Source organism: Benincasa hispida, chromosome 5 (assembly GCF_027475165.1).
Source record: "Benincasa hispida cultivar pf3 chromosome 5, pf3_genome.v1.1, whole genome shotgun sequence".
Taxonomy (NCBI): Eukaryota; Viridiplantae; Streptophyta; class Magnoliopsida; order Cucurbitales; family Cucurbitaceae; genus Benincasa; species Benincasa hispida.
Window position 1 is genome coordinate 50,597,066 of NC_143482.1, and position 72,089 is coordinate 50,669,154.

General features: G+C 33.6%; 3 protein-coding genes across 8 annotated transcripts; all 3 read left to right on the plus strand.

Moving 5' to 3' along the window:
* Nucleotides 1–2,336: 2,336 nt before the first annotated feature.
* Nucleotides 2,337–12,171, plus strand: LOC120077756 (phenylcoumaran benzylic ether reductase Pyrc5-like). The gene is made up of 5 exons (XM_039031758.2): nucleotides 2,337–2,802; nucleotides 3,026–3,160; nucleotides 5,399–5,636; nucleotides 10,400–10,603; nucleotides 11,767–12,171. The coding sequence occupies exons 1-5, from the start codon at nucleotides 2,620–2,622 to the stop codon at nucleotides 11,934–11,936; spliced, it is 930 nt and encodes a 309-aa protein (XP_038887686.1). The 5' UTR covers nucleotides 2,337–2,619; the 3' UTR covers nucleotides 11,937–12,171.
* A 19,785-nt stretch (nucleotides 12,172–31,956) lies between these two features.
* On the plus strand, nucleotides 31,957–35,552 carry LOC120077759 (uncharacterized). 5 transcript variants are annotated; one of them, XM_039031762.2, is made up of 5 exons: nucleotides 31,957–32,189; nucleotides 32,721–33,104; nucleotides 33,583–33,629; nucleotides 33,718–34,699; nucleotides 34,897–35,230. In XM_039031762.2, exons 2-4 carry the CDS (start codon nucleotides 32,789–32,791, stop codon nucleotides 34,672–34,674), a joined length of 1,320 nt encoding a protein of 439 aa, XP_038887690.1. In that variant the 5' UTR covers nucleotides 31,957–32,189; nucleotides 32,721–32,788; the 3' UTR covers nucleotides 34,675–34,699; nucleotides 34,897–35,230. The 5 variants fall into 5 exon arrangements, with proteins under 5 accessions (XP_038887690.1, XP_038887691.1, XP_090170158.1 ...); XM_039031763.2 differs by having other exon boundaries at nucleotides 31,964–32,189; nucleotides 32,672–33,104; XM_090314032.1 differs by having other exon boundaries at nucleotides 31,968–32,189; nucleotides 32,672–33,104; nucleotides 33,718–34,717; nucleotides 34,897–35,552.
* Nucleotides 35,553–35,653: 101 nt separating this feature from the next.
* LOC120077760 (uncharacterized) lies at nucleotides 35,654–37,793 on the plus strand. 2 transcript variants are annotated; one of them, XM_039031766.2, is made up of 2 exons: nucleotides 35,654–36,120; nucleotides 37,592–37,793. In XM_039031766.2, exons 1-2 carry the CDS (start codon nucleotides 35,791–35,793, stop codon nucleotides 37,763–37,765), a joined length of 504 nt encoding a protein of 167 aa, XP_038887694.2. In that variant the 5' UTR covers nucleotides 35,654–35,790; the 3' UTR covers nucleotides 37,766–37,793. The 2 variants fall into 2 exon arrangements, with proteins under 2 accessions (XP_038887694.2, XP_090170159.1); XM_090314033.1 differs by lacking the exon at nucleotides 37,592–37,793 and adding an exon at nucleotides 36,325–36,493 and having other exon boundaries at nucleotides 35,695–36,120.
* Nucleotides 37,794–72,089: the final 34,296 nt, after the last annotated feature.

The following is a 72,089-nucleotide window of genomic DNA, read 5'->3' on the forward strand; positions in this document are numbered from 1 at the left end:
TTTCACTACAAACTAAAGTTGCTGCTTTCTTAATACTCTTGGGATCATTCTTAAGTTGCTCATCGCTTCTTAGTTAATTTCATTGCACAGGTTCATGGTCGCATGTCTTTAATTTCTTTCCTCCATTGTAATTTGATTAGCTCTCCCCACAAACACATTAACCACATAAACATTTTAGTAAACGAGTCCCTATGTTCGACATCGATTTTCACCGAGAAACTTATATCCTGTTTATGCTTGGACTTCATATAAGAAAACTTGTGACAAACACATAGTTGAACGCATAACATAGCTACAATCCAGCGAATAATTTATTTTAGCACATCATCATTTCTAATGCAATCTTATCATCGACAAAATGACTCCAACCAATCTTTTGCCAGAAAATGAGAACAGCCTTAAACAAATAGCATCATTAGAAACCCCATTTAATTTTATGGTCCCATAAATCTCCAAGAAATCACGAATTTGTTATGCAGATCCTCATTCGATGCTCCTCTAAATGCACCGTCTCGCACCATTTGAATCAAACTAGGATTTAATTCAAAATTATTTGCATTAATCAGAGTTTCATCGATTCCAAGCTGTGACATAGGAACAGTCTGCTGGAAATAATCTCTAATGGTCCTCACTACTTGATCTCCCATTGTTGCAAATTCAATCCACAAATTCCTCCTGACTCTTTTCAATGTCCGTTCGATTTTTGGATCCGAAGGAAAAATGTTAGATTGACGATTTCGTTTTCACAATATTTTAAACAAATAATGAAAATAAAATAAAATAAATCCAAGTTAAGACTAGCTTCGTTTTCACAATATTAACAAAAAAAATCCTATTGTCAACCTCTGGCAACGATGCCAAAAACTTGACAGTAACACACAAACGTACGTATCAAAGTAATAAAATCCCAATTAGGGTATCGTCCTCAGGGATTGGAGTTGAAGAATGTTTCATTAGCTATCATTAATTGAAGTTAATTTTATTTGGACAACCGAAAAGAGAAGTTTGTTGCTAAAGCTTAATTAAACAAGAAAATAAGACTAACAATTCAATGAGATAATGGTTCCAAGGTGCACTTTCGCTATGAAATTCAAATCAACTATTAACATATGGATTAATTGTTTAGATCGATTCAAACGTCAAATAACTAATCAATTGAATTCATAGTAAAGACAACACCCTAGAATTGAGAGATTTAGCTACTCATGTTCATAAAAAGTAAAGATCTAATACAGAAAATCGTCATAGAGAACAAGGAAGAAAGATAGATAGATAATGCAATCTTTCTTCATTGTTGTTGTGTCACAATCTCAATCTCTTGAACCTTTGTTGTTGAGTTTCGGGTCAATCTCAGTGATAGCTTTGTTCTCTATATGGCCCTCTCTCAATTTTAGGTTTAAAATAACATGAATTTGCGTCTCCTTTCAAATAATGGCAGAAGGCTCGTTTTATAAGCAACACCCGCAACGTCGCAACGCTAGTATAAATAATAGTCGACTTCAGTTCATAGCATGCTACCAGCAGCATTGCAACGCTGCCCTATTTTCTCTAGTTCTCGGGTCTTCAATATAATGGGGGAGCGTAGCTATGCTACAGCCTTACGCTCCTTTGGTTTTTTGTTCAAAACATTTGCTCAACTTGCTCTTCCACTTCTCCTTATATTGGATGGTCCTGAAGCCCTTGTTTTTAGACATTGCACCAATTTTCATCCAAATAAACTCAACTTGTTCTGGTAACTTGGTTTCCTAAAATTAACTCGATAAACCACGTCAAATTACGCAAATTAGCAATATTAGCTCTAAATCTAAAGGTAAGAAAAGCACTTTTTAGGCGCTTTTCACCTATCGCAACCTTTGAAAAATTGGTACATAATATTAGAATGTGGCGACTCAGAGATCTCAAATGATGTTTTCAAGAGGGGGGAGAAAGTATAATGTATTCTTTTAAAAGTACAAATTATATGAAATATATACATTTTTCCTTCACTAGGGTTTTTATTCCATTGAGTTTTTTTATTAAGATTTTAATGAGACATATTTCATATATATATATATATATATATATATATATATATATATATATATATATATAATGGGCAAGGGGAAGTATTATAAATATTCTAAAATATGTGTAATTTAGATGCCCATACTTTATGTCCTAACAATCCATGTATCGTACTTCCATCACCTTATGTGTCATGTTGACCATGTGACTTTTATATAGAAATCATTACTCTCCAATTCATTCCACCTCCAACTTACTAAAATGCCTCTAAATAATGATATTTGGTGCATTTTGTAGATATACACATGGGTGAAAAAACTAAAAAATGATCGAAGAATGAGAGCTTTTAGAGAATTTTAAATTTCTATAAATTTCTATAGTTATATTTTATTATTTTGATTATTTAATTATTATAGTGTAATTTCTCCCATTACTAGTTGGTGTGGTGTGTAGTTTTGCTCCTCAAATTTTACAAGGAGATATTAGTGACATTGGGCCAATTTTCCATCGGCACTACTCTCTTTCCCTCCTCTTCTCTTCAATCTTTTTCCCCAATCTCGATTTGCCTCTGCCTCTGGTTTGTCCGACCGATTCCTCGCCGGAAATCTTCATCCGATGGCTTCCAAAAGCAGAATCCTCGTCGTCGGAAGCACCGGCTACATCGGTAAGTTCATCGTCGAGGCCAGCGCCAAGGCCGGTCATCCGACCTTCGCTCTCGTCCGAGATTCCGCTCTCTCTGATCCAGCCAAATCTCAAATCATCCAGAGCTTCAAGAACATCGGAGTCATTATCGTCTCTGTAATTTCTCAATCCTTTACATCGATTTCCCTCTCTCAACTATATTTGGCTCCTTTACCTTCCGAGCTATCCTTTTTTTCCAGTTCTGGCTCAAATTTCATCAAATTAGTTTCAGTATATGAAGTTTTTCATTTCTATTTGGTGTTGTATTTGGATAATCTGTGTTGCAACTGCAAAAAGTGCTGAAAGAAACAGAAAAATGTTTGGATTGAGTTTATTGCAGGGCGATCTGTTCGATCATGAGAGTTTGGTGAAGGCGATAAAGGAAGTGGATGTGGTGATTTCGACGGTCGGTCTTAATCAATTAAGCGATCAAGATAAGCTCATTTCCGCCATTAAAGAAGCTGGCAATGTTAAGGTCTGGTAAACATTTACTCCCTTCAAAACTATAACTCAACTCAAAAAATTTTAGAACAAATTTCAAGCTTAGACTAATTTTTTTAAGGGAAAATTATGTTTTTTTTGTTCGGATTTGGATTTAGTTTCCATTTATTTAATTTAAATTGTTATGCATTTTGTCGTTAAGTTTTAAGCTTAATTTTAATTTAGTCAAAATATGCAATTTTACTACTGAGATTTGAGTTTTTTTTTTTTTTTTTCAATTTGGTATTTTGATTTCAAGATTTATATTTATAATTTTGATTTTTCTTTAAATTCTCATTTTCAGTTATTAGTACGATTGTCTATTAACTAATTTAAAATAATTATGAAGTGAAATTTTAAATCTTAAATGTCAATAGTGATGAAGAATAGTAAAATTTAATTATATTATAATTTTTTTTATTCTTATAAATTAATTAATTGATATTAAAACTAAAGATGAAAAGTTATTATTTAGTGAAAAATTAAGGTTTTAAGTATCAATTTTGAAATTTATGGATCAAATTGAAACAAAACTCAAATCTCAAGAGTAAAATAATAACATTTTGAAATGTATGGAATAAATTAAAACTAAACTCAAAATTTAAGGACTAAACATGTAATACTTTAAAATTTAGGAACTAAATGTAAATTAAATCCAAAATTTCAAGACCAAAATGTTTTTTTTTCCCTTTTAAAGATAATTAAAACTTTCACATACCTAATGTGGTTTTAATCTAAATTTTGAAAATAATGAAAATAACCTTTTGTGAGTAAAAGGTCATACATTCTTATATTCACAATTTTTCCTTTTTAATTATCTTTTATAATTCTTAAGCTTTGGAACCTTTGAGAAGCTCGTTGATTAATCTCCTCATCATTTGAAAATTCATTTCTTAATCAACTTTTTAAAAAATTATGTTTAATTAATTAGATTATAAAATCGACATTAAATTATAAGTTTAATTTCTGACTTTCTTCTTAATTACATGTGTATTTGACCTTTAAAGTTAAAGATATATGTAATACTATAATAGGTGTTTGAATTTTCAATTTGGTATTTATATATTAGGTTCAAAACTTTCAAGTTTTTGTCCAATAGGTTCATAAATTTTTCAAATTTTATGACTAATGAAAGCCTAAATTTTCAATTATGTGTCTAGTAGGCTTGTCAATTTTAAACAAAAATGAATAGATCAAGAATCTATTGAATACAAAATTTCAAGTACCTTACTAGACACAAAATTGTAAGCTTAAAAACTGAATAAACATTTTATAAAATTTGGAGACTTATTAGATATAAAATTGAAAGGTCAAAAACCTAATTATCAATTTTGTAAAATTCACAATCCAAATAGACACAAATCTAAAAAGTTAAGGAATTTTTACCACACTTAACAAAATAATAATAATAATTTCCATTCAAGAAAATTACTTTTCTCTTAAATGCTTCCAAAATTATATTTATGAAAAAAAAAGCTAATAACTATTACCTTTTAAAAAAATAACAATAAATTAATAAAATGAACTAATTTAAGATTTATGGAAAATACAAAGATTAAATTTGGATATTTGAAAATACGTGGATTAAAATATAACAAAAGTACATTATTGATATTTAATCAAATTTAAAAAACTTGCTTATAGAAATATTCTCGTATTTGAAATTTCTCGCCATTTCATGCATTTTTGTTTACAAAATTTAATCACAAAACAATTAAAATATCGATGTCGATATCAATATAAAGATTTCAATTGACGGATATATCAATAAATATATTGATAAAATAATGATGAATATTTCTATAAATAAAGAAATTTATAAAACTTAGGGATCAAGAACCTAACCCACCAAAAAAAATATCCATGATTAAGTCAGGTACACCAATGCATGAAACAATAGTGGTAAACTTGTGCAATCAACTGAAAGAACTTTTGCATTAGCAAGCTAACTTTGGTTACTAAGCAAGCTTGGTCTTCCGGATTTAAATTAATAATTGAGTTTTTTTAAAAAAAAAAAAACTTTTGAACTAGGTAGTTAGAGATCGTATTATTAATACTCAAATTCATATTGAGATTAATATATGGTAATTTATTTTGGTTTATGTGTATTTATAAAAGATATCGACAGATATCGATACGGACAAGTTCTTCAATTATCAATGTTTAATATTTCGATTTACGGGTATATTGATGGATATTTAAATCATTTTATGATGAGTATATACTGGTGCAGAGATTTTTCTCTTCGGAGTTCGGGTTCGATGTAGAGAATGTGCATGGAATTGGACCAGTCAAATCAATTTTCGAGGCAAAGGTTAAAATTCGTCGAGCCGTGGAGGCTGAAGGAATCCCTTACACTTATGTCTTGTCTTATTACTTCAATGGTTTTTGTCTTCCCAGATTGGCTCAGCATGGGGCCACTGCTCCACCTAGAGACAAGGTTGTCATTCAAGGGGATGGAAATCCCAAGGGTAACTATACTTCTTCACTCTTTTCTCTATTTATATATTGTTTGTGCCTTTTCTTGATTTTGATGTATTAATATAAGGTTTGTCACCTTGAATATAGTTCGATAGATAAATATTAATTATCAACCTATAAGGTGATGGATTTAGTTACCAACTCTATAGTTGTTGAAAAAAAAAAGTTCAAAAACTTGAGATTTATAACAAGTTCATGAATCCAAACCCAATACTTTTTAATAAGGACAACGTATAGAACCTCTACCTATCACCATAATGTTATGATATTGCCTACTTTGGGCATAAGCCCTCGTGATTTAACTTTTAGAACCACCAAAGATGCCTCATATACCAATAGAGATAACTATCCTGACTTATCATATATCATGGATCACTTCTTTTCCTAACCAATATGGAACTTTGTTTGCACCTAACAATCTTCCCCTTGAACAAAGTACCACCTTGAAACTCCCATCATCCATCCACCTCTAGACTACTTGCGAGAGCTTGCTCTTACCAACACCCAGAGCTAAGCCAAATATAGCACAACCTAACTTTCCGAAAAGTTGTCGAGACTTTCAGTCCAATCAAATAATTATTATGTTTTCTACTCTAATTTCATAGTATTAAGGGTAGTAACGGGTTGAACTACAGAGAGTCAATTAATTTTCCTACTAAATTACTTGTTATGAGTAACCAATAGGGGGAGGAGGATTTGATGAGTTGATATCGATTGCGAAAAAATTAAATTAAAAACAGTAACGATCGAATGCAAATTTTGATGCTTGAGTAAATGGAAATTCAATGAGACAAAGCCTAGCTTGGGGTAGATTGAATTTATTCCTAATTTGCTACTCAATCATTGATTGATCAAAAAAGTTCCTCGTAATTTCAATTAGTTTTAACTTAGCCAATCTCTTTTAGAAAAGTTAAAAGGAAGACCAATTAATCAAATTAGTTTTTAGGCTTGGGGGAAAAACATCCTAAACATGCAAACTAATTGGCGTTAAGATCTAGGGTAATTGCTAAGCTGAACAAAATAATTAGGAACAACCTGATCAGGTATTCCATACGAATTTCTCCTAAGTTAAATAGACAAATGCTATTCGATTGGAAAAGTCAAATTAATATGCAACTCTAACTTAACTTCCGTTACTTGGCGGTCTAAGAACCTATCAATTATGGGTTAGGTATAAACCTATAACTGTGAATTAAACGTGCTTGATAAATTTGTCAGATTATTTCAAACACATTCAACCAAATTAATAAGATCGAGGAGAAAATTCAGTAAACAATTAAAACTGCAAACCACAATTGTTCATAACCTCGTGAGAGAACAAATTAAGATATAAATCCTAAATCCCGAGCTAGACAATAGTCCCTTAGCTTTGATACATGCTTGAATCAACCAAATAACAATCTACCAAGGTCTCAATTGAGTGGGGAAGAAGAGATTGGAGAAATCTAAAAAAAGTGTGGGAATTCTAATCTCCAATCATCTTTTTTTGGAAGAGTGGGCGGCTAGGTCAATTTTAAAGAAATTTTCGTCATAGTGTTGCTACGCTAATACAAGCTTAACAACGCTACCCTCAACCGAGCGCGCATGGACACTCTGTTGGAGTTTTGTAGTGTCGCAATGCTAGATGCAGCATTGTGACACTCTCAGAAAGGGGGCTCTTGGGTCTACAGCGTAGCGCACCAATATAATACAGCATCACAACGCTGCAGACGATATTGATGCTACTACCTTACAGTGTAGTGTTATGCTCGCATGGAGGGTAGCCACACTCTTCAAGGGCATTGTGGTAATTTTGCACTTTTCTCCATAATTGATGCTACAGAGCTCTAATTTGGTTCGTTTAAGTCTCGTTTTGGCTCTAACTCTTGCTCAAAATCTACGAAAATGAGTGAATTTCCATCTCGTGAAGCTATATTCCTAACTCCTCACGCGGTATCGTCCCTGGAATGATAGGCATATTGAGTCAGCAGCTAAGGCCCATACAAATCAAAGAACGACCCTTATGAACAGAAGTTCATAACTCACTCAGGATTAAGATCGATTTACATGATTATCGTTTGAAATATATAACTCTTCACTTAACGGTATTGTAAAGATAGATTATATTTCGTGGTCCAGTCTTATACAGACTCACTATATAGGATACCTCCACTTATATGTCATCACATGAAAGGTTTGGATCAAATCGTTTGTAACACTTATAACTCTTGTAACATTTACAAAATGAGTTGTATCCACAATGTTACCATGATAAGGTACCCAACCTTATCCATATACTATAGACTTTTTAGGTTATTCCTTGAACGTAGTCCAATTGTATGTCAACTACATACTGTTCAAGCTCCATTAAATAACATTGAATCTTAGTTTATTGGATTTTGAATTATGTAAATAATGCAAAATACTTTACTCGTCAAATAAACATTTGTTTATTTGTTAATACTTTGTTTATAAAATACACAGACTACGAGATTTATGACATAAATCCTAACAGACATGACATTTTAAATCAAATATAAAAATTAAAGGAGAGGGAATGAGAGTCGGAGCACGGAGAATTTTTTTTTTTTTTTTTTTTTTTTAGCATCAAGGATATATATTAGTAGATAAAAGTGTTTAAGGTTTTATTAGACATTTGTTAACATTTAAAGCCCTATAAATTGAAACAATTCTAAGACTGTGAGGTTAATTAAACTTATAATTAATTTAAGGGGCAATTGCAATTATAGCAATCAACCTCAAAGTATTAACAAATATAACACAATTAAAAAGAATTTGTAAATATAGAAAATGTAGATTCAGCTCTCAGAGTCTATTGTTATCCCTAAAAAGAGTCTATCCATAATAGATCATATCCTTAATAAGAGTCTATTAGTGATAGAGTCTACCACCGATATATTTTGCTATATTTGCAATTCTTTAAAAATGTTGTTATACACTTAATTAATTATTAACCCTATGAGTGCTACCTATTTCAATTGTCTTACAATTTTTTTACATGGTTTTTAAATTAGATTGAATTATAAATTTGTTTTGGTTTGGTTTAATTAGTTGCCAGAATTTTCCCAAACTAATTTTAATTTAAGTGATTAACGTGCGGATTTTGTGATGAAAAAAATGGAAAAAACCCGCTTTTTTTACTTAGTGAATAATAAGACATTAACCATGAATCCAAAATAGTTCAGAAGATTAGATACTAATTATCATTCTAAAGATTGATTATACTAGAAGATGACGAACTAACGATCATTCGAGTTAATACTTCGGTTAACATGACTCAGCTAGCTAAGGTATATATTCTAAATTAGGTCAAGCGTTCAAATCTCTTCTACCGTTGAACTGAAAAAATATATATATCTAAAAAATATTAGGAGTTGTTTGGACCCCAACTTGAAGTTAGTGGCGTGAACTATTATAGTCTACTTCAAATATAAGAGATTATACATAAAATATCCATTTTAGGGTATATATTTTTTAATCGAATTTCTTTACAACAGTATATAATTCACATATATCAAGTAAAGGAATGCATATTCCCTTGGGGTTTATAACATATATATTTAGGGTTTAAAAAAAGAAAAAAAAAGTTCTCCTCGATCTTGGTGCAGCGGATCCGTATAGGCGGCACGAATAAAGTCCGTCTTCATCTCTTCATCTTCATATAGAGGTTGATAACACATAACCCTCCATCTTCATCTTTTATTCTTCTTCAGCCATGGCAGCCACAAATCTGTATAGGCGGGTGGATTTTGGTGCACGGTACAAACGAAGGGAGCAAACCACGAATGGGAATCAACGAGAAGACGACTATCAGCTTACCTCGATGATCGAAAATCAATGATGATGGAAAAAGGTTGATGAACAAGGATGAACGGTCGATTCCGATAGGGGAATGACTGATGAATGAGGACATGCGGCGGACTGGCGAACGGCAGTTGATGGCGGCGGTCGAATCCAATGGACGAACGACAACAGTGGAGGGGTGTGAAATCGCCGGAAGGAGAAAAGAAAGGGAGGAGGATGAAAAGGGAGTGGAAGAGTTAATGATTTTTCTTTTTTAAAAAGAAACATTAATGAGCGTGAAGCCCTAAGTCTATGCATGGAGGAGAGAGAATCATAGTTATATATATATAATATATATATATATTTGTGTGTGGGACCAAGGGCTAAATTGTAAATAGGCACTGACATTGGTGGAAAAACAAAATCTAATAAGCTTTTTTTGTAAAAAAAAAATGAAATATTCAAGACATTAATGTAATATAGCCCTTATTCTAAGCATTTACGTCAAAACCCTCAAATATAATAGGGGTGTTTTCAACTATTTATAACCTATAATATAATTATCTACAGTAACTATTTGAAATACCTCTTTATTACATGTTTACTATTACTTCCTACATGTCCTCTCTCCCTCCGTGTTATAGTATTTACTATTTCTTGTACAAACTAAAATAGTCTATACTCCAGACATAGATTATCGTAAATTACAGACTATTATAACTCACATACTATAATAATCATTAACTATATAATAACTAAGTCAGTGTCCCAAACGTCTTCTTAACGTTGATTTTGATGGAAACTGAGACTATTGGACAATTTAAGTTGGCTTGATTGGCATAGTTAAATTCTCTTTTGAATTGCTCTGTGTTTTGTCTATTAGCATAATGTCTACAAGTGGGTTTTCTGGTAAATGTCTACATCAAAGATAATGAGTTATATTGTTTGGTTTCAATTTGTCAATTTTCAGTAATTTTCAACAAGGAAGAAGACATTGCCACCTACACCATTAAAGCAGTGGATGATCCAACAACTTTGAACAAAATTCTCTACATTAAGCCCCCTCAAAATGTCCTCTCAATCAATGAACTTGTGGCCCTTTGGGAAAACAAAATTGCTAAAACTCTTCACAAAACCTACATTTCAGAAGACCAATTATTGAAGAATATTCAAGGTTAGATTTGGACACACAAAAAATTTATTATATTGTACAGTTTCATTAAATTTTGATTATAAGTTTCTTCTTTTTAATTAGTCTTCAATTTTTTAAAAGTAGACCTAGTTTTTTCTAAACATAATTTCATTGTTTTTCTTTTTCTCTTTTTCTAAATATATATATATTAGTGAATAGTGGGTGGGGTCCTTGTTATTATATGGTTTAAAAAAATACTTCTAACTCGTTTTCGACTTGTCTAGATTAAGTTTAAAAGAGCAACATCCAAATATGTCAACTTTTCGTCCCACATTCTAATGGTTTTTCTACTTCAATTATAAATTTTGAAAGGATGTGAATATTTTTTTAAAACAAATGACAAATTAAAGTTAAAAGTTATTTGCCAAAATAAGCATAATTTAAATAGCATCAAGTACGTACAATAATCTCGAGGTTAGAGGTTTAATCCCCACTCTACATATTGTCAAAAAAAAAAAATGATTTTTTTTAATTTAACTAATAAATTTCTTTGCTAATTTTTAAAAGTTAAAATACTTTTCAGTCCCTATATATGTTGGTTCTTCTAATAATTTGTATACTTCCTTTTTTATAACTATTTAGTTTTAACAACTTGGTCCTTACACTTAGTTTTTATATTTTTGTTCTATTAAAAAAATATTTCTTTTTTGTACATTAATTCGTGCATGCATGCACACTCATTTCAGTTCTTATGTTAAAATTTGTTTATAGACGAGTTTTCTTCCACAAAGATATTAATTCTTTTACCATTTATTAGATTATTTTGTTGGACCACAAAAAAATGATAATCTATTTCAATTATTTTTTAAAATAAAAAGCAACTAAAATCTTAAATTTAGTTAGCTTAGGATTTTGAAAATATTGATTAAATAAAAGGGTTAAAAAAATTATTAACATAGGTTAAATTTGCCCCCGAAGAGTCCCGATGGCAAGGGCTTGAGTCTCTAAGTCATTCTGGCTTAAAGGTTTCAAGTTCGAACCATCGAATGTGTTTAATAATAAAAATTCTTGATGTCTTCCAGGAATTGAATTTTATGGTAGGTATCGATGCCTTCGAATATAGGGAGAAAGCTTAGACTCCGGATTAAAAAATGAGATTATTGAGATTGAATTTATTGGTAATTATTTTGTTAATTTTTGTGCAGAGGCAACATATCCATTGAATTTGATGCTAGCTTTTGATTACTCAATATTTGTGAAGGGAGATCATAAGGCCAACCAAGAAATTGAAGCATCTGTTGGATTGGAAGCTACAAAATTGTATCCAGAAGTTAAATACACCACTGTTGATCAATATCTCAATCAATTTGTTTAACTCATATCTCTCTATCTTTACCATTTTCAAAGTTGGATATAAATACTCTTTCTTGTAGACTTTTTTTTTTTTAATCGAATCATCAACTTTTGAAATGATATGATGTCTTTGTCGACTAGGAGTCTAAGTGTGAAGCTAATTTGTTTAAGACATTGTAACTATTCCCGAACCTCAGGACCGGATGTGGCTTGAAGCTTGTATCTCTTTCATCAATGATATTATAACTATTGTAACACTTGCTCAGATTTGAAGTAAAAGATTGTGATAGTTATATCGAAGTTTCAAATGCAACTTGATGAGTCAAGTTAAGTGTTATTCAACTAATTAAGACATATAATCATATTCTTGATCAAATTATCAAAAGTTCAAATTTCAATTCCTAAGTAGCTTTTAAAAAAACCAATTCCTATGTGATGAATTAAAGAAAAATGCAAGTTGATGAAAAACTTGCCATCCATTGACTTGTACTTTTAAATCTATAGCCAATTTAATTTGGCATCAAGTTAATAGACTAGTGGTTTAAGATAGATTTAATGCAACATGAAAATCACAAACAAAGATTAAACCTAATCTATGAAAACTAGTATGGTTTTAATTTGCTATAAACCATATTTAAAGTATCTTAAAGATGATGATTATTTACACATGCCCAAAATAATTTTTATTTTTAACTATAATAAAATATCATTGAACTTATCCAATTAAGTTATTATAAGACATAACTTGATTAACTTGATTTTCAATCGATGTGTCAAGGATTTGAATTCGTACCCTTAAATATTAAACTAAGAAAATGCCAATAAACTTTTTTCAAATAGTCTTTTTTTTTTTTTAAGAGATGTAACAGGATCAAAATTTGGGGTTATTTCATATTTTGACCCTTTTTTTTTTTAAGATGTCTAATTGAGCACTTAATCCAAAGTCAAATCCAAAGTCAAGCAAGACCAAGATCGACTAATATAACTCTATTGGACCAACCACTTCTCTATTCGTTGACCAACTATTTGACCTAATAGCTAAGAATTGAGCTGGCCACCGTTTAGGGAAATCCTAGATCAATCTCTATAAATACAATATTAAAATTTTTGAAATATCAATGTCGGTGGAAATATCAAGATCTCAATTTTGTAAAAATATTGATATGGGTAGCAATTTCAGAAAACTTTATGGAAATGGATGGAAACTATTATAATTAGATAATGAAACTTTGATGTGACTCGATATAATTTACTATTTTTTATCATCATTTCAATAATATAAGATAATATTTAGATATATATTGTAAATGTTTGTGTAAATGTCGATGTGAAAGTACAATTTTTTTAAATGGACAAATAGCTACAAAATAATATAAAGTTCGGAAATATTTTCAAGTGAAATTAAGTAAAAATGAAAGTTTTGGATGTTTAAAGAAAAAACTCACACCAATTTAAAATTTGAGATGAAATGATATGAAAATTTAATTAAAAAAAATTTGAATAATGAGGTTAAAAATAAATATACATTCTTTTTTATAGTTTTTTTTTTCAAATTCAATTTCTTTGTAAAAGAAAGTTTCAGATTGAAAACAAAGTTGAAAATTGAGAAAATTTGAAAATTAGAAAAAATAGCACATTGAATAAGCTTCATCATTCATCAGAAATGACATTGGCTTGTGAATCTATATATTGTGTGCAATCAAAATCATAAAATTAAAAACTTCATTCTTATATCTAAAAGTACAAATGTGAAAGAAACCTTCTCTGGACACTTTTATTAATACCTTAATTAACGCCATAGTACCGTAGATTAGAGAAACGCAAGGTTGAAATATCTCAAATTTTTAGGTAATTTCTTAATTTATTTTCTTCTTTCTTTCTCTTTGTAGTCTGACGCTCAATTATATATTTTTCTTATGAATATGCTTTTTTAATAGCAGAACTAAGATTGGAGTCACCCACAATACAACATAGTACTTTTTCAACCACAACAATAACAAACATCTTATTTAAAATCATACAAAGACTTCACTATTGGATGGTTCAATTATGATATTGTTAATTACAGCAATTATCACTACATTACTGATTTTTTTTTTTTTTTTTGTTTACTTCTTCATATAATCTATTTTAAAATTATATTGTGTCATTTTATTTATTTTATAAAAAAATATATGAAGAAATTCGTCGTAGGTAAGTTTTTTGTTCATTTATATAATGAGTTCATGTGCAGTTTAGAAAAATGTTGGAAGTCATTTTTAAATTAATACTAAATTTGGAACGAGATAAAAATAATAATGTTGACAAATACTTTTTATATACTAAATTTAAAGAACTAAGATATCCATTTAGAATTTGAAATATTAATAAAAGAACTAAAATAAGTTCAAGAAAGTTAAATAAAATGCTTAATATTTTTTTGATACAAATAAACTAATTAAATATAAAGATTCAGACATGTTCTAAGAAATTACTTTCATTTAATTAGACATTCACATTTCATATCCTAAATTGTTGCTAAATATCATAAATTTAAAGAGAAACTCAAAACAAAAAAAAAAGTAAGAAGGATTAAATTAAAAAGTATATTAATTAATAAAAAATGAAATATAAATAATTGTTTTTTAATATAATTAATGAACATTATCTCTTTAACTTTACTTTTCTCTTATCTCTATACCTCTCTCCAATTTTACATTTGGTTCTCTCTCAATTCAATAGTTTTTTCTCTTTTTCATCTAAATTTTTACCTCTCACACTAACTTTTAATGGATTATTTTTATCAATTAATTTATTTTAAAATTAATTATCATATTATTATGATCACCTCCACTTTTATATTATATTTCCTTTTAAGTTACAAGTATTAAATTGGTTGAGCAACTATTATAAAATAGTTCTCCCAAGGAACCTTACCATTAATACATATTGTTGAATTGAATATAAAAGGAGCTAGAAACTAATTCTAAAATTTATAAATTTATCTTAAATTAAAACTAAAAATATGGAATGCCAAAAGTTCTAGAATAATGATAGTTTTGTAACATTTTTACACTTTTTAAAATATAAAAAGCTCGATATTTTATTTATTACGATGATAAAATAATTTGTATTTCTTTCTCTTTTTCAACTCCATTAACCTCAAAGTTGATAGATTATAGTGGGGTAATTTACCTTAAAGTTTCTTTTTCTTTTGTTTTAATTACAAAGTAATGGTGCCTAGGAATTATATAACATTTTATTTTGATAATATATTCTAAATTTATCTTACATATTATTGGGGGGGAATTATTTGATAGGGGACAAAAATTAAATCTAATTGGTAATTTTATGTATTCTTTCATTTTAACTTTATTTTTTAATTAATAATCTGTCTTTAATATAATATTTTAAGAGCTATACTAATTTTGAAAAAATATATATATTGCTACTATTAAAATAAAATTTTAAAAGAAAAACCACATGCACGCACGTTTAGAAAATCTAGTATATATCTAAAGTATAAATGATGAAGAAACTTGTTTTTGGACGATTTTACCCTTATAAATACTTATCTCATTAACCATCTCCTCTCTCGCCATTCTAGGATTGGCAAAAATCCCTACGTGATTGGATCCTTATGGGTCCTCATTCCTACCAAAGCGGGGAATCCCCGGTGGGGTCAAACTGGGGATTATAAGTGGGTCTACGAGCTCGTCCCCAATTAACTTTTTTATTTTTTAATTGGCAGGAACAGGGATGGAGGGTCTCCCCCACCCTGCCCCTGTTGTTGCCAATCTTACTCCACCCCTCCAAAATTCACTTTTTTTTCTACAAACATGGATTAAAAAAAAGGAAAAAAAAACTCTATAACCTAATTATTTTTTCAGTAATTATATCTCTTAGCCACATTCTTCCACCCATTCACATTCCTATCTCAAATTTATATCTCTCCTCCTTTGCTCTTTATGTGTTTATTTACAAGTCATGACAACAAGCTAAGAAGCGACAAAGAAACATAGCTCTAGCAAAGTAAATTTTGAAAATCGTCAATTTTCAAAAATATTGAAACATTCACCATCATTGATCAAAAGGAATGGTGGTAGAAGACAAATAAAACGCAAAAAAAATCTCTTCAAGTTGAAGATTTCCTTTCTTCTTGCAAATTTGAAGTTTATGTTATCTTGATCAATAAAAAGTATCTAAAATGACTTAGAGATGTTTTATTTTGAAAAAATAGAATGAAACTTTCTTTTTGTATTTAATTAGTGAGAAATTAAAAATATAATTGTTTATTTTTGTAGGAAATTTGTTTTATTATTATCATTTATTATATTGTTTTTTTTTTTTTTAATTTTCTTTGCATATATCTCTCTCTCTTATACTACCTTCAAAATTTTACCTTTCTCTATCTTCAAATACTACCTCTCACTTTTTTAAAAGAAAAAAGAGGTTTAATACTAAAATACTTATTATAAAAAATATATATATAAAAATACAATTAAATTCAGATTTTTTTCTTCTTATTCTTATTGATCTTCCTCACGGTGTTTATATTTTTATTTTATTTGTTGAGTTTAACTTCTCAATTAGTGCAGTAGATCACTAATTTTTAATTTTTAAAGCATGGTTGTTTAGTAATCTAATCTATTTTTTAAAAAATGTTTCATAATTTTGTTTTAATATAAAATATATATTTTAAAAAAATTAAACAAAAAAAATCATCCTTAAATATCCCTCATTCCAAATCTCACACAAAAAAATCTTATTCCATTTTACCAATAATTTAATTTAAGGGTTATTTTTAAATATAGAAAAATAAACTGAAATATTTACAAAATATAGTAAAATTTTAGAACTATAAATGATAGACGTTAATAAACACTGCTATCAGTGTCTCAGTGTCTATCATTGATAGTTCTAAAATTTTGTCATATATCGTAAATATTTTTAACAATTTTACCATTTGAAATAATTTCTGTTAATTTAATTTAATAATTAAATTAACTACTAAAACATTTCTTAATTCTTCACCATCAAACTCATTTAATATCCATTTATTTTAAAATGTATAATTATTACATATAAAAATAAATTTACTTTTTTTGTTAAGTTAAAGTTCTGTAATAATAATTATTTTTAATCATACATAATTTTAAAAATATATTATAACGTTTAATTCTAATAACAAAAAAAAACATAGAAAAAAAACGTAAATTATAAATTCAGAAATTTTTTCGATAAGATATTAACTTTCATCTTCTAACTAGAACTTAAATTATGCTTAATTTTTTAAACAAATACTAATTAAATAAATAAATAGGAGAAAAACTTGATACCGTCCATCTTTTTATTTTTTAATTTTTTAAATAAATAAACATGGATAGTATTTTTAAGTCATAATTACATCTTTAAACTATTAAAAAAGCATTAAAACATCTTTATTTACATAACAATAAAGATAATATTTTTTATTTTTTATTAAAAGAATATTAATTAAATTTTTTAAAAACTCTTCTCATATTTATTAATTAAAAACTGAGTACTTTTTGTATTCTTAAATATAATGAAGATCATGGATAAAGGAAGAAAAAATAAAATGGTAGAATATGAACCATTTCTTCTTGCATTCATTAGATAATAATCTATACTTTTTAAAGAAGTTACAAAATTAAATATCCTAATTTTTTTTTTACTAAAAACATACCAATTAAAAAGAAAAAGTTCTTTACACACCCATGTTCAATTAAAACAAATGGAAAATAAAAGTTCTTAAATACTTTATAATCATTGATGAAATGGAAAATAAAATAAATTTTCATTCTATTTATTTTAAAGAAATTAATGGTACATCATTAAATTTAGAAAAATTTGAAATAAAAGTTTTGTAACCCTTAATTTCTTACTACTATTAATTTTTTTAATATATTCAATCGCAAATGCATAGGTTTAATTTTCTATGATTTTAAGGTGCTCCTCATTGCTATTATTACTTTTATTTTATAATTGATGTTTTTTTTTTTTAAGGAAAAAAAGATGAGCAAAGGAGGCAAGTACAACAAAGATTATGTGCAACACGTGTAAAAAACTAGTTCTTAAAAGAATTTAAAAAATTTCTTGAAATTTCGTCAAAATGGGAAACAAAATAATCTTTTTTCAAAATTTACTAGAAATGATGGGAAGACGAGATTTCCTCCTAAAAAAAATTTCAAGGTCATCAAAATCTCGAAATTTTGAGATTTTCCATGAAAATCATGACTTGAATTCAAATGAAAGTAAGGCCGCTATTAAGTTCTCATTTGAAACCTTAAAGTTTGTTATATTTTTTTATTATTACTATTTATAATTTAGGCATCAAAGTTTGTGTGGCAAAGCACCACACACCAATGTACAATATTTTCTATTTTACGGGTCACTTCATTTCAAATTTAAAACTTATTTGTTGAAGTATATGCAAATGAAGCAAAATCTATATTCTTCTTCTTCTTTTTTGCAAAAGTATTGAATAATTAAATACGTACGTAAGGTGAGAAAATCGAACATCTAATCTCGAGATTGATAATACAAGTATTATATCAATTGAACTGTGCTCATTTTAGCAAAATTCTATCTTCAACTCCATTCATTCCTAAATTACACTACTTTTTTTCAAACAATAAAGAAAAGAAAAGAAAATCTATGAAGGATAATTCAAAGGGTTTAGATGTGACAAGTTAAAAGAAAACCAACCAACTTTATGTCTTCAACTTTTTGACTTCACTCTCTATCTCAAAGAGAGTTTATTCATTATAACTTTAAGCAAAGACAATTGCGTGTTGTTTACTAAAACTCAAAACGACCACCAAACTTGTCGTTTTTGCTCTCTTTTCTCATCAACTCCACCCATCATCCCACCTAAATTTTTATCTTAGCAAACTTTGTTATGTATATGTTTCAACCAATATTATCAATCAACGCTCCTTTTCCAATTTTTATTTACTCTATTTTGTTTTTATTTCCTTAAATGATTTATTTCATCTTTTTCCATTTTTTTAGGTCTAACAAATAAAGTTGGATCATCAATTTATAGTACACTCATCCCTATTCTCCGTTTAAAATGTGAAATTCTCCATTTAATTTTACGAAAATTGAAGCGAGAATTTTTTGCGAGAAATTTAGAGGATCATGTTCTTCACAGAGAATTATTTTTCTTTGTTTTTTAATTAAAAAATAATATTTTCAACCAAATGCAATAATTAAAAAGAAACAAGAAATGGAGGCGGGAATAGGGATAGTGAACGAAGATTCTCACCTTGTTCAAGATGGATCGACGTAGGATTGAACATCTTCGATATTCCATTTTCATTTTTTTTCCATCTTCGCCTTGATCCTCATGTGTGTGCATTGTTTTTAATTATAACATATATGTGTTGCTTAGATTGTTGAGTTATCCTCAAGTCAACACATGTTGGTCTGATTCCTATATTTTTAATAATTTTTTGGGAAAAATATCAATCTACACGGGTAAATTTTATGGGTTATATTAATTTAAAACTCAAACTAATAATTATATTAACTTAAATTCTGAACGTTTGTAAGTGTAAATTAATACACTTATAACAGTTCTCGATTTTAATTGATAAAACCCCAAAGTTTAGAGGTATAAATTGATATTGTGTGTTTTTTTTTTTTTTTTTTTTTTTTTTTTAAAAAAGAATTGCAACGATAGAGGATTGAACCTCCAACCTTAGGGGAATAGTGCATGTCAATGATCGCTGAACTGAACTCAATTTAGTAGAGTTCTTCATGTTGTTTAAAACATAATAATAACTTATGTAGTTAGTGAACAATTTACTTTTGACAAAAAATTACCCAGATTTGTCAATTTCTTTCATCTTTATTATTTTTTTTTTACACTGTCAAGAACGTATTTCAGCTAGATATATTTTACAGAGAATGCATGGGGTATAAATACAGTAGTAAGGGATTAGAAATCGTCCCTAAAAACTCAATCATCCCAAAAGTTCTCTAACAACATAGACTAAGTGTACATTGACTCAATATACATTAATACCCTCCCTCAAACTCAAGGTGGTAAAGTAGGAACCAACTTAAGTTTGTTAAGCAACTGGAGGAAGTGTTTGGGGATAAAGCTTTGATGAAAATATCGACAGGTTGTTCAGTGGTAGAAACAACTCGTAAAAGAAGAGTTTTACTCTGAAGATGATGTCGAACAAAATGACAGTCATTCTCAATATACTTGGTACACTCATGAAAAATATCATTGTGAGCAATCTGAATGACACTACAACTGTCACAGTAAAGAATAGTGGTAGACGGTTGAGGAACTCCCATATCAGCAAGAAGCCAGCAGAGCCACGATAACTCTAACGTAGCATCAGTCAAGGCACGATATTCAGACTCTGTACTAGAGCAAGAGACAACACTCTATTTCTTACTCTACCAAGAAATAAGAGAGTCTCCGAGATAGAAACAGTAACCTATGGTATAATGTCGGTTAATAGGATCACCAGCCTAATTAGCATCAAAGTAATCGGATAAGACCAGGGATGATTGAGATGAGAACTGAAGGCCATGTCATAGAGTCCACTTGACATAGCAAAGAATATGAAGAATAATAGTAAAATGAATGGTTCAAGGGGTAGCCATGAACCGACTTACAATGTGAACAACATATGCAATGTCGGGACGAGTTATTGTTAGATAAATAATACTGCCAACAAGCTAACGATAGAGACTGGCATCTTCGAGGGAACGCCATCAAACGGAGTCAAGCGAACATTAGGGTCGAGTGGTGTTGGAGCTATAGTAGATTCAGTGATTCCGGAGCGCACAATAAGTCTGAAGCATATTTCGCTTGAGACAAAGAGTAACTAGTAGAGCTCATTGATACTTCAAGACCGAGAAAGTAACTAAGTGACCCTAAATATTTCATCTCAAAATGTTCGCCAAAGTAGTGTTGTAGATCAGAAATAGCCTGAGGATCACCCCCAATAATAATCATATCATCAACATACAGAAGAAAAAGAACAATACTAGATGCATAAAAAGAGTTGTCATAAGAATTAGACGTAAATTCAAGTTGAATAATGGTGGAACTAAAAGTTGCAAACCAGGTTCGGGGGGTTGCTTCAACCCATACATCGCTCGACAAAGGAGACACGCATTCTGAGATAGAGGAGAGATACCTGGGGGTGGTTGCATATAGACTTCCTTAGATAATGCCCTATTAAGGAACACATTCTTAACATCCATATGAAAAAAAGGTCGTTGTTTGGTTGCAGCAACGACTAAGAAACTCCGAACGAATGTCATTTGGGCCACAGGTACAAAAGTCTCTTTATTATCAATCCCATATTCCTGAGAGTATCCTTTTGCCACCAGTTGAGCTTTATATCGTTCAATAGAACCATTAGAGCGAGTCTTGATCTTGTAGACCCACTTGCAACCAATGGGTTTCTTACTAGGAGGCAAGTCAACATAGTCCCATGTGTGCATCTTGTCTAAGACCTGAAGTTCGTCACTCATAGCTTGCTGAGGGTTAGTATATGCCTCATGGAAAGAGGTAGGTTCAACCAAGGAACTGATAGTGGAAAAACAATGAAATTCTCGAAGATGACTGAGAGATGCCCTTACTCGAGTGGAGCGTCGAATAGAAGAAGTATGGTCAAACTTCACAGGTGAGATAGATGATGGATCAGGATCAACAGAGACAGGCACAGATTGCTCAAGCTCAGTATCACGAGAAGATGTAGATGAAGGAAAAATATCAGTGGAACCTTCAGGAAGGAAGGGATGAGGACCTGAAAGAGAAGCATGAAAGGTCAAGAGACTAGAGAACATTGTATGCTGCTAGAAAGTGACATGGCGAAAGATGCACAATCTATTCGAAAGAGGATCCTAACAACATAAACCTTTGTGCTCAATTTCGTAGACAAGAAAGCAACAAATATGTGCACGTGGTTCTAATTTGATATGTTCATGGGGATGGAGAAGAACAAAACATGCACAACCAAAGACTTTGAGGTTAGAGTAATTAGGAAGAGTATTGTATAATCGTTCAAACAGAGAAAAATTGTGAATGACCGATGAAGGAAAACGATTAATTGTGTAGACAGAAGTAAGGGTAGCCTCTCCCCAAAATTTCATAGGACAGGAGGCAGACGGGAGATAAGCTAGTTCGGAATGGGGTGATGTTTACGTTCCACTCGCCCATTCTGTTGAGAGGTATGGGGACAAGAGCGTTGAACAAGAGTACCTTGCTGGGTGAGAAAAGAAAGAAGATTTGAGTCCTTATACTCTAAGGTGTTATCTATACAAAGATTTTTTTATTGTGCAAGAGAATTGGGTATGAATCATATTAGCAAAACCAATATATATTTGAGACAAGGTAGAATGATGTTTAAGAAAATATATCCAAGTAAATCAAGAGTAATCATCAATAAACATAACAAAATAGCGATATCCAGTGACAGTAGAAGTAGGAGCAGGACCCCAAATGTTAGAGTGAATTAAGTCAAAAGGTTGATCACATATAGAACTGGATTGGGGAAATGACAATGCAAGTTGTTTAGCAAGTTTGCAATTCACATAATCAAAAGGAATAAATTTGGAAACATTATTTAAATTTTTAATAGAAATCAAATGACGGAGTTTATCAAAAAAAGCATGACCAAGACGAAGATGCCACTGATATATAGCAGAGTTAATGATAGGAGCAGAACAAGAACAAACGGGCAGTTGAAGTGATGTAAGCTCAAACAATCTTTCCACTATGCGACCCATACCAACTGTTTGTCCCATCTATGAATCCTGAATCTGATACCCAATAAAGAAAAAAGAAATAATTAAGCCAAGATCACACAACTATCTAACTGAGGCAAGATTAAATGTCAGGTTTGGAACATAATAAATATTGGAAAGTTGTAGCGTGGGAGTGTCAATGGATCCAACATGGGATATGGTCATACAATTATCGTCAGTAGCATAGATGGGAGGAAGGGATTTGCAAGAGTAGGTGTAGTCAGAAGAAAAAAAAAATCAGAAGTCATATGATTACAGCAAGTGGAATCAAGAAGCCATTGATTACCTAGGAAAAACTGAAAGAGCGGAGGAATTAGATGAAATCACCTGTTTAAGCAAGTCTTGTAAATTACTCATCTAAAAAGTAGACGGGGAAAGTCCGAAATCAGTAGAGGGGGAGGTAGCAACAGTAGAGGCAAAACTAGGTTTACTAAAATTTCTTGTCTTAAAAGAATGACCCAAAGGTCGAGGTGGTCATATGGGACAATTGTCCAAAATATGCCCACATTTATGACAATATCTACATTCGACTTTTGGACAATCAGCAAATTTGTGCCCAGTGAGCTTACAGTTTTTACAGAAGAGAGCTCCAGAAGTACCGAGCATATGACTACTTTTGAGAAAATCTCAGATTGCCTGGAAGAAACGATATCAAGACGCTTTTCCTCAAATAGGATTTCCTGAATTATTGTGTCTAGTGACGGAAGAGGACTGCTATGTAGCAAAGCAGCACGAGTAGATTCATATTCTGGACGAAGCCCCATAAAAATATTAATAAGATGGAGAATTGGAGATAATCAACACTGGTTTATCCAACTGTGTCCAAATTGGCTGAAGCGTGGCCAAATATTTGTTAACGAATTGGCCAGACTCCTTATTAAGACTAACAAGGATGTTGTGTTGTTGATAATAATGAGCTAATCCAACAGACTAAAAACGCGTAGACAAGAAATTCCATAAACTCTTGACGTCATCGTACGCATCAAACTGAATATGGATGGCAGGAATAGTACCAGCCAAGTGATGATCTAATGATTTTTACTATCCCAATCTTCTAATGGTTCAATAAATTTATTATCATCCTTAACGGGTATTTACGCCCTATTAGAAAATTCTTCACTTGATGGGCCCAAGTAAAATAATTTGACCCATCAAGAATAGTACTAATAGGATGAAACACATGATCTTTCTCCATGTGACTTGGCTTAGCTCAATTGAGAAAAGAAGCTTGGCGGCTCGGCTCAGTTGGAAGTAGAGAAAAAAATGCCTTGGTAGCTCGACTCAATGGCCCAGCTTGGCGGCTTGGAGGCTTGGCTCAACGACTCGACTTGGAGGCTCGGTTCAGCCACTTAGAGAAGTGGCTTGGCTCGACGGTATTAGTCGGCTGGATCTGGATCTGGCTCAATCGAGCGGTGGAGAGCGAGCACGAGCACTTGGATCATATTGGGGGTTGGATCCGACGTCAGTGAACACGGACGACCGTCAGCAAGCTTGGCACTCGTGCGGTGGGGATCTTCGATGGAGTCATGACAAGGGCAAAGCTGGACTCGGAGTACGAAGAAATGGAGTGGTGGAGTATTGACAAAGTCACGACAACAGCATAGAAACGGAGCTGAATCCAACAATGAAGTAAGATTGCGCGGAACCCTTTACACAAAAAACTGAGCTGGACGAGCGGTGGAGTATCCACAGAAACAGACCTTTGGCAAGTTTGATTGGGCGAGCGGTGGAGTATCCACAAAATCGGAGCTGGACTCGGTTGGCTGGACGATTTTAGTATCCACAGAAAAATTGAACCCTTATCCACAGAAAACTAAACCCGAATACAGTATCCACAGAAACTGAACGCAAATGTATTTCCCTAGTTGGGCTCTATACTATGTCAAGAACGTATTTCAACCAAATATATTTTACAGAGAATGTATGGGGTATACATACAGTAGTAAGGACTAAAAATAGGCCCTAGAAAACTCAACAATCCTAAAAGTTCTCTAACAACATAGACCAAGTGTACATTGACTCAATATACATTAATAAACACTAAAGATTGAAAGTGAAATTTTAATTAAAGAAACACATAGATTAAAATAAAACTTTTAAATACTCAAAGATATAACATAGTTGGCACTCAAGTACTAAAATATGTAGTCCGAAAATATAATTTAATTATGTTATGTTATGTTATTATTAATTTGTATGAACTATGAAGCTTATTGGTTTTTTTTTTTTTTTTTTTCCAATTAGGTCAATTATTTAATTGGTTGAAAATGAGAGATTGTTAACTAATAATATTTGAGACAAATTTCGTTTGCGTGATCCTTCCATATTAACTTTATGTTATTAAATTAAAGTTTAACAACATTTGAAGTTGGAGAGACGCGAAGATCGAACTTCGTAACAGAGAGTTTGTGAAACCCGAACCCTACTTTTTCTACTTAAATATGTTATTGGTTGAGATTAGTGAAATGAGGGGTTTAATATTTAAGTTAATGTGGAATTGTAGGGAAATAGGTAAAGGATAAGGAAATGAAGAAGGGAAAATGCTAAAGTGTTGGAGACTTGGCTCACGAGTGTTTATAAGTTAGCCTAGCAAGAAGAAATTTTGGCTAAGTATTGGCCGTAAAAATGGTGGTCAAGCATCAAGTAAACACTAGGAAAACATCGAGTAAGCACTAGGCAAGCATTGAGTAAACACTAGGTGAGCATCGAGTAAAAGCCATGCACGAGCGAGGAAGGGATCATGCATCGAGTTTGCCATCGAGTATCATCGAGTAATTAGCAAAATTTCATTGAGTAAAGACCATCGTGCATCGAGTAAAAGGCCATCGTGTATCGAGTAAAGGCAATCGTGCAGTTAGTAAGGGCCAGACATGAGCGAGGAAGCACTCGGTTGCACGCAAGAATGGGCACAAGGCACTAAACGCAGGGGTGTTGTGCATGTGACTGGTGGGCTATGCAATGCCAAAGACCATGCAATGAGGCTGGAAGCTATGCAATAAAGCTGGAAGCTATGCGATGAGCCTGGGAGCTGTGCGATGAGACTAGGTTGATGCGCATGACAAGAGGCCTTAGGTAAGAGGCTTGTGCAAGCGTTGACACAAGAGCTGTCTAAAGTGAGCATTGGTATGCATTGATTGAAGAAGTATGCACCAACCATGAGGCTAAGCGTTAGGAGGAGAGTGCGGCCATTGGACTATGGATGAGAGGCTAGTTGGATGCAAGGTGGGTCATGGCAAAGACTATAATTCCAAGTGAGGCCAAGTGAGGTTAGGAGTTCAAGGAAGCTATGTGTTGACAAGGGGGATGCATTCAAGAGATGCTATGCGACCAAGAAGAAGAGTATGAGATGAATTAAGGAAACTTGGAGATTAAGGCTAGCATCGGGACAAGTGGTTAAACCAAGTGAAGTTAAGCTAAACCTAGGAGGAGATGGTAATATATTAGGACATGCAAAGAGGATTTATGCGTTGGACAATGCATGAGAAAGACAACTCAAATTACATGCAAGTAGGAGATGGTATGGAAGTATATGGTGGCACAAAGAGGTGAAGACACTCCAAAAGTTCACAAGAAGAAGGTGCAGTGTGTTGGAGCATCCTAAAGACCTATAAATACCTAAACAAAGTTTCACTTCAGTTCATAACACAAATTTCCCTCAAAGAAAGTTAGAAAGAGTGATTGAGGGCAAGTTTGGAGGAAGGCCTTGCGTTGATCATGAAGAGTATGCATTGATAGTAAGAACATGCGTTGATAAAAAAGATAAAAGATGCAGGTGTTGTCCAGGCATTGAAGACATACTGTAACATTAAGTTCAAACGAGGAGTTCTCCCAAACTACCTGTGCAAATCAGGTGATTCTTGAGTCAAAATCTCAAAAATTGATTCTAGTTATATATGAGGGCTGCTATAGGAAAATTCTAAGTTAAGGGCTGTCAAAATTGAAGGAAACCGAGAGGTGTTCACAGAATCGGGGACAGTCAGGCAAGGTGAAGGAATCTTGAGATTTTGAGCTCTTGTGTTAGAATTTGAAGCCTAAATTTTAAGGTAAGCCTATTAAGATAATTTTGAACAGGTTTGTAGATGGAAAGAGAAAAGGTCTAGAAATTAAGTTATTAAACGAGTAAGTTGAGTCAGGAAATCTTGAACAAGCAAGCAGTTGCTTGGGATGAATAAGCAGGTAGCTCGATGGTCAGTATGTCTGCACAAGCTGAGATGAACATAAGCCTATGTGAGGTTGAGCATGGGGCTAAGTAGGTAATCATAAGAGGCTTGGACGGTTAAGGGCAAGTTTGGGCATTGGGGCAGCTTGTGGAACACCTAGGACTTGCGATGGACACTTGATAGTGAGATGTGTTGCTGCCTAGCTAAGCCTGACTTCTAAAGTTATTCTAAGTGTTCAACGCTAGGAGGGTTAGCGTTGGAAGAGCTGACATCAATAGGAGAAGTTATCAACCCTAGGAGGATTGACCAAAGGTTGTGAGTGAATGTTTTAACAAAGCTTTATAAATTATGTTTTTATGCTTTTAGTTATTTGAAACTCTTGTTTGAATGTTTAAGTTATGGTTTTTGAAAGTAAGTTTCAAAAACCGTTAGATCTAATACCAAGTTGAGAGCTCTGTGTGCACGTGTGATGAGTGTTATACGTTGAGTTAGTTTCACATTAGCACAAAGACTGATTGTTTAAGCTGGTTCCACCTCAGTAAATGAAGGTGTGAGTATGGTTCCACCTAAGCTAGCTTATTCTAAGCAAGTTTTCTAAGTAAACCAAGTCTAGAAAAGATGCTAACGTATGCTAGTTTTTCTTGGATAATTTCTAACATATGTTTAAAGTAAAGACGTACTAAGCGTTATGAGGCATGTGTTAGTTGTTATGTGTTATGATACATAACTTCAGTAAGCTTGTTAATGAAAGTATTTTCTCATAAATGTATGAGCAGCTCAATACTAAAGTATTGAGAGAAGGCATCTGAGCTTAGTTTTAGTTAAGATCCTTGTTGTCAGGATCCAAGTTAGCTATACATGCACGTATGTCAAGTTTAAAGGTTTAGGTTAGAGGGTTAAGGGTCTCTCCATCACATGAAGATCAGTGATAAAGTGATGGCAAAAGGGTCCACACCGTAGCCTAGGTTATAATGAAAATTTGACAAAAGGGTTCTTTCTCAACTAAAGATCAGACCAACTATGTTTCAAAAATATTGTACATGAATGTTTGCTTGGCTAGTTTTTAGTTCAGTTTTCAACTACCAGTTTCCAGTTCAAGTATGAAAGTTATGTTTTAAGTAAAGTCACTCACTAGGCTTCTTGAAGCTCATTCTTTTCTGTTTTTCTTCCCAGGTAGCGAAAGAGAGGAGTTCCAGGGTGCTGCTAAGGTCAAAATCTGCCATGCCACAACCACACTTCCAGATTTAAGTTGTTGCTGTAAACAGTTATAGCTAAGAGTCTGGAATTGCTGAATTAAGTCTGGAGATTGTATAAACGTTATACTATTTGTAATAAAATAAGTTAAGTCAACAACTGTTATTTATACTTGGCTTTAATTTTATTGAGCAAATCAAGTTCAGATGGGCAGTAAGTATCACATAAGGATGGTATCTACCGTCGTCACATCTCCTTCCAAGTAAGGGTAACATGGCTCGGGAGGGGGCGTGACAGAGTATATGATCATATATGCATACACCAGTTGATTTATGTTTAGGTTGACTATTTAATTGAGAAAAATATTTGGGTGCATGGACTACGTACATCCATCTTTTTGTAACCTACCTAATTCTTTGACCACAAATTATCATGTGGCAAGCTCTTCTTTTTTGTTGTTTTTTTTCTTTTTTCTTTTTTAATGTTTTTTATTAGTTTATTTAGTTATAATGTGAATGAGATGCAAAAAGATAGAGACGATCTAGGATGCACCAAAGTATTGCTATTTAATTAACTATTATTATTATATTTAGCTCATCAACTTTCATGTTGGGGTTGTTAGGTCTTGATTTGTTCTGGTGTTCTAAAAAAATGTCAAATAAGTTTTTGAAATTTAAAATTATTTAATAGATCAAAGACCTTTAAATTGTATCAAATAAGTGATCGAGCTATAAGGTGTTAAACATGTTCATATAAACTCTCCTACGTGTCTAATAAATTTTAGTATATTAACATTTTTAAGGTTAATGAATCTATTAAACATAAAATTAAATCCTAATAAGATATTTCTTCACTAGGTTCGTAAATTTTAAAAATATAAAATAGGTCATGGATCTATTATTACACACAAAATTAAAAGTTCAACGACTCGTTTGATATAAAATTTAAAGTTTAGAAACTTAATTAAATACTTTTTAAGGTTCGAGTACCTATTAGATACAAAAATGAAGGTTTAATGATCTATTAGAAATTTTGTAAAATTTAGAGGTCTACTTGATATAAAATTTAAAAATTTAGGAACTAAACCTGTAATTTAACTCAAGTTTAAAAGTTAAAACTCATTCAGATTTGAATTTATGATGAGTTTTTTTTTTTTTTTTTTTTTTTTTTTTTTTTTAATTTAAAAAAAAAAAAAAAAAACTTTCGTGTACTTATTGAATAGGAAGTGTCTAAACATGCATAATTGGTACTTCACACACGACTTTTAGTTTTAGGCATCTTGAATGTTATTTCTCCAAGAAAAAGAAAAAGTGTTTTTGCCACTTCTTCTTCTTCTTCTTCTTTTTTTTTTTTTTTTAATTTTATTTTTTATTTATTATATCATATTATATCAGCATGACATCCACCAAAATAGAACATTATCCATGTGGATTAGGATCTTGCTTTCACTATTCATTTTCGCTCTTGTTTCTTATTTCTCTCGCTCCTTTTTTTCTTATTCTTCTTTTACTATTCATTTTCGCTCTCGTTTCTTATTTCTCTCGCTCATTTTTTTCTTATTCTTCTTTCACAATGATTAAATGTCAGCACTCTTTACTCCCATTCTCACTCTTTGCTCTTTGTTCCTGAAAGTCAATAATAAGGATCAAAAGTAAGGATATATAATAGCTAGAGAAATAGACGAGAATTGCAAGAGCGAGGAGCGAGAGTCAAGAGCCCAACTCGAATGCACAAAAAAGTTATTTTTGCAATCTTCGTTGATGATGACACAAACAAAATGTCAAAAAACTTATGTTTTTAAAAGTGAGACATTCCATTTTGAGCCTAAAATTTAGATAAAAAATACAATTAGCCACTCGAATGAGCTAACTTGTTGCACTAGTATAAGCTATTTCGATCTTATTGTATCCCTTAATTTATTTAGCTCATGTACTTTTATTAATTATGATATCTTCATTTTATATGGTACTGATATATATAAGTATGTGCTAACGACCAAGAAATGGTTGGTTTGAGTTTTTCGACCTACCAAAAAAAAAAACATCCTATTTAATACCTACTTTTACTCTGGTTTTACTACACATTCTAATATTATCAACTTAATTTATACATTCAAAATCGTAATATTTATTTGTTAAGATACAATTAGCACGTATCAACTTAATTTATACATTCAAAATCGTAATATTTATTTGTTAAGATACAGGTAGCACGTCATCATATTACTTTTGATATTCTATTTTTGAAAATTTAAACTTTGTTTGATAATCTTTTGATTTTTTTATAAATTAAGTTTATATACTATGATCATATATTGATCCGTTTGTATCTGCGCGTAATTTATGTGTGAGGAATTTTTAAAAAATTAAACCAAAATTTGACTTTAAAAAAATAGTTTTAAAATTTATTTTTGTGGTTTTAGAATTTGGTTAAGATTTCAAGTCTTTAGTTAAAATGAAAACTGTATGATAAATAAGTTGAAAGAAAAAAACATAATTTTAAAAAATCAAATGGGAAATTTATTTCCAATAAATATTGTTTATCTTTTACAAATGTTCTAAAAAAACAAATCAAAATTTTGAAAATTTAAAAAAAGTTAGATTTTTTAATAATAGAATATTTAGCTAAAAATCAAATATGTTTAAATGAAATATAAAAAAATTTACCAATAAAATTGGGAGGAAACAAACGTAATTTTCAAAAGATAACTTATTGATAAAATTATAACAATTATAAATACTAAAATATCAACTTTCTAAAAATTAGATAAAATATTGGTTAAGATTTTTTTTAGCTCATTAAATTATAAGTTTGATTTCATAATTTTAAAACTTTTAATTTAACACCTATAGTTTAATTTAGGCTTAGTTTTTTTTAGAGTTGTGATTCTTAAAATTTCGATTTAGTCCATGTGATTTAGTCAAATTTTATAAATCATTCCTATCACCACCACGTTGACATATTTTTACAAGATAATGTATTAGTACTTTTTATTTAACAACTATATTAAGTATTAACACGATATAGAGAAAACTAGTGAAGTTTTATCTAATTATATAAACTAAATTGAAACTAAGATCAAACTAACTGTACGATCAAATTCAATTTTAGATCTAATACATCAATCATTTTTTTAATATTTATATGACAATAACTCATTATTTACATTTTTTTGTTGAGATACAATTTCAAAATTCGATGGCCTATTCCTTTTAAAGTTGTTGACATTGATGATACAACATAAAAACTTACTAAAATTATACTTTAACCCACAAATTAAATTCAAACTTTTTTTAAAAAAAACCAAATAAATTCAAACATTTAAAAATATAAACCAAATTAAATTTAAATGTAAACCATAAATATAGTTTTTTTTTTAAATAGTTCAAAAACCAAAATATTTTTATTTTTTATAATATTAAAACATAAATACAAAAGTCAAATCTCTTTAATCAAAATTCCACCATTAAAAACACTTGTCAACTTTCTTTTCTTTTTTCCCTTTTCTTTTTACGGTTTCACTTGTCAACTTCAGTCAATTAATTAAGATATAGATTTCGACAAAAATTTAGAAGTTCAAATATTTGACTCTAAGATCGTTGAATTTAAGAAAACAAATCGTTTTTTAGAAGGAAAAATAAAAACACGTATTTGATATATTTATTTATTTTATTCAAGAAATCCAACTATATAAAATTAAAACTTAAGACGAAAATGATTTAAATCTAAAAATAAAGAAAAATATTCAAGAATTTGAAAAATGTCAAACCATTTATCAAAACAGTAATATATATATATATATATATATATATTTATTTATTTTGAAAAATCCCTAAAATAAATTATATTTACATCCAAATAATAATTGTCACCATCATGAGAATACAAAAAGTTGAAAGTTGAAATAAACGCATTTTATTCATCTTCATCATTTTACGCATCTCGTCGTATTCTTTCTTATTATTCATCCGCCATTGAAATTCCCCAAGCTCTGACCTCTGCATCAGCTTCCTTCTTAGCCCTAACCTTCTCAACACTATCTTCAACCTCTACACAAGCCCACTCTCATCTCACTTTCTCTTAATCATCACCAACTTTCCTCCGATTCGTTTTCTCTTTCAGGATTCGGTCCGTTTAAGGTATTCCATCTATCACTTCATCTTCAACTTTCCTTCTTATCCTGTTGGGGTTTGATGGTCGATTTTTTTGATTTGGAAAGCGTGTTGGTAATTGGTTTCACCGTTTTGGAAATCTGATTTATTCTTTTGTTGTTTATAGGTGTGTTAACTTGAGTTCCTCTCTGTTGTTGTCGGTTGTTTTTGGTGTTTTACTGCTTTACCTGCTCTATAATCTGAATCATTTGAATTGATGGGTTTTTTCTGTGTTGTGTGATTGTGTTTTTGTGTTTAATTTCTGAAAAGGGTTTGGTACTTGGCAGTGTTACGTGCTATGCATTTAGGGGTTTTTATTTTCTTGGAATATATTGATCTTTCGTGTTTACCTTATCTAATTTGATGGTTGAAGAATATGGGTATGGAGGAGAAATTGCAGTGTTAACTTTCTAGGTGTTTGTATGTTTTGGGGGTTATGTGATGAGATGGTTTGTTGTGTTTGGTTTTAGACAAGAGGGGGCTTTATTTGGAAGAGTGTTGTGTTTGGGGTCTTCACAGGTTACAGACTGGATAGTGCAAGTGATATGCAGCAAACAATACGAAATCTCATTTCAGGGTTTTGAAATATGGGATCTGTCTGTTGTGTTGCGGCTAGAGACAAGACTGTTGGTGTTGGATCTGGTAGTGACACGCAGCATAGGAATATTCGTCACTCGCCGAGTTGGAGCTTTCGATGGGATCATCCAGGTCGTGTGGTTGGTGAGGAAGTTTCTGTGAACTTGATTTCAGATGGAGTAAGCAGAAATGATAGGCCAGAGTTCAAATATGAATCCTCATATGCATCAGAAGAGGGTAGTCCATTGGAACATTTTCGTAGACAGACATGGAAAAACTCCTCAGTTTCTGAAGGAAGTACGGGGAATGTGAGGACACCTACATCAGGTATCTTCCAGACATACACATTTATCAAATGTTTATGTCTCTCATTTTTCTTTCACTCGATGTTATATTAGTTTTGATAAGAACATACACATTGGTGGGGGATTCTTCTGTTTCGTGGGGGTGGGAGGAATTGATTTGTAATGCAATACTGAAGAAAGACTTAAATGACTGCTGATAAGAAATAATAGCAATTATAGCAATACAGAGTTTAAAGCTTTTATGCTACCTTCAATTCAATCTTCTTGGCGTGCGGGTTTGATATAGTTGGCTGCTGCCCGGCAGATTTACAAATTTCTTGTTATTGTCAAGCATGTCAATCATGCATAATATTTTTCATTGCAACGATACTAGCTCAACCTGAAGGCAGTGAAAAAGGGGACCAGGCACAGCTAAATATCGGATCTGCCATGGTGTTTGGGTGGTCTGACTTTATTTCTTCTACATCCCATCTCACATATTTTCCCTGTTATTGTGATAGGTTGTTCTATTTCAAGAAATGTTTCCACAGATGTTAGTTTCGAACAGGTAGAGCTTTCCCTGTTTGCATGTATTGTTTTATTTCCCTTGTTAAATATCGTATCTAAAGTATGAAGTTGTTTCTATACTGAATCAGGTGAAGAAAGCCACTGAATATGCGACAACTTCTATGTCTCCTGCAAAAGTATCCCTTTCAATACCTTCTACTTCATCTTTGTCAACATCCCCTCTGTCAATCCACGGCCATCTGCCTTCCACCGGTTTGACCTCGTCGAGATTGTCTCACCGTTCTCCCGGACATCGATTATTGCGTCAAGTATCTGGCAACCGCATCCCAGCATACAGATCACCAAGTAGCTACACAGTTTCAGAGGACAGGCGTGCAATCCCTGGGAGCAATGATTCATTACGGGGCTCACATGGTGGGTCTTCTGATGGTTGGTCTGTGAATGCTTTCTCTGAGCTCATGACAACTTCACATAGGGGAAGATGGTCCTTTGGTAGTGAATCCTTTGACTTTGCTCGTGAGAAGATGGTTAGATCCTGCAGCCTATTCTCGACTTCACCTTCTGCTGATACACAAACATGCGGAATTTGCTCCATGTTGTTGGTTGAGAGATCTTTATGGACCAGCCAAAAGATAATTGCTAACAATGAGCTGTCTGTCGTTGCGGTACTAACTTGTGGACATGTTTATCATGCTGAGTGTTTGGAGAATATGACACCTGAAATTAGCAAGTATGATCCAGCCTGCCCACTATGTTCATTTGGTGAGAAGCAGACACTAAGGATGTCTGAAAAGGCACTTAGAGGTGAATTAGAGTTGAAAATTAGAAATAAGAGGTTAAGGAATCGCATTGCTGATAGTGGTCTTGATGTCGAAGCTACCATGTTTGATCATTTTATAAATACTGGACAACAAGGGAAGTGCCCTAAGTTGTCCTCTAGCTCCAGTTTGAGAGGTTCCTCAGGGAAGGGTTTCTTGAGGCGTCACTTCTCCTTTGGCTCAAAGGGGGGGACTAAAGCCCTGCCAGAAAGTAACAACACAGCAAAGAGAAAGGGATTGTTATGGTCAAGATCTACTAAGATGTGACATTTTCTATAATTTCTTATGGGAGGTGAGCTTCCCTATCCATGTGCGTGTTCCCGTCTCATTTGGTAGTTCATCTTGTTTCCACATACATCCCATGGAAACCATTGGCCGCTCATTTTCTTATAGCTTCATTATTTTTAGAAAACAAAAGTTATATATATATATATTAAAAGTGAAACACTGTTGGATTCTTGTTTGACTTACAATTGTTCATGAACGCAGGTTCCGCAGTTAACCCCTGTTAGGTAGCTGGTACACAAAGTGGAGAATGCAAGATAGAATTGACCAAGGGGATACTACAACATCCCTGGGTTTGGATAGTTGGATAATTCTTTATGAAATTTATACAGGCTTAGTTTGTGGCGTCAACACTGTATATAGGAACGTAGGGTAAAAAAGAAGTAACAGTTCAGATAACAAGATTGAAAGATTGAATTGCATCATGACGAATTAGATTGGCGATTCTCATTCTTATCTTGTACAAATCAATATGTTTTCACGTGGACAATTGTATGCATGTGTTATGAATTCTGATAGACTGCCTCTGATTTTTTTACACAAGCTTCTCTGATCATGGGTGGCTATCGTTTTGCCGCTGCAACCAACAAGGAGACATCAGGTACGATCAGTGGACCCCAATCTTTCCTCAATTACACTCTTTTCTTGATTCTAATTGGACTGTAAAAATTAGCATATACAATATTCACTGACCGAGAGTTTAGTTCAATCTATGTTCCAAGTCAAAATTTTCTTGTACTTTTATGAGTAACCCACATGTGGGTACTCCATTTTGATTAGTCCTGTCTCTAGAAACCCCTTGTTGTTGGCATGTATGGTAAAAACTTGTATTAAGTTTTAGAATATAGCTTCTTTCTCCAGTTTGTTTTTGGCTGTGCGGACACTCCTACGATTTGGCAAGAAGTGACCTCACGTAAGAACAAGATAGATATGGTTCTTAAATATTTTGGATTTGGATTGGTTTCATTTCAGAAGTTGACACCTATCCCATAAACCTCTTACGTGGCAACCCCAAAAAAGATTACGTGTTAGGCTTAGACAGGTACCTAGCTTCTGCTTTTATGGTTGTTTTTTTTATGTCCGAGTGTGGAATGGGAGATGAAAATGGCGAAAATGGCTGATATACGCGACGAGCATGGCAACCCCATCCGACTCACCGACGAGCAGGGCAACCCGGTTCTGCTGACTGATGAACATGGCAACCCCATGTGGCTCACTGGCGTCGCAACCAAGGTTGGCACGACGCTCGGGTCACTGATGTTTGGTGGTGGTGGCAGCCGGGATGGTGGCCATGGTTGTGCTTCTGATGCTCAAGCTAGTTCAGGAGGTGGCTATGGCGATGTCGAGCAGGTGCTGCAGCCGCATGAAGAGGATGAAGATGGTGGCTCTACTGTTCATGTTCGCTCTACCAGTTCAGGCTCTAGTTTGGTGAGTTCCAACTTTTATAATTAAGATTTGTCGTTTGACGTAATATTCTCTCTTGGTCTCCTTGATTCTTTCTATTTTCTTTTTATTCTGGTGTTTGCTCAATCATTTTTCAGATTAAAGAATTAAGGGGAAAGAATCCATTCTTACCCTTGAAGTTAGCGAGGCTTATCAATTTTAACGTAAAACTTCCGATTTTGTTCTCAGGTTTTGATTAAAATGTTGCAAAGTTTACACTAAACTTGTGATCGTGTTGCCATTGTAGATTCGTATTAAATTTCAGTCAGACATTGCAATATTTTGATCAATATTTTCACCTTTTTGTATCGACATTGAAATGGGAGGTGAATCACATTTCTATTATATCGTAGAAAAATTCATGAAATAGGACTAAGTGTGAAGTATAAAATGTCACTAATACAAATATCATGTAAATAATAAACATGAATATGTTAGCTTTTTTAAAATTCTTGGGCGGGGTTTAACTCCTCAAGGGTTCGTGCCTTAGTTGTGAAATTTTAAATGTTAGAAGATTTAATACCACAATTGATTGTATATATTCATCCAGCTTTTTTAAAATGCAAAGCTTGATTTTTGAAATTAGTGAATTCATAAAGATGTTCTTTTTGTTGAACATAACATTTCGGGTGAGGATTTGTTGCCCAGAACCAGAAGCAAAAATGACAAACTTCATGAAGGGGGGTTAAGGAAATTTTTGTGTGGATGACTTAACATTTTTTTTAAAAATAAAATTCGACCATTAAAAACTACTTAAATATCTTTTAGTCTCAGGTTCTAGTTCATTTTTTCATTTTTTTTTGTTTGGCATTTAGAAAAACTATGCTAGTTGTCATTTGTTATTACTTGTTCCTAAAAGAAGGCTATGTCATCGTTGTCGCTACTATCGTTAGGAGGCAAATATAGGGAATGGAGCGTTGCGAGCGAAATATGGAGAATGGATCTACAGATGCGAGGTTTATAGAGCAAAATAGAATGAGAGTTGGGAGAGAGAGGAAGAAAATAAAAGATTAAAAAAATAATTGATATTGCAACATTTTGTTTTGAAAAATTAGGTTAAATAGCATTTTGGCCTAATTTTTTTAGGTCAATCTATCAAATTATTTGAGATTATGATGCAAATTTATGCAATTAATATTAGGATTGTCCATTATTTTCCTAGAGAGTTGCAAGGATGGCTTAAAATTTTGGTCCAAAATGAAATATTTTTTTAGCATGCGGATTAAGATCTCACTTTTTCATTTTTTTAGGGTTTGATTTCTGGCTCATACCTCTCTATTTTCTCGCTCTAGCTTATTTTGCTCTCTTATTCTTGTGGGTAATTTTTAGGATGATGCAAGTGAAATATAAAAAAAGAAAAAGAAAAAGAAAAAGAAAAAGAAAAAGGTAATTTGATTTCATTTATAGGAAGAATTTTGTGAACTATGAATTTTTCTCCATCTTGCATCATTTTCAGTCTGAGGAAGAACAAAATGAGAGGAAGGGGGAGAAGAAGAAGAAGAAAGGACTGACTCAGAAAATAAAAGAGAAACTGAGAGGAGGGAAACACAAAGAGGAGCAGCCTTATGCTTCTCCCCCGCCGACCACCATGGAAAGAACTCACCGGGGAGAGTTTAATTATATTGTGTGAACTTAATGTTTTAAATGTCTGGCGTTTAGGGCAAGAAGTTGGTTATTATAATCCTAAGTTATTATAGTTGGGTTATAAAAGTTTGTGTTTGGGTATAGATTATTTTAGTTTGGGTTATTATAGTATATGTTTGAGATTAACCATTTTAGTTTGAAAATAAAATAGTAAATAAAAAATGATGAATATAAAATAGTAAAAACGGTAGTAAATAGTAAATACGGTAGCAAATGAAGGTTTTGAAATAATATTGACGGTAATTGTTGGTTCATGTATGGTGAGATATGTTTTTAGTTATCGTAATTTCAAATGTCTATCTAGTCTCAATATTTTTAGTAAAATTTTAACGAAAACATAGTTTTTTGGTCTTTAAATTTTAAAATATTATATATTTAGTTTTTAAGTTTGAAGTTCAGTTTCAATTTAGTCTATATTACAATTTTATTCTAAAGATTTAAGTTTCATTTTAATTTGTTCCTAAAATTTGAGATTTACATATTTAGTACTAAATGTTAATGTCTATTTATTACTTTCTTCTTAGAAAAAGAATATTGATTGATTTTAAATAATTATGAAGTGACATTTTAAATTTGATTATAATGGAGTTTAGTTAGTTGTATTTTTTTTTTTTTGTTAAAGAAACTTTTAAACTAATAGATAGATGTTAACATTTAGTGAAAAACTGAAATTAAAAACCGTAAATTTTAGAATCTAGCTACTAGATTAAAATAAAATTTAAAATTCAATCATAAAATTGTAACAGAGGATTAAATTCAAAATATGAGGATTAAATTGAATTAAAAAAAAGACTAATCTTTTTTCAAAATTTAAAATACTAAATATATATATATACATACATCTAACTTTATCATTCGTTTTATATGAATTCACATTGTTTTCATAAATTACAATTTCAGTGTTGGTTTTCCATAAATGTAACTACATTTTGTGGTGAGATATTATTTAGTTAACGTTAGATAGAACATTGAAGTGGATTAAGACCGAAAGCACAACAGTCATAAATGTCGACTTTTTGTTCTAAGTTTCCAACAGTCTAAATATATTTTTTACTCTTAATGTTGACTTTATTCCAACAGCCTGAATATATTTTGACAAAGTCAAAGATAACATTATGGTGTTTTTCACGAATGATAAAAAGAGTTATTTACCCATTTAAAAATTAGAATTAACGATTTATTAGCCTTTTATCTTAATATTATTCAAAGTATTATATATGATAATAATCAAGTTTTGGTAATTAATTTTATTGAATAGCATTTTGATAAATCTTGTGTTCCCGACAGTAGAATCGTATGATCATTGATAAGCTTGATGTTTTAGTGTTGTAAAATTTTAGCATCTCAATTATTCGTCACAATAGATAATTAGAATCTTAAAATTTTTAATGTCTAAATTAATTGAAAAATACTCTTTAAAGCCCATGTCACAAAAGATTCAAACATGATTGAAGACTATGGGTGGAATATACCAAAAGTAGATATTAAAACTATTTATCAAATTGAAAAATTTGGCTTCCTTCAAGATTATAGAATCAAGATCACATAACAATTAGTCCAATTAATAAATTTTCAGAAACTCTTCATTTATTGATCTCAAGACAATCAATTCTTCAACACCGAGAAAATATAAATTCTTTAGGATTAGTTCAATTGCCATAAAAACTCTTTATAGGATTGGATTAGATATCCCAAATCTATTACTATTACGTGGTAAAAGTCATAGAAATTTTTCAAATTCAGTATTCTCTTTAGTTGAATCGAATCTAGAAAGGGGATAAGTTTACTTCAATTGTTATCCAAACTCTTTAGTTTCATTAAGTGATCCAAATATATTTCAAACTTTAATGCTTGATATTAAAATTCTAAATATGGATTGGGAACCACAAACTGAAGTCATTTGTAGGAATATTTCAAATACATTACAAAATAATACACACAAACTTATCTTCTAAAACTCTTAGGACTTCTCCTATAGATCAAACCCTTCTAATGGAAGTTAATATCGAATACTCAAATACTTTTACTCCAAAAATGTTATCTTGGAATCAAATTACTCATAATCCTATATGAAATTTAGAAGACGTCTTTAAATCATCAATTGAAAATCCAAAATTAACCTAAATTATTGAAAATGAAGATGAAAGTGTAGAAATACAGTTTTAATCTTCAAGAATGGAACTTTCTAGATTTTCTACTATTTATGAACTTCCTTAACAAGTACTTCTATAAACCTTCAAGGAGTGATAATACAATACCACAACCTTTTTATTCAAAAGATAAGGATCCAACTTTATTTCTAACTCATTTTGATATGCAAAATATTAATCAATTAAATGTTATTTCCAAACCTAATTAACAAAATAGAACTAGATAAATAATTTTGGTCGGACAAAAATAAACTCTTAAGAGATATATTTTTTAAACCCTTTAACAAAACTGAACAAGGTGAGATTCGTGATGAATACTACAAAAAAAAAAAAAAAAAAGGAAAAACTCACAATAAATATATATTTTTTCCATCGGATGAAATATAGGCCACATTATTAAAATATTACATTTTCTTCATATCAAACTATTATCACAAATACCTCTTCTCCCACTTGGAGACTACAAATCCTAAAATATACATAACTTCTATATATCCTCCTTTAGAAGAAATAAAGTTTTAAAATAACAATGATCAAGAAGTAAAAGCTTCTTCTTTCAAAATGATTAACGTACTTGAAAACGAACAAAAATACCAACATTAAAGGATATTAAAAATATACAATTACAGAGTGATTATTCCAATAAGATTTTACATATAATATCCAACCAAGTAGAAAGAATAGAATCTAAACTCAAATCTCAACATTATCCTATAAAATCACAAGCTCAACCAATTGATAAAACAAAACCTTTATTTAAACCTTTTGAAATTTCAGATAAAGATTTAAAATCAATTAATTTTTCAAGTAGAATCTAATAATATTTTAGACAAAATTAACCTTCAATTACAAAACTTAAACTTAAATTCATATCGCCTTTTCTTCCTGCCATAGGGTTGACCTGTAAACAATGTAAACCCAATGGGAATAAAAAAAACGGGAGGGTACCGCATTGGATAGAACACGATGCAAAAAGCGACCCAATCTTGAGTGAAATAAATATCGCGACTTCGATTTCTGCTCAATATATAGGAAATGACATCTATGAATGTAATATAGATAACATGACTATACATCAAATTCTAAATTTAACGCATAAGATGACCTTAGTTGCCACTGCTTATAAGATACATCAAAATACAAATCACCACCAAATTGCTCAAATGCTAATTTCTGGATTCACTAGAAATTTAAAAGGATGGTGGAATAATTGTGTATCTTCAAGTAACAAGATAAAAATCTTAATTGCCATTAAAGTTGCACAAAGTAGTTCAGGAATAAATCAAACACAAGATGCTGTAGCAACTTTGATTTACACCATTACCAAAAACTTTATAGAAAAACCCATTCAATTCCAAGAACAAAATTCTAAAATACTTTCCAACCATACTTGTCCAAAACTTTAAGATTTCAGATAGTATATGGATGTTTTCTTAAATAAAGTTACACCCGAATAGACTACAATAATCAATATTGGAAAGAAAAATTCCTCTCAGAATTACCAAAATTATTTGTTGAAAAGGTATGCCAAACAACAAGACAAACTTATCAAGTACAATTCCTTTTGATAATCTAACTTACGGTGAATTAATTAACTTTATCAACATGAAGTATTAGCCATATGCACAGATCTTAAATTAAAAGCAAAAATGAAAAATGAATTTCATAAGCAAAAACAAGAATTTGGATCTTTTTATGTTCAAAATGGTTATGAGACTCCATCAACAAGAAAACAATCCAAGAAATTTAGAATTTCTTTTTACAGAAAACTCTACAGAACCCAAAGATATTTTCAAAATAACCAAAACAAACAAAATTATAAATCAAAACCAAAAAGAAGATTTAAAAATTTTAAAACTACTAAGAAAAGAAAAGAAATTACTTGTTACAAATGTAGGCAAAAAGGACACATAGCTCCTAACTATCCTATGAAAGGGAAAATTAATAACTTAGAAATAGAAGAAGACTTAAAAATTTAGTTATTAAATTTTTTTAACACTTTCAAATCATTTTTCTTTGTCAAATAGCAATGAAGAATTCTCCTATGACCAAATTTTTGAAATCTAAGAAAATGCTAATAATTATGTTTTTGAAACATCATTATTCTCTAGTGATAATCAAATAGAAACATGTATATGTAATAAAACTATAAATATCATTTCAAGAGATCAAAAAATTCTTTTTGAAGCCATTAGTCAAATTGAAGATCCAGAAATTAGAATATTTTGAAAAATTTAAAGACCTTATTATAGAAGAACCTAAACAACAAAGTTTCCAACATTACAATCTTAAAGATATATTTTCTCACTTTGAACCTAAAACAAAACCAGTTACAATTCCCGACCTTCAAAGAGAAATAAATACAATAAAAGAAGAAATATCTAACATTAAAAAAGAAAATTCTCAAATTAAATTTGAACTCTTGTCACTTAAAACTCAACAAATAATTTATCAACCTTCCACTTCTGAAAATCCCGAATAAATTGAAATCGATAACAAAACCAATGAAATTTCTCATGAATCTTTTTATCAATCTTATCAATAAAGTTTAATTACAAAAATGGTAATTTATCATTAATATTGTCATAAATAAAGAATACCATTTAACTTCTAAGGTTTTAGTCGATTCAGGAGCGGATGAAAACTATATACGAGAAGGTTTAATACCTACCAAATACTTTAAAAAAAACCTCGAAAAAATTACATGGTGCTAATGGTCAAAGATTAAATTGCTACAAACTCTTAAATGCACATATTTGTAATCAAGGATATTATTTTAAAAATACCTTTATATTAGTTAAGGACTTAGATGATAAATAATATTAGCAACTCCATTCCTATCCCAACTTTATCCATTCTCGGTAGATGAGAAAGGAATAATCTAGAAAATTTTAGATCAAAATATTACCTTTAAATTTGTAAATCTCATATCTACTAAAACAATACATTCTATTCAAGATTCCTCAATATTTAATGTTGTCCCAGATGATAAGATCTTCACATTAAGAATAAAAAAACACTCAAATATAATGGTAGATAACAATTCAAGAGTCATGGGAGATAGAATATTGAAGCTTGAAAATCCTTCTATCGTTTACCAAAAGGTTGCACGATTGTGTAAACGATGAACCAAGAACTAAGCGATAGTTCAATTAAGTAAATGATCGGAGGAAGCGTTAGACGATCGTGTAGACGATAGCTGACTGAAGCTAGACGATCGTATAGACGATAGCTGAGGAGCTAAATGATCGTAGAGACGATTGAATGCGGAGCTAAACGATCGTGTACACGATGCGATAGGAACTACATGATCGTGTAAACAATATCTTAGAAAAATCTGAACGATCATAAAGGTAAGAAGAAAAGACACAGGAGTTTAAGTGGTTCGGCCAAAGGTCTACATTCACTGTGCAAATTGGGAGGTTCTCTTTTATTACTCTTCAAAGTATTATAGAACGAATGCCTTGCTATATCGATTTCTTATTCACTCTTACATTAATCTCATATTTGATTTCCTTTATATATGTGCAGACAATTCAGTCAACAATGAAGCTCTGGTGGTTACAACACTTAACAGAAAGAGGTCGAAAACGGTTCAATTTCCAGCTGCGATGTTCTACTTCTTGATTTCGAGTCTTTCTGTAACAATCTCCACCTCTGTAAGCATCCAGAGTTCCTTCCCTCTTTGCTTCACTGAGCTGACTTGAGCTAACCTTTTTCAGGTAACTCAAACCCGAGAAGGTCCAAGCATCTGCCAAGCTTGTTTAATGGAACAATTTTGGTTAGCATATCAGCTGCATTATCACAGGTATGAATCTTCACTACCTCGACTTCCCCTTTCTCAATCTCTTGTCTGATGAAATGATACTTAATATCAATATGCTTTGGTCTGCTGTGAAACTGCTGATTCTTAGATAGGTATATTGTGCTCTGGTTATCACAATAGATTCTGAGTTTTATTTGTATTATGCCGAAATCGTTTAGTAAACCTTTCAGCTACAAACCTTCTTTCACAGCTTCAGACAATGCGATGGACTCAACCTCTCTTGTGGAAAGGGCCACAACAGGCTGCAAAGTAGCTTTCCAACTGATCAAATTGTTCCCCTAGAGGAAAACATAGCTTGATAGGGAACGTCTTCTGTCCAAGTCCTTTGCATAGTCTGCATCTACATAACCATAAACTTCATTATTGGATGGCTTATTCTGTCTATATAAGACTCTTGCCTCCTTAGATGAACATAGATACCTTAGTATCCACTTGACTGTCTCCCAATGTCTTCTACTAGGGTTTGCCATGTACCTACTGACCATACTTGTTGCATAGGACATGCCTGGTCTTGTAGAAGTCATAAGATATATAAGTGATCCCACTGCTTGGGAATAAGGGACAACCTTCATATGGTTCAAATGATCTTCATCTGTGCTCTTTGGACTATTGGCAGCTGAAAGCTTGAAGTGAGGAGCAAGAGGAGTACCTACTGGCTTAGCATTCTCCATCTTGAACCTCTATAATATCTTTGAACAATATTTAGATTGGCTAACAAGCAATCTGCCTTGTTTTCTATCTCTTTCGATCTTAATGCCTAGGATCCTCCTTGACTCCCCTAGGTTTTCATATCAAATTCTTTCTTAAGAAGCATTTTTACTTGCCTCAATTCCTCTTTGGGTCTCCTGGCCAGTAGCATGTCATCTATATAAAGAAGTAGATAGACCGGTTCCTTGAAACTACTAGAATTTGTGTAAACACACCAATCAAATGAGCTCCTTTTGAACCCCTTCTTAGAGATCACCTCATCAAACCTCTCATACCAGCATCTTGGTGACTGTTTTAGACCATATATGGACTTGTTCGACAAACACACTAGGTCTTCTTCTCCACTTTTCACATAGCCTTGAGGTTGTCTCATGTAAATTGTCTCATTCAACAACCCATGTAAGAAGGCTGTCTTTACATCCAACTGGTCTAGCTTCAAATCCTTTTGTACAACTAGGGAAAGGAGCAGCCGGATGGAAGTATGCTTCACAACTGGAGAGAACACCTCATTGTAGTCAATGCCTTCCTTTTGAGTGAACCCCTTAGCAACAAGCCTAGCCTTGAACCTAGACTTTTCACCCTTGGAATCTCTTCTTTAAATTTGTAAATCCATTTGCATGAGATAGGTTTGTACCCTTTAGGCAAAGGTACTAATCTCCAAGTGTTATTTTGATTGAGGGACTTCATTTCATCATTCATAGCCTCAATCCATTGCCTAGCATACGGGTTGTTTGTTGCTTCTTCAAAGCTAGAAGGTTCATTATTACTCAAAGAAATGGTAGCACTCAATGCTACACTAGCAAAATCAGACTCTTGGTATCTTGCTAGTGGTACAATTGTTCTTCTATGTCTGTTTCTTGCCAATGAGTAGTTGTGTAAGTCCCCATGTGTCTCAACTTGATCACTTGACACATGCTCACTGGTTTCAGCAGCCTCATCACCTTCTAACTCTTGATTTTGAGAGGAAGTAGAAGCTCCATGATCATTTTGAGGCTAAACCTCAAATCTAGTGCTACTAATCTTTGTAACTGTAGAAAATGGTTTTTCTAACATCATGAACATCTCATTTTCTCTGAAGGCCACATCCCTACTATTCACACACCTCTTTTCACTAGATGCCACAGCCTAAAGCCTTTTACTCCCGGTTTAAAGCCTAAGAACATGCACTTTATAGCCCTTGGTTTCAATTTCCCTTGGCTTTGGTGCACGTAGCCTACACAACCAGACACTTTTAGGTGTTCCAGCTTAGGTGGCAACCCTGTCCACCTCTCTTCAGAAGTCTTCAGCTCTATGGATTGATGAGGGCATCTATTAAGAGTGTATATGATGTAGGAGATAGCTTCAGCCCAATATTTTTTAAGCAACAAGGCATTGGATAGCTGACATCTTACTCTTTCCAGCATTGTTTTATTCAAGCTTTCAGCTACTCCATTTTGTTGAGGTGTGAACCTCACGGTTCTATGCCTTACTATGCCATGCTCCCTACAAAACAAATTAAACTTTTCTCCACAAAACTCTAAACCGTTATCAGTTCTCAAATGTTTAATTTGTTTAGAGGTATGCTTCTCAATCAAGGTCTTCCATTCTTTAAATCTACTAAATACTTCATCTTTGGATTTTAAAAAGTAAACCTAATTCTTCCTTAAGTAGTCATCTACAAATGAAAGAAAGTATCTTGCTCCACTAAGAGATGGAGAGTGGGCGGGCCTCCACAAGTTTGAATGCACTTATTCAAGGATTTTCTTTGAAGTGTGCTGTCCTTTGGGGAATTGTTGTCTTGTTGCTTTACCCAAATATACAATGTTAACAGAATTTAAGGCTATCTTCAACACCCCTTGGTAGAATTTCCTGTTTAGATAGCACTTGCAGCCTTCCCACACTGATATGGGATAGTCTTTTGTGCCACAACTCATCTTCAGTAGGTTTCTCATCAGTTGGTAACAAAGCCGAGTGTGCCATTTACATATCCTTGATGACATATAAACCATTTACCTTGGTTGCCACCAAAACCACTTTAGAATCCTTAATAATTTCAAAAGTACCTCCTACACCCCTATATTCACAGTCTATGGTATCAAATATCCCCAAAGAAAGGAGATTCCTCTTCAAAGTTGGAACATGCCTCATGTTCCTTATCAATTTGCGAACCATCCTGCATCTTCAAGGACACAGACTTTATTCCCACAGCTCTGCAAGTGTTATTGTTTCCCATATAGACCAGCCCACCATCCCACTTCTTATAAGTACAAAACCATCCCTTGGATGGTGTCATGTGGATTGAGCAACCAGAATCTAACACCCAATCTTGAGTCTCCATATTATTATGATCTCTACCTTCTTCAGTAGCAGCTAAAGCATCTGAATAGACTAGGGAATTCTCTCCTATAGCAGCCTCAGTCTGTTTACCCCCTTTATTTTGTTGGTTCAATTTTCTCTTCAAGGCATAACAGTCATTTTTCATGTGCCTCATTTTGTGACAAAAATGACACTTGATCTTGGACTTGTCACCATTGTTCTGTTTCCCCTTCCCATTGTTCTTATTCTTCCCCTTTGAGAACAAGCCTTCACCTCCTGGTTGATCCTTCCCAATCATTTGTAATAATTCAAGTTCTCTAACTCTTGCAACTGATATGATAGCTTCTGTGGTAATTCTTTCTCTACCGTATTTCAATGTAGTCTTCACATCTTTGAAAGATTCTAGAGAATTCAATAGAATGAATGCCTCATTCTCTTTTCCAATATTATCTCCAATTGATCTGAACTCAGAAGATAGCCTCTTAAACTCATTAAGATTATCCGTGAGGGACTTTGCTGCATCCATCTTATAAGTGAAGAATCTTTCCCTCAAGAAAGCTTTGTTGGATAGATCTTTGTTCAGATATATCTCATTCAACTTATTCCACAGGGCATGGGTAGTAGGCTGGTTGACAATCTATCAAAACATTATCTGTGATATTGAGAACAATGGTTCCATATACATTTGATTCAATAGTCTCTTTGAGAGTGTTTCAGGGTACTTTGTAGGGTTTGTAATGGCCAAGAGAGCCTTCTGTTGCCCTAAGACTACTTTAATCTTTGCTTTCCACAGTTTAAAGTCTGTCTTGCCATCGAATTTCTCGATCTCATATATGGTAATTTCCATTCTTGGTCTTTAAGATTGACTATTCTGAATCAAGAATTCAAATTTTGGAGCTGTCTTGAACTGTTCACTGAGCTTTAATACCACTTGTTGTCCCAGATAACAAGATCTTCATGTTAATAATCACAAAACACTCAGATATAACGGTCGATAACAATTCAAGAGTCGAGGGAGATAGAATGTTGAAGCTTGAAAATCCTTCTATCGTTTACCAAAAGGTCGCACGATCGTGTAGACAATGCACCAAGAACTAAATGATAGTTCAATTGAGTAAACAATTGGAGGAAGCGTTAGATGATCTTGTAGACGATAGTTGATTAAAGTTAGACGATCATATAGACGACAGTTGAGGAGCTAAACGATCAACGCGATGCTAAACGATCGTGTACACGATGTGATGGAAACTACACGATCGTGTAAACGATATCTTAGCAAAATCTAAATGATCGTAAAGGTAAGAAGAAAAGACACAGGAGTTTAAGTGATTCAGCCAAAGGCCTACATCCACTGTGTAAATTGGGAGGTTCTCTTTTATTACAGAATGAATGCCATGGTCTCTCGATTTCTTATTCACTCTTACATTAATCTCACATTCGATTTCCTTTATATATGTGCAGGCAATTCAGTCAATGATAAAGCTCTGATGATTACAACACTTAATAGAAAGAGGTCGACAATGGTTCAACTGCTTGCTGTGAAGTTCTACTTTTTGATTTCGAGTCTTTCTGTAACATTTAAAACTATTAATTTTATTAAAAGAAAGACATAACAAATACAATTTCTAAAAGAAGAAATAAATCATAAAAGAAAAAAACATTTAGATGATCTTTATATTCAAAACCAAATCAAGGAATTAATTGAAAAGAAAAATGGGCTTTTATTCCTAATGCCTTATGGGAAAGAAAGCAACACATTGTTAGCCTACCATATATTAAAAGTTTTCATGAATAAAAAATTCTAACCAGAGCAAGACCTATATAGATGAATGTTGAACTATTAAAATACTATCATAAAGAAATTCAAGAACTTTTAGAAAAAGGACTCATACGACCTAGTAAATCATCCTGAAGTTGTGCAGCTTTTTATGTTAATAATCAAACAGAAATTGAATGATGAGTGCATCATCTTGTAATCAATTACAAACCTTTAAATTCTGTTTTAGAATGATACGTTACCCATATCAAACAAAAAGTATTTACAATCGAATACAAAGTACCTTATCTTTTCAAAATTCGATATGAAATCTGGATTTTGACAAATTCAAATTGCTGAAAAAGATGATTATAGAAAAACATTCAATGTTCTATTTGAACAATACGAATGGAATGTAATGTCATTCGGACTAAAAAATGACCCTTTTGAATTTCAAAATATTATGAATGATATTTTTAACCCATATCAAGAATTCACAATTGTTTCTATTGATGATGTTTTAATATTTTCACAATCCGTAGAACAACATTTTAAAAATTTAAAAATATTTTACAAAATAATTAAACAAAATGGTTTACTTGTTTCTCTACTTAAAATAAAACTATTTCAAAAAAAAAAAAAAAATTCTTAGGATACAATATTTTTCAAGGAAAAATATAACAAATTCAAAGATCGATAGAATTCGCTAACAAATTTCCAGATGAAGTCACCAATAAAAATCAGTTACAAAGATTTTTTGGGTTGTTTAAATTATATATCAAATTTTATTCCAAATTTAAGACAAACATGTGAACTTTTATATCAAAGATTTAGGAAAGCTCCCTTCCATGGACTCATCAACATACATGCATCATTAAAACTATCAAAGATCTAGTCGAGCCTTTCATGTTTATCCATCATCAATCCACATGCATCACTCATTGTAGAAACAGATGCATTAGATATAGGATATGGTGACATTCTCAAACAGTCCATCAATGGTCAAGAACAACTAGTTAGATATTATTCGAGTATCTGGCGGGGATCTAAAAAAAATTATTCAACCATAAAAAATGAGATTTATCAATTGTCTTATGTACAAATAAATTTTAAAGTGATTTAATCAATAAAAGCTTTTTAATATGTGTTGTTTGCAAAATAGCAGCATATGTTTTACAAAAGAATGTTGAAATCTAGTTTCTCAGCAAATTTTTGCCAGATGACAAGCAATACTTTCTTGTTTTGACTTCAAAATTGAAGCTATAAAAGAAAATACAAACTCCCTTTCTGATTACCCACGAAGAATTTCTTTAAGGAGAGAGTGAAAGAAAGAAAGAAAAGAATGAATGAATTCCACTAGCAAAAAAGAAGAAAAGAATGATTGTGATAAAGAACAACAACTACGATCGACACCTCTGCAAACCAAAGCTTCGTATTCACAAGCGTTTCAATTTCTCAAAGGAGAATCATGAAGGATCTCTTATACAAGAGTATCCATGAGTGCGTTCATATCTTTCCTATTTCATTGTGGACGAATTGCCACACACACATTCTAATAAATAGGTATGTAATTTAACATTAATTAACAGCATGTTTTGATAAATAAAATACAAGAGATTGGGTATACGCACCAGTTGAAGACTCTCTTCACATCGAACTCAACCCAGTGGAAGCAAACCTTTACGTTCTTTATCCCAACAAACAGTCGGCTTTCAGCAGCACGATCGTTTACACGAATGGCAGCACACAAACAAGTAGGAGCGGGGACGACACCACCACTTAGAGCCCTTGGTATTCTCGGAGTGAGAATCAAAAGAGTGGTCTTTGATGGAATTTGTAGAGGAAGGAAGAACGGGATGATCGCGTAGAATGATAAGCAAGTGGGAGAAGGCTATCGTATAGCGGATGCTTATCGTTTAGAGAAAGCTACACGATCGTGTAGGTTTTACTAAGCGATCGTCTAGTAATTAGTAAGCGATTGTTTAGAAAACTCAGCACGCTAAATGATTGTTTAGAAAAGCGGAGCGATCGTTTAGAGAATGAGTGCGATCGTTTAGGCGATAAGGCACTATCGTATACGCTCTCAACTAAGCGATCGATACGTTTTCACACCTTTTGTGATTTTTTCGAACTCTTTGCAAAATGAAACCAATTTTCATTTTATTCTTCAATTACAATAATCGAAAAAGATTTTCCCACTAACGCACGATTGAGGAGAAGTTTCCGGCCAATTATCAAATAATTAACCAATTAATTAATAAATGAATATAATCATATTATATTTTTAACCTATAGTTTGATATCATATATCTACTATAGTAATTTCTCCTCCACTTGATATAAATCATATTTATATCTAATTTCCTCTAAAATAATGTATCTCATACATTTAGTCAACTATATCATATATAATTAACCAGTCAAATTATATCATATATAATCGAACTCCCTCTTGTCAATTTGAACATTTCAAACTGACCCAAAAACTGATTCTCGACTTTATCCAAGCTACCTAGGGGACCTTATGGACCTGTGGCTCCAAGCTCCAATGGTATGTGAATAGCTGACTAAACTCTTTAGCCACGAGATCCACTATCCGTTAACTACTAGGCATTCCACTAAAGACCAATAGTTGAACTCTTCTTACCACAAATATATTTCTGTGTCCATCGGATATAACCAATCATGAGTACGATGACCATTCATAGATGTTCGTAAGTACAGCTGGGTTAATTTACCGTTTTGCCCCTGTAGTTGTTGGGGTTTGTGCCCTAAAGTCTCGTGTCCAGTAGTTTGTAAACAACTTTGTACGAACACTTGTGATGTATAATATAAATGATATTTACTTCACTATTTGACTTTGCACATTTAGATGTTTTTTATTTTACCACAGACCAATAAACTTAATATCCCTGGTTGTCTTTATGTAACTTAAGCATGTATATAGTGACATACAAGTGAATCTTGTCTTAAGTGACAACAAAAATAGTCTGTAGGATATGAATATAGGAGGGAAACCTTATCCTGGTAATACTATAGACGTGGCCCGCTTTGTGGAATTGTTACAAATTTTGTGACTTGTCACAGATGGTCTAATCCTGATCATTTGTGTAGTGGACATGCGAGCGGGGGCGTCCTATACAAAGAGTTTGTATAAGACTTGATCTCGAAGTGTTAATGTCTTGTCATATAACTCCATTCATGATTGAGACTTAACTTCACTAGGATGATCATAGGTAACATAACCTCAATCATGAATGAGTTGGGAACTCCTAGAATTGAGGGCGGTCCTTTGATTTGCATGGGTGCGAGTGGCTAGAGCGCTGGCTCAAACCTATCCAAAGTAGGTTTGGGAGTTGGGAACTCAGCTTCACAATATGGAGTTCACTCATTCCCTAAAGTAGGGTAAGTAGATAGATTGCTCTCTTAAGAGCTGATCTCGGGGCTTGAATGATGTAGCACCATGCACCTTCTCATGGTCTGAGAGGTGTTCACACATAGTAGGACTAGGTTGTATTGTTCATTAGAGGGATCAGTAGTACTTAAGAAGAAAGATGTAATTACAGGGGCAAAATGGTAAATTGGTCTGTTGTAATTATGAGCATATGTGAAGGTTCATTGTATTGATGATTGATTATATCCAATGGACATAGAAATATATCTATGGCAAGAAGAGTTCAATTGTCGGTCTTTAGTGGAATGCCTGACAGTTAACGAATGGTGGATATCATGACTAAAGAGTTTAGTTAGCTATTCACGTACCGTTGGAACTTCGAGCCATAGGTCCATAAGGTCCTTCGTATCTTGGATACAAATTGAGAGTCATTTTTGGGTCAGTTTGAAATGTTCAAATTGACAAGAGGGAGTTCGATTATATATGATATAATTGAACGAGTTAATTAAATATGATATAATTAACTTTATATATGAAATACATTAATTTGGAGGAAATTGGATATAAGTATGATTTATATCTAGTAGAGGAAAATATTATATTAATATATGATATTAATATATATGTTATGAATATGATAAGATTACATTCATTGGACGGTTATAAAGGAAATGGGACGACGTCTCTCCTGTTCTAAATAACGGATGAGTGCATTGAAAGATAACTTTGAGATGCATAAATAGTTGACGATGTGTTGAGTATGGAGGCGCGGACATTGTGTTAAAGAGAGTGTCATTGTTAAGAAAATCAGTACCTATATGATAGTGCCTGCACGATCGCTTACATATACGATATTGCTAAGCGATCGCTTACCAATTACACCTTCGCACGTTATTAACTAAACGATCATTTACCTTTTCCTAAGCGATCGTTTAGCTCCCTAAACGATCGTATAGATGATCGCTTAGTTTTTCCTACGCGATCGTTTAGACGATCGATCACCCTTTTCCTACACGATCGTTTATACGATCGCTTACCCTTTCCTACATGATCGTTTAGATGATCACATACTTTTTCCTACATGATCGTATAATTCACCTAAACGATCAAACAACTTGTCTATGGGATAGACGGCCTCATCTCCCACTTGCTTGATCGTTGTGTATGGTCTCTCTTCCTTCTTCCCTCTACCAAATCCGAACAAAGCCCACACTTTCGATTCTCACTCCTAGAATACTAAGGGCTCTGAGTGGTGGTGTCTTCTCCGTTTCTTTTTGTCCGAGTGGTGGTTGTTCGAGGTAGACGGTTGGGTTTTAGACTCGCTATAAAGAAGAAATCTTTATCTGGTATGATCTCTTGATCTCTTTAGCATTATGAATGTATTAGTATGTTTTGAATGTATATGTGGTAATTCTGTCACAATGAATTGGAAAGTTTCGCTTCCGCTCATAGGTACTCTTGAATAAGAGTTCCTTCAGTAGTTACATCTCAGTCCTTAAGTACCACTAATTACTTTAATGAACAATACAACATAGTCCAACTATGTGTGAATGAAGGAAATGGAATCCGAGATTTCCATGAGCAGCGAAAAATAGATCATTCCAAATTACAATCATGAATGAACATTACAAATTATAGTCGTACACAAAACATACAATTATGCAATTGTTACAGAAATTACAACATGATAACTAGAAATGAACCCCGGGTGGTAGTTAGTCTCTTGTCCCCTTGGGCGTGTCCCCCTATAGGATGAATATATTGCGCGATTCTTTATTTGATCTCTTGTAAGAGGATAAGGTTACTTAGTTCATTGTTTGTCACCTACAAAACACTACACGATCGTTTACTTTGCTCAAGCTATCGTCTAGTACATCGATATTTACTTGACAACTACCAGTTTTCTTTTTGCGAGAGAAAATCTCAAAATTACTTTTCATAAAAACTTCCTAAAATTAGGAAAAAAAATTTCCTTTTATTTCACGGTTACCATGAACTACCAATAACCTCCCACTCAATTGGTTATTAGAGAAAAAGATTTAATTATCCAATAATTAATATTATCATAAATATGAATGATAACCAACTTATCATACTATATTTATAACCTATAGTTTTAATATATGATTTCATGAAACATATAAACCATAGTTCTTTTTCTATTCCATGGTACATCATGTAAATCTCATTTACATTAATCCTCCACTAGATGTATCTTATACATCATAACGATTATATCATATATAATCAAAATACCACTTGTTAATTTGAACACTTCAAATCAACACCAAGAACTGATCCTCAACTAAATCCATTGAGCTACCAAGGGGACCTTATGGACCTGTAGCTCGAAGCTCCAACAGTACGTGAATAACTGATTAAACTCTTTAGTCATGGGATCCACCATCCATTAACTGCCAGACAATCGACTAAAGACCGACAGCTGAACTCTCCTTACCACAGATATATTATGTGTCCATCTTAACCAATCAAAAGTGCGACAACCCTTCACAGATTACTTGTAAGTACAGCTCGGCCAATAATCGTTTTGCCCCTGTAGTTACATCTAACTCTTTAAGTACCATTGATCCCTCTAATGAACATAAGTCATGGTTCTACTATGACTGAGTCTTCTCTTCCAAAGAAAAGCTATGGCCACTATGTTTAAGCCTCGGAATCAGCCCTTAAGGGAGTAATCTCTCTACTTATTCCTACTTTGGAAAGGAGTGAATTCCATCTTGTAGATTGAGTTCCCAAATCTCAGATCAGACAAGTCCCCAAAAAGGTAGGCGTGTTGAGTTGGAAATCTAGCCACTCTTACTCATATTAATCAAAAGGCCGCCCTCAAAGGTAGGAGTTCCCAAAATACTCGGGATTAAGGTTGTGTCACCTATGGTCGTTTAGGTGAGATGCAAGTCTCTAGTATTAATGGCGTTATATACAGAGTTTAGTCATTTCGTGGTCCAGGTCTTATACAAACGCCTTGTATAGGACACCCCCGCTCACATGTCTCCACATGAATGATCAGGATCTACCATCTATAGTAGTTTACAACACTTGCAAACCTCTACAAAGCGGGCCGTAATCCGTAGTGTCACCAGGATCAAGTATCCCACTTTAATCCTTATACTATAGACCTATTTAGGTTATCATTTAAGGCATGATCCACTTGTATATCACATATACATGCTTAATTCACATAAGATAACCAAGGAGCTTTGTTTTAGATATGAGTAAATGCCAGAATTAAATAACACTTATCTTATTCATTAAACAATGTGTATCTTTACAAAACAATGTGACTCCGGGAAAATTATGACACTAATCCCAACAATCTCCCACTTGTCATAATGACTTAGAAGACTAATATACAATACAATATAAAAAAAATGTACAATATACAATAAACTAGGGCATACCCCAGTATCATCTCCCACTTGCCCTAGACAAGATGCCACATGTCCCACAGACCCGGACTCTGCAGGTGACTCTCAAACACTTTAGCCATGAGGGCCTTTGTAAAGGGACCAGCAACATTGTGCTCTGATGCGATCTTCGTGACTATCACATCATCGTGATGCACAGTCTTCCTCATCAGGTGGTATTTTCAATCGATGTGCTTACCCCAACAATGACTCTGAGGCACCTTCGAATTTGCCACAGCCCCACTGTTATCACAATAAAGAGTGATTGGCAAATCTATATTTAGAACAACTTTCAAATCTGAAAGGAATTTCCTCAGCCAAACATCCTCCTTAGCTGCTTCACAAGCTGCTACGTATTCGGCTTCCATAGTGGAGTCCGCAATGCATCCTTGCTTGATGCTTCGCCATACTACAGCCCCTCCATTCAGAGTAAACATTGACCCCGATGTCGATTTGCAAGAATCTCTATCAATCTGAAAGTCAGAATCTGTGTATACTATAAGGATCAGATCCTTATCTCCATACACAAGCATGTAATCCCTCATTCTCCGAATATTCTTGAGGATCGTCTTGACCGCCGTCCAATGATCAAATCCTAGATTGGACTGATACCGATTGACAATCCCTACTGTATAGCAAATGTCGGGTTTGGTACACAACATTGCATACATCAAGCTTCCTACAACAAAAGCATAGGGAATCTGTCTCATCTCTTCAACCTCTTGAGGTGTCTTAGGATATTGATCCTTAGACAAAACGATTCCATGCCTGAAGGGTAACAAGCCCCTCTTGGAATCCTGCATCATGTACCTGACCAACATTTGATCAATGTACGATGTTTGAGACAGGGCTAACCGTTTGTTCTTGCAATCTTGAATTATCTAGATCTCTAGAACATATTGTGCCTCACCCAAATCTTTTATTTGGAACTAGGCAGCTAGCCACTTTTTAATGTCAGTCAGATACCCTACATCATTCCCAATGAGTAGAATATCATCCCCATATAGTACCAGGAAAGCTACTGAGTTGTTGATGATCTTCTTGTAAACACAAGGCTCATCAACGTTCTGGTCAAAGTCAAACGACTTGACAGTAGTGTCAAATCTGATGTTCCAAGATCTAGATGTTTGTTTCAGCCCATAAATAGACCTATTAAGCTTGCAAACTCTTTGCTCTTGATCTGAAACTATGAACCCCTCTGGTTGAGTCATATAAATGGTCTCCTCAAGATTACCATTAAGAAAGGCAGTCTTGACGTCCATTTTCCATATTTCATAATCATAAAATGTGGCTATGGACAGAAGAATCCAGATAGACTTGAGCATGACAACAGGTGAGAAAGTTTCCTCATAGTCAACTCCCTCGACCTGGGTATAACCCTTTGCCATGAGTCTAGCCTTAAAAGTTTGCACCTTTCCATCTACAACTCTCTTTCTCTTATAGATCCACTTACACCCAATAGGTCTTACCCTATGAGGTGGATCAACAAGCTCCCAGACGTTATTGAAGTACATAGACTCCCATTCCTGGTTCATGGCTATCTTTGTCAATATCCTCCATTGCTTTTTTAAAAGACAACGGATCCTCGACCCTATCATTCGTAATGACGTTTTGGGCTTCAGTCAAACCCATGTAGCGATCCGGTGGGTTCATAACCTTCCCACTACGTGGAGGCAATCTCAACTCTTGAGCTGGTTGAATAGACGTCCCGATCTTAACATCTCTTGTTGATATGTCAGCCTGTTCAACAACTCTTGTTGAACCCTCAGTAGTCTTAGTCTCACTAGAGATCTCATGTAAAACGAGCTTACTTCATGGCTGATGATCCCTCATGTGGCCTTCTTCCAAGAAGATAGCATTTATAGAATCAAACACTTTGTTCTCACTCTGATCATAGAAGTATCCACCTCTCGTTTCTTTGGGGTAGCCTACAAAGAGGCAAATCAAATGCGGTTCTAACTTCTTTGGGTTAGTCACTAGCACATGTGCCGGACAGCCCCAAATCCTAAAGTGGTGTAAACTACCTTTACGACCTCTCCATAACTCAAAAGATGTTTCAGAAACACTCTTCGTGGGAAAGTTGTTCAGGATATAACATGCAGTCTGCACTGCATAACCTCAAAACGAGTCTAGAAGATGAGCATAACTCATCATATACCGAACCATGTCTAACAAGGTTTTGTTTCTCCTTTCTGATACACCATTCTTCTGAGGTGTACCAGGGGCCGAGAGTTGGGACGCAATCCCATGTTCTATCATATAGTTCTGGAATTGGAGGTCTATACTTTCTCCACAACGATCAGATCGTAGTGTTTTTATCTTCTTACCTAACAAGTTTTCAACTTCATCCTTATACTCCTTGAACTTGTCAAGAGCTTCAGACTTATGTTGCATTAGGTAGAGATACCTGAACCTTGAATAATCATCAATGAAAGTGATAAAATATTCATACCCGCCTTGAGCTCTAACATTTATCGGACCACAAAGGTCTGAATATACAAGCTCCAAGGCTTCCTTATCTCTGTAACCTTTTCCAGTAAAAGGTCGTTTTGTCATCTTGCCTTCGAGGCATGATTCACATACAGGCAAGCAGTTTTCTTCTAAACTCTTTAGAAGTCCACTTTGCACCAGCTTCTCAATTCTATTGAGATTGATGTGACCTAACCTCAGATGCCAAATATGGGCGTTTTCCTTAGGAGAAACCTTTGGTCTTTTAGCTATTGTTGCCGTACTGAACATTTCAGTGTTAAACAAGGTTTTTATGACTAACGACCTTAGTACATATAAGTTATTTTCCATTGAACCATAATCAATCTCCATTCCATTCTTGAAAAGAAACACTTTATTCTCAGAAAAGGAGATGGTATAGCCTTGTTCAATTAGACAAGAAACCGAGATTAAGTTCTTCTTAATATGAGGAACCACAAAAACATTATCCAGTAACAGATAATGTTTCTTGTCAACAAATAAGTTCAGCCTGCCTACAGCAACAGCAGAAACAACCTCACCAGTACCGACTCGAAAAGTCATCTCTTCCTGTGGCAATGTTTGCCAAGAACTAAATTCTTGGTAAGAGGAACTGACATGATTGGTAGCATCTGAATCAAGGATTCAGGCAGAATCATCATTCTCTACCAGACAAGTCTCCAAGACCAATAAATCATATTTACTGTCTTATCTTCTCTTGTGGAGAGTTGTGGGATCGAGGTCGGTTGCCACGAAATTCATTTCACACAATTCTTTCCACTATAAGTAATTGGTCATTTTAAAAGCTTTAAACGAAAATACTAACGAGTTGCTGAAAAAAAAACACATTGACCTACATTAGGTTTTGAGTAAATACCCATTGTAAAACAAAACAACATCCAATAAGGTTTTAGCAAAACTAACATGAACCCCGTGTGACATCTAGTTTCGCAATGACGCTTCAAAGGTTTAGGCCGAAGGGAGGTCAGTTATCCCTCCTCTGAATTGAGAAGTTCTCAACTAGTCATTAATACCAGAACAACTTTTGTTCCTATAAAGACTAGCCATCATTGATTTGGCCAAGAGATCATTAACTTACTTAACTATCTCTTGTAAGTGTGACCCGTTATATTAGGCCCTAGAGGTCCATCCCAAAAGGCCAATCCGAAGGGAAAAAATCCGATTGAGGCAAAACCTAAAGTGACCCTATCCGTTTCTGGAGTTCACCTTGATCTTGACTAACTGCACAAAACCCATCCGAAGGGGGACGCTCAAAGGTGACACGAGGGAGTAGAGAATGATCTCACGGTGTGAACCAATGACAGAAAGCATAGGATATGTTGACACACACCCTTCACCCACTTACTATAAACACTCTCTCCATCCACCTTGATATTGACTCATGCAAACACCATTCGAAGGGGCATGCTTTTAGGGCACCACGAGGCCAAGCATGAATCTCACGGTGTGAACATTCAGGGAGAAACGTGATTGGAATCATAGACATATCAAATACGCCTATTCCTCCCACTGAGTATTTTATAACCTAGGTTTAGCTTACTTAGAAAAAACACGGCTAAGGATTTTAACTAAGTGACTTTTACGTTTTCCCAAGAGTAACTTTTACCTTGGATAGTTAAACAACTTTTGATTATCATCCATTAAACTCTTTAACAGAATCTTTGACTAAATCATCACATGCTTGTTGAAAACCTATCTAATTCACCTTTTCATGTAGGTTCCCAGGTAGGGGTGTTACATTTCCGTCAACTTAAGAACCCCAGCCTAGCTAGAACCCGCCTTAGACAAAAGGTCCTTTATAGATAGGTTTACAACAAATTTAATCTTTTATTTCAACCAATTTAATCCTATTAAATCGATTTTAAAAGATTAATCTAGGTTGCTAAACTCTTTAGAACCACTTGAACTTAGGTCTATCTCATTCCAATTTAAAAACCTTTTTAAAAAACTTAAGTTCACCCTAAGTCAGCATGTAACTCTGAATTATTGATTTTAGGTCTAATTTCCTTTATAACACTTATAAACGGAAACAACACCACAATGCTAAGCTAACACATGCAAGGAATTCATAACAATTATAAACAGCCTAAGTGTCATGCTTAATGCATTGTCCATTCATTGCTACTTCTTTTATATAACACTTATACAAAACAGTAATGAAACAAGAAAAACATGCTTCCATTCACCCTTAGACTATAACATTTATAATAAAAGGATGATGCATGATAATACTCATTACATGCAAAATATAACTCTTATATTTCATGATACATGCGCATGCTTTCAAGTAATTTCTTCATGCAATATTATAACATTTATAATATATGATGCATGATGAATTGCACAACCTAAGGTGGGTTTTGAACTATATGTCAAACACTTTGGCATATACACCATACATCACATGCATAATAAACCAATGTTGATGAACTGGGTGAAATTTTCTTAAACACACAAAAATAAAGCTAACTATTACAAAGACAAGGAGTTGCCGGTTCAAACTCGGGAAAAGCATCGCGTCTCCAATCACCGTGTACTAAGCACCCTGCGATCTCCTACACGATAAAACAAACACTTTTCTCTATCGCTTACCAGTGCTCCTAGAGTTAAAACGATCGTTTAGCATTCACTACACGATCGGTTAGAAAAATCTAAATGATCGTTTAGCTATTACTACACGATCGTGTACCTTTTACTAAGTGATGAAGCCTGAAGTACATGATCGCTTAGCACGCTCTGCTTAATGCCCACCTTCCGCGATCGTCTAAACGACTACGATGTTACGAAGCATCATCACCTAAGCGATCGCTTAGCTAGCACCTTCGAATCGCATATGCGCGATCGTATAGGTAGTCACTGAGCGATGAAGCTTGCTAACTACATGATCGTCGAGTGTGCCCCTTTTACTAGACGAGCATCGCATGCTCCCACTACAATCGTTTAACTTCAGCGCCTATGTGATTGCGCAACCTACACTACGCGATAGAGTAAACGATTTATCCCATCGCTTAGAATTAGCTAAACGGTCATTTAGAAAATACTACACGATCGTCTAGAAAAATCTAAACGATCGCTTAGTTAAATGCCAAGATCGTTTATCTGAGGCTACACGATACAACTAATGCTTGGTCTTCTTCTTTGTTGAGAACCGCATCTCCATGCTCCGAAGCTTCATCACGAAAGACTCGACTAACTCAAACTTTTTGAATTACAGACTCGATTGCAAAGTTAATTATGCCAAAAAACACAGCGACCCTTACAAATTAACACTTTGTAATGAAAGAAAGCTTTAACAAAAGGCAATTAAACCCGAAACATTCATCAACTAAACCATAAATGTAGAAAACAATTAACCACAAATGCAAAAACCCACCTCAACTGTAAAATGAGTTCAAAACAGAGTTGTAATTTGGAATATTAGAACAACCTGGCTATGATACCAATTGATGGAAATCTAATCCGAGATTTCCATGAGCAGCAAAAAATAGATCATTCTAAATTACAATCATGAATGAACATTACAAATTACAGTCGTTCACAAAACATACAATTATGCAATTGTTATAGAAATTGCAACATGATAACTACAAATGAACAAGGCGAAAGCTACAAGCATTAGTAAACTCATCTCCATGCTCCTTGCTCACGAACGCTCGAACACAGCAACCTCAAACGCTCGAACAACACGACCGCAACACTGCACGAACACTTTGTGCTCGTCCTCAGTGATCGCCTCGGTCACAAACTCTTCCAACGGCACGAACAGTCTCCACAGAACCTCGACGGCATCGAATTGAGTATGACACTACCAAGAAGGTTACCTTGGTATTCTCGGTGTGAGAATCTAGAGGGTGGGCTCTGTTCGAACTTGGATTGAGGCAGAAGAAGGAGGAATGAACAATCGTGTACACAATTGGGCAAGTGGGAGAACACAGAAACCTATCGCATAGATCGAAGCCCAATCATTTAGCTAAAGCTAAGCGATCGTCTAGCAAAAGCTAAGCAATCGTTTAGCTCAGTGTTTGTCACCTACAAAACACTACACGATCGTTTACTTCGCTCAAGCTGTCGTTTAGTACATCGATATTTACTTGACTACCGTGAGTTTTCTTTTTGCGAGAGAAAATCTCAAAATTACTTTTCATAAAAACTTCTTAAAATTTGGAAAACCATTCTCCTTTTATCTCACAGTTACCATGAACCACCAATAACCTCCCACTCAATTTGTTACTAGAGAAAAAGATTTAATTATCCAATAATTAATATTATCATAAATATGAATGATAACCAACTTATCATACTATATTTATAACCTATAGTTTTAATATATGATTTCATGAAACATATAAACCATAGTTCTTTTTCTATTCCATGGTACATCATGTAAATCTCATTTACATTAATCCTCCACTAGATGTATCTTATACATCATAACGATTATATCATATATAATCAAAATACCTCTTGTTAATTTGAACACTTCAAATCAACACCAAGAACTGGTCCTCCACTGAATCCATTGAGCTACCAAGGGGACCTTATGGACCTGTAGCTCGAAGCTCCAACAGTACGTGAATAACTGATTAAACTCTTTAGTCATGGGATCCACCATCCATTAACTGCCAGGCAATCCACTAAAGACCGACAGCTGAACTCTCCTTACCACAGATATATTATGTGTCCATCTTAACCAATCAGAAGTGCAACAACCCTTCACAGATTGCTTGTAAGTACAGCTTGGCCAATAACCATTATGTTCCTGTGGTTATATCTAACTCTTTAAGTACCACTGATCCCTCTAATGAACATAAGTCATGGTCTTACTATGACTGAGTCTTCTCTTCCAAAGAAAAGCTATGGCCACTATGTTCAAGCCTCGGAATCAGCCCTTAAGGGAGCAATCTCTCTACTTATTCCTACTTTGGGAAAGGAGTGAATTCCATCTTATGGATTGAGTTCCCAGATCTCAGATCAGATAAGTCCACAAAAAGGTAGACGTGTTGAGTTGGCAATCTAGCCACTCTTACTCATATTAATCAAAGAGCCGCCCTCAAAGGTAGGAGTTCCCAAAATATTCAGGATTCAGGTCGTGTTACCTATGGTCGTTTAGGTGAGATGCAAGTCTCTAGTATTAATGGTGTTATATATAGAGTCTAGTCATTTCGTGGTCCAGGTCTTATACAAACTCTTTGTATAGGACACCCTCGCTCGCACTCTCCACATGAATGGTCAGGATCTACCATCTATAGTAGTTTAAAACACTTGCAAACCTCTACAAAACGGGCCGTATCCGTAGTGTCACCAGGATCAGTTATCCTACCTTAATCCTTATGCTACAAACCTATTAGGTTATCACTTAAGGCATGATCCACTTGTATATCACATATATATGCTTAAGTTCGCATAAGATAACCAAGGAGATTTTTTTATTAGATATAAGTAAATGCCATAATTAAATAACACTTATTTTATTCATTAAACAATGTGTATCTTTACAAAACAACGAGACTCCGGGAGAATTAGGGCACCAATCCCAACAGTGAACACCTCTTGGACCAAGAGAAGGTGTGTGGCGCCACATCGTTCAAGCCCTGGAATCAGCCCTTAAGGGAGCTATCTATCTACTTACCTCTACTTTAGGGAAGGAGTGAATTCCATCTTGTGTAGCTGAGTTCCCAGCTCCAAAATCAGAGGAATCCCCAAAGTGGTAGGTTTGAGTTGGCGACTTGGCCACTCGCACGAATACAAATCAAAGGACCACCCTCAATGGCAGGAGTTCCCAACTCACTTAGGATTAAGATCATGTTACCTATGGTCATCCTATTGAAGTCTCTGTCATGTACGGTGTTATATAACGAGACATTAACACTTCGTGGTCAAGTCTTATACAAACTCTTTATATAGGACGCCTCACTCTCATATCCCCTACATGAATGATCAGGATCAGACCATCTGTGACAAGTCACAACAGTTGTGACCATTCCACTTACCAGGATAAGGTTTCCCTAATATATCCATATACTACAGACCATTTTGGTTATCACTTAAGACATGATCCACTTGTATGTCACCATATACATGCTTAAGTTACATACAGATAACAAGGGATTTTATGTTTATTAGTTTGTAATAAAACAAATAAAACAAACAACTGAGCAAAATCAAGATGTGAAGTAAAATATCATATATTATACAACACAAGCATTCATACAAACTCTTTACAAACTACAAGACACGAGAATTTAGGGCATCAACCCCAAAAATCTCTCATTTATCCTAAAGCGAAGTGGGGTGTACATAATGTAGGATTGTATCAACAGCAGCGGAAGCACAAGGATCATTTAAGCACTCAAATTCATTAATTTTGGCAAAATATAAAGCATGCTTTTGTAGAAAAAAGTGAGTTTCAAGACATACCTCCTGTAGAACTTATCCAAAGCTCATTCTCCAATTGTTGTCTTCTCCATATCTTGTTGCAAACTACCTCAATATCTTTCCACTATTCTCTTGGTGCTCTAGATTGAGTTATGGGACTCAAAACAAGTTTGAATCAAGGGATGAAGGAGAAAACCTCACTATAGCAACCTTGTTGAAGAACCCTTTCTTCAACCCAAAATTTTTCCAAAATTCTCTATAAATTGCATGCCTGATTTTCACTCAAATATTTTCATTATATTGTAGATCAACATGCAAAGAAAAGAGCTGCATGAGTTGCAGCTCATGCTTGGAGAAGACAAGGCCAAGATAATGGCATTTCAGTGAGCTACTTAGGTGATGGATAATGGAAAAACTTCTTTTTCCATTTTGTGTGTATTGTTTTCCAATTTTATCTAAAAATCAAAATTTGATTTTACAAAATGAAAATTTAATTAATTTCATAAATTAATTATTAAATAAAAATTAATTAATTTAATATCAAATATTAAATTAATTTTAACACATATCCATCTTTATACATTTAAATCATATTTAAATATATAAATTCTCCTATTCCATTTAATTCTAAAATTAAACATGTAATTATATCTCATATAATTACTAATTCCCTTAATTCTAATTTGAACGATTCAAATTAACTTATCACACTATTCTAGAGCTAGTCCGTTACGAGCTAGTAGGGGACCTTGCGGACCTATAGATCATGGGCTCCAACGATCTGAGATTAATTAGCTAAACTCATTAGACCAAATTAATCTCCATTCGTTAACTAACGGGTCACTCCACTAAAGCCCATAGTTGCACTCCCCTCACTGTAGATATATTATGTCCACATGATTTAACCATAATCAGTAACTCGACCCTTCACAGATTGTTCGTAATAAAGACTGGGTCAAATATCTGTTTTACCCCTGAGATTACGTCTTATTCCTCAAGTCCTTACTGATTCTCTAATGAACAACTGTTTGTGATCCAATCACTACACCAAACTCTCTCAGCCTAGTGAGAGGGTGGGGCCCCTTTTTCAAGGCCTAGATTTAGTACTTGAGAGAACAACATGAAGGAAATCGACACTCGAGATTTCCATGAGCAGCAGAACAAGACAATTCCAAATTACAATCATGAATCAAGAATAAATTTACAGTCGGCTTCAAACATAAATGGTTATGCAAATTACAGAGAAATTACAGATTGAAACAATACAAATGTACAAAGAGAACTCTACGTACATATGCAGAAACGTCTCCACGCTCTGATGTGCGACTCAGATTGAAACATCGTAACCACGAGCGCTTGATCTATATGATCGCAACACTACATGAATGCGGCACAAACACTTCGCGCTCGTCCTCAACGTTCTCCTCGGTCACGAATCCCTCCGCAACACCACGAACGGACTCTACTAAAGCACCACGAACGACCTCCAGAAAACCTCGACGGTGTCGAGTTGATTCTGACTCCACCAACAAGGTGACCTTGGTATTCTCGATGTGAGAATCCAGAGGGTGGGCTCTGTTCAGACTTGGTGTGAGGCAGACGAACGGAGGAAAGACAGATCGTGTACACGACTGGGCAAGTGGGAAAAGTTGGAGACCTATCGTATAGGTCGATGCCCAATCGTTTATATAAAACTATGCGATCGTTTAGCTCGACAGACTCTACACGACCGTTTACCTTGGGCCAGCGATCGTTTAACAGAGCTATACGATCGTTTAGTAAATACTGCACGATCGTTTAGCTAACACATGCACGATCATTTACCTAGCCCAGCCGTAGTTTAGTAAATCTGTATTTACTTGACGACTTTCGTGAGTTTATTTTCGCCGGAGAGAAAGCTCAAAAAATTTTCAAACTTTTGTGAAAATTTCTCTTTTTAAAAATAGGAAACCGATTTCCTTTTAAAACTCACGGTTACCATGAACAAAAATCACCCACTTCATTTGGTCATTTAAAAGGAAAAAAAATATTAATTATCTAATAATTAATATTATTATAAATATAAATGATAACCAACTTATCATACTATATTTATAACCCATAATTTTAATATTTCATCTCATGAAACATATAAACCATAGTTCTTTTTCTATTCCATGGTACTTAATGTTAATCTCATTTACATCAATCCTTTACTAGATGTATCTCATACATCATACCGATTATATCATATATAATCAAAATACCTCTCGTCAATTTGAACATTTCAAATCGAAACAAAGAACTTGATCCTTCAACATGAATCCAAGCTACCAAGGGGACCTCATGGACCTGTAGATGCGAAGCTCTAACGATACGTGAAAAACTGATTAAACTTTTTAGTCACAGAATCCACCATCCGTTAACTGCCAGACACTCCACTAAAGACCGACAGCTGAACTCTTCTCACTACAGATATATTATGTGTCCATTTTAACCAATCAACAGTGCGACAATCCTTCACAGATTGCTCGTAAGTACAGTTGGGCCAATAACCGTTATGCCCCTGTAGTTACATTTGTCTCCTTAAGTACTACTGATCTCTCTAATGAACATAAATCATAGTCCTACTATGACTGAGTCTTTTCTTCGAAAGAGAAGCCGTGGCCACTATGTTCAAGCCCTAGAATCAGCCCTTAAGAGAGCAATCTCTCTACTTATCCCTGCTTTAGGAAAGAAGTGAATTCCATATAATGGATTGAGCTCCCAGCTCCCAGATCAGAAAAGTCCCTAAAAAGGTAGGCATGTTGAGTTGGCAATCTGGCCATTCTCACCCATACTAATCAAAGGACCGCCCTCAAAGGCAGGAGTTCACAAAACACTCAGGATTGAGGTCGTGTCACCAATGGTCGTTTAGGTGAGATGCAAGTCTCTAGTATCAACGACATTATATACAGAGTCTAGTCATCTCGTGGTCCAGGTCTTATACAAACTCTTTGTATAGGACACCCCCACTCCACATCTCTAGACGAATGGTCCGGATCAACCATCTGTAGTAGTTTACAACACTTGCAAACCTCTACAAAGTGGGCCATATCCGTAGTGTCACCAAGATTAGGTATCCCACCTTAATCCTTATACTACAGACTGATTTAAGTTATCACTTAAGGTATGATCCACTTGTATATCACATATACATGCTTAAGTTCACATAAGATAACCAAGGAGCTTTGTTTATTGGATATGAGTAAATGTAAGAATTAAATAACACTTATTTTATTCATTGAACAATGTGTATCTTTACAAAACAACAAGACTCTGGGTGAATTAGGACACCAATCCCAACACAACCTTTCTCCTATCCCTAAATCGGGTAGGTGTGAACTCCATCTTGCACCCTATGTCCTCAGCTATCTATCCGGTCTTACCCCTGAAATAGGAGTCTTATTGAGCCGGCATTGTTGAGCCAACACTCAATTATGCAAATCTAAGGGCAATCCCAAATAAACAGGAGTTCATGGTTAGCTTAGGATTAAGTTCGAGTTATCTAGGTCATCTGGGTGAAATAGTCAGTCTTAAACATTAAACAACGTTATAAAGTAAGAGTGACTTATTTCTTAGTCCTGATCTTATGCAAGCTTATTGCATAGGACGCCCCCACTCCTCATGTCATAACATGTATGAATTAGAATCACATCGTATATAGCATTTTACAACTCTTTGTAACAACTACAGAGTAGGCCGCATCCAATGGTGTTACCAGAATAAGATGCCCAACCTCATTCATGTACCATAGGTCATTTTGACTATTTACTCAAGCCTGATCCACTCTTATGTCTCCACATAAAGTTCAAGTACTCATACAATAATCATGGGTCTTAGTTTATTGGATTTAGACCTTCATACAATTTTGAGATCAATAACAAGTATATTGATAATAAAAAATGTTTATTATTTTACAAACTGCGAGTTTTTAGGACATAAAACCCAACAATACTCCCACTTGGACTAGAACTCCAATGGATCAATATATATAAATATATACAATGTTGAGTTTACATGGAGAGAATAAAATGTACGAATACAATAAACTAGGGCATCACAATACCCATCAATTCTTCCATTGTAAAATCTACAATACAACTCTGCTTGATGCTCCTCCACACCATGCTCCTCCGTTAAGAGTAAATATTGACCCCAAAGTTGATTTCCTCGAATCAATATCGGTTTGAAAGTCAGAATCAGTGTATCTAGTCAGATCAGATCCTTAGGACCATACACGAGCATCTAATCTCTCGTTCTCTGCAGACACTTGAGAATGTTTTTAACAGCAGTCCATTAGTCTTGACCAGGATTGGACTAAAATCTGCTGGCAATTCCTACGGCATAGTATATATTGAGACGAGTATAGAGCATTGCATACATCAAACTCCCAACTGCAGATGTATATGGAATTCGATTCATCTCCTCAACTGCTTGAGGTATCTTAGGATTATTCCTTAGACAGGTAAATTCCATGTCTAAAAGGTAAAGATCTTTTTTTTGGAATTTTGCATTTTATACCTAGACAACATCTTGTCTATATAAGATGCTTGAGATAATGCCAATGTTCTGTTCTTGTGATTTCAAACTATTTGGATTCCAATAACATACTGCGCTTCTTCTAAATATTTCATTTGGAATTGTCAAGCCAACCATCTCTTAACGTCAGCTAGATATTCTACATCATTCCCAATTAGTAGAATATCATCAAGATAGAACACCAGAAAAGCATCAGTTTTGTTGACGATTTTCTTGTAGACACAGGGTTTGTCAATATTTTGTTTAAAGCCATAAGATTTGATCGTATCATCAAATCTCATATTCTAGGATTTAGAAGCATGTTTTAACCCATAAATGAACCCATCAAGCTTGAAAACCTTTTGCTCTTGACCCTACTGTATAAACCCTTCTGGTTGAGACATATAAATACTCTCTTCAAAATAGCCATTCAGAAAAGCTGTCTTGACATCCATTTTCCATTAGGTGGTGGTATCACACCCTTTTCAAAGGACCTCGACCCGCCTACTCGGGTCTTGTATGAATATGCAGGAAAATTTCATAATCATAAAATGTGGCTATGGATAAAAGTATTCTAATAGACTTTATGATGGCAACTGGAGAGAAGGTTTTTTCAAAATCTAACCCCTCTCTTTGGGTAAACCTTTTTGCAAGAAGTATAGCTTTGTAGGTCTATACCTTACCAGCTTGGTCTCGTTTTCTCTTATAGATCCATTTGCAACAGATGAGTTTTACCCCTTCCAGTTTTTTTACAAGATCCCAGACAGAATTGAAATATATAAATTCCATTTCAAGGTCCATGGCTTTAATCCATTGGTCTTTGTCCACATCGTTCATTGCTTGATTAAAAGATAATGGATCCTCTAAACCATCATCTGGTATGATGACTTGAGTTTCAGTTAAACCCATGTATTGGTCAAGCTGTTGCACAAACCTTCAACTACGATGAGGCATTCTCAACTCTTGAGAAGGATGTGAAGTATCACTTTCATCAACAACTCTTATTGACGAACCTACTCTATCAACAACTCTTGTTGAAGAACCTGCTTGATCAACAACTCTTATTGATATGTTTTTCGTTTCTCTGGACATTTCTTCTATTACTAGCTTATTGCGAGGTTGACGGTTCTTTATATAATCTTCTTCCAGGAAGGTTGCATTTGTTTATACAAACACTTTATCTTCCTGAGGATCATAAAAGAGACCACCTTTTGTTTCTTTTGGGTAGCCTATAAATAGGCATACTTTTTAACGATGTTCCAGTTTTTTAGGATTTTGCACCAACACATGTGCTGGACAACCTCCAATCCTGAAGTGACGTAAATTTCCTTTACATCCCATCCAAAGCTAGTAAGGCATTTCAGAAATGCTTTTCGAGGGAAATATGTTCAAAATATACACCGCAGTCCCAACTACGTGTCCCCAAAAAGAATTTGTAACTCATCATAGAATGAACTATGTCCAACAAGGTTCTGTTTCTCCTCTCTGCCACACCGTTCAGCTGAGGTGTGCCAGGGGCTGTGAGTTGAGACTAAATTCCATGTTCTATCAAATAGTTCTGGAATTCTATGTCCATATACTTACCACCTTGATTCAATCAAAGCTTTTTCATCTTTTTACCTAATTGGTTTTCAACCTCAGCCTTATACTCTTTGAACTTTTCAAAAGTTTCAGACTTTTGGTGCATTAGGTAAACATGCCCATACCTGGAATAATCATCTATAAAACTGATGAAATATTCATACCCTCCTCTTGCTCTAACATTTAGAGGCCTACAAAGATCTGAGTGAATCAGCCCTAGGGTTTCTTTGGCTTGAAGACCTTTTCTAGAAAAAGATCTTTTTCTAATTTTACCCTGGAGACAGGACTCACATGGTGGTAATGAACAGTCTTCCAACTTGTTTAAAAGATCGTTCTTAACAAATCTCTCAATCCTGTTGAGATTTATGTTACCCAATCTCAAGTGCCAAAGATAGGCATTTGGAGAAATCTTCATTTTCTGATGAGTTCCAGCAGTTTTAAACATCTCTATGTTCAAAACAGCTTTGTCCTCAGTTGGTTTTAACATGTACAAGTTATTTTCTAATTTTGTAGAGCAAATCTGTTTATTTCCCATTTTGATGAACACTTCACCATTTTCAAAATAAACTTTATAATTTTGTTCTAGCAAATAAGAGACAAAAATTAGATTCCTTTTCATAGAAGGAATATATTATACATTTTTCAAATAAATGTACTTATCTCCTATAAATAACTTCATATCTCCCACTGCTTTGGTTGAAACAATCTCCCCGGTCCCTACCTTAAAGACTGTTTCACCTTCTGTCAACTGTCTCCAGGAACTTGTTTCCTGTGAGATAGTACACACATGATTAGCGACACCTGAATCAATTATCCAGATTTTATCGTTTTCCACTAAACATGCTTCGATAACAAGTAAATCATATTTATCTTGTTGTTCGAATTCAACATTCTCATCTACATAATTCATAATTTTAGATGAGTTGGGAGATAAAGGACAATCCTCTGTTAAAACTCTATTGGTATAATCAACCGCTAGTAATTTTTTTGTCGATTTGATTTTACCGTTATGTACATTGGAAGTGAGTATACTAGAATTCGACATGCTGATAAAATTCAAACAAATTCTAATTAGCAAATTGTAACTAAATCGAAAATAAAGTTTTAGAAAAAAGTAATAATGTACCCACCATTATTTTATTTGCAACGATATTTTAGTGAGTCAGAATATGTGCTACCCAGGGGCAGTCATATACTTCTTCGCTAAAACAAAAAATTTTGACTAAACACTATCCCTGGAATAACTCTTATTCCTATTGTCTCCGGAATAACTCTTACTCTTATAGTCGTTTAGTTATCGTTTTTGGTCAAGATCTTTACTAACAACTTAGTAATTCTTGTAAGTATGACCCGCCATTTTCAGATCCTATAGAACGATATGAACTTATAAGACCCTATTCATTTTACTAAAGCCTGTGTTGTTTCGAATCTTATGTTACAACCCTTTGAGGGGATAGCTGTCGCTAAATGACTAGCAAAAGGCCGTCTAAAGCAAATCAACAGGCGCAACATATGAATCTCACGGTTTAGACTAATGGAGGAGACCGTAGGATATATTGACACACATTCTTCACCCACTTACTATGAACTACTTCCTTCATTTACCTTGATATTAACTCATAGAAAACACTTTCCGAATGGAGGCAATTTCCAGGGTGACACGAAGCGTCATATAAATCTCACGGTGTAAACTATGTGGAGACGTGGCAATTGAAACTTAATTAATTCAATATCAAATTAAATTTGATTTTATAACATCTATTTTACTTTTCTA

What these genes read in the sequence shown, in the direction of transcription:
- LOC120077759 (XM_039031762.2), top strand. Translation starts at nt 32,789, where the DNA reads ATGGGATCTGTCTGTTGTGTTGCGGCTAGAGACAAGACTGTTGGTGTT. An exon ending in TGTGAGGACACCTACATCAG is followed by an intron (nt 33,105 to 33,582) that starts GTATCTTCCAGA and finishes TTATTGTGATAG; the next exon opens with GTTGTTCTATTTCAAGAAAT. An exon ending in CAGATGTTAGTTTCGAACAG is followed by an intron (nt 33,630 to 33,717) that starts GTAGAGCTTTCC and finishes ATACTGAATCAG; the next exon opens with GTGAAGAAAGCCACTGAATA.
- LOC120077756 (XM_039031758.2), top strand. Translation starts at nt 2,620, where the DNA reads ATGGCTTCCAAAAGCAGAATCCTCGTCGTCGGAAGCACCGGCTACATC. An exon ending in TCGGAGTCATTATCGTCTCT is followed by an intron (nt 2,803 to 3,025) that starts GTAATTTCTCAA and finishes AGTTTATTGCAG; the next exon opens with GGCGATCTGTTCGATCATGA. An exon ending in ATTATTGAAGAATATTCAAG is followed by an intron (nt 10,604 to 11,766) that starts GTTAGATTTGGA and finishes ATTTTTGTGCAG; the next exon opens with AGGCAACATATCCATTGAAT.
- LOC120077760 (XM_039031766.2), top strand. Translation starts at nt 35,791, where the DNA reads ATGAAAATGGCGAAAATGGCTGATATACGCGACGAGCATGGCAACCCC. An exon ending in CCAGTTCAGGCTCTAGTTTG is followed by an intron (nt 36,121 to 37,591) that starts GTGAGTTCCAAC and finishes CATCATTTTCAG; the next exon opens with TCTGAGGAAGAACAAAATGA.